Genomic DNA, 52,444 nt, shown 5'->3' on the forward strand with positions numbered 1-52,444 from the left:
AAAAAAATCTTTTCATAGTTGAACCATTTCTTTCTGAATAAATCTTTTCACTACTAGTCTTGACTTTGAAAGTTTGCACATTCAAATCTATCAATCTCATTTATTTGTAGACATATTTGAAAACAATAGGCTTAATGCCAATAGGCGTCTCTACAATTTCTAGACTTTAAATAGAATCTAATTCTATTCACATAACCTTGATCTAGTAATCCATATTCATATCATCTATTGCCTTCATGTAGGACCGTGAATTAAATTCATATCCTTGTGGAATGATTTCAAAAGTTTATTCCAAAAGTATGAATTTATTTGGTAATTGATAATCCTTCCACTATGATATTGTACCAGTATAATAGTTATCTACAGAATAATGTCTTGTGGTGTATCTAATATAACCATCTTATTTCTAAATGTATTTTATGGTTGTCCTACAACAAATTTTGATAATTTTTTTTAAGAACATTCTACCTTTAAAAGAGACCTATTCCTCCTTTATATATGCACTAACTTAAAGAAGTCATTGGAACTTCATTCCTTTACATAAAAGAATTCCTAGATCATATTATCCTCTAAATAGAATTCATAAACTAGGAATATAACAAAATAATGGTTCTAAAAGCCCATCTTTCACCAATCTTAAATATCATTTAAATTAATAAGATCTAGACATAAGTGCCAAAACATACAATACTAAAGAATGAAAACATTCTCTTTAAAAAGTAAAACATGTAAATTTCCATCTGGAAAACAATCATGGACAATGCTTAGCTTTATCAAAACAGAAACGCATTCCTTTTTTTCATACTTTTGAGTCTAATTTCCTTTTGGCATCTACTAGGGCAATTAGCTTGTCCAACTGTTTGGAATTATAATTCCTCTTCTTACCACCCTTACCTTTTGATTCAAGCTAAAAATTCAAATTCAATCATATTGATCCTAGCCTTAGCTTTTAGGATCACTTCCATTGCGTAAAACTCACTTATCAACTCAGATAATAGAAAAAAAAAATTATTTTCAAAACAATCTGAATTGATCAAATGATTCTAACAAGACTTGTGGATCATATTCTTATGAGATTAAAATTTAAACTCTACATCCAAGAATTCTAATTCATTTAAAAATAAAACATTTTCATAAAATGATATAGAATTGGAACTCCTTAAGCCTTTCTTAGCACTCAATATGATTCATACCAAACATCTCATTTAGACTTAATATAAAGTCTAAGCCTAGTACTAACTCTTGCATCTCATGCTGTAGCACAATTGAGATAGAAGCTAATGTAACATTTTAGCATTTCAATGGAGACTATGATCACATCATAAGTTATCTTCCATAAATGCACCATGTATAGAAAATTATGACAATGCTGAATCGAAACATATTTATGTACTTCAGCTCCTTTAAGTACCATGTCCAAAATTATTTCTAAGTTAATGTGATTCAATTAAAATAGTAGTTAGAGAACAAAAATTTATGACAACTTTATTTTGAGACTATGAACATAAATATAAGGACATTATAATTTTGCATCCATAACCATATAGTATAGAACCCGAAAACCATACTATACTAGGTGCAATGACAACCTAATCCCGCAATTAATATTCCTCAGTATAGAGTGAATACCAACCACTATAATCAGGCGAGAACTATTCTCATTATTAATGCTATTATGGTAACTCTTACCAAACAAAAATACTTTGCTTCTTTCCTTTAGCCTCTGAGTAATAATGACATAGCTCCTTTAAGAGGTTAACATTACATTTAGTCTAGTGTACACCGTTATTTAGAATCATGTGAAGTCACATTTCATCTCCCTTATAGTGTTTAAAATTTGTAGTACTATGAAACGAAACACCCCTCTTGGGGATCGCAAGGCATATATGAAAAGACGAGGTGCTTACCCACACTACTATGAACTGATAATGGAGGCTATGAGATCCAACCCTTGTATTTCTCTCATACTAAAAATTTTAAAACAAGTGGATTGTCTTGAAATCATTGTGATATTATCACAATTTTAACCCTACACATCAAATGTGTTTAATTGTTTAAATTTGATGTGATCTAACTAAGTCACATCACAGTAGCATAACGAACATTCACATAATCACAAAGAAGTTTAATAATGTAATCCGTGAAGTAAATACTCTCTGCATGGAATGCAAGGCTCAACGCCAAGACAAGGTATCTACTCACATTACAATAAACTTAATAAAAGGGTTATTTCAGCACTCCCACTCGTTATTTGGGTTTTTCTTTAAATAATTGTGATCTCATCACAACTAATAACCTTACACTTGTTGAAGACTCTAATCTCATTAGAATCACCAACTAAAATGGAAGTCCTAAACTATTTAGGATTCCTTAAACTCTAATGGATCAAAGATTAATTATAAAGAACTCTATACTTAATTTACTAGATAAAGTATACTAATCTCATTAGAAACTATATAACTTTAATTAGAATTTTAATCTCATTAAAATACTCTAATTAAAATAAATTAAGGACTTTCAATTATACAAAAATTCTAATCTCATTAGAATGTTTCTTAAAAGACAAGTCCTAAACTATTTAGGACTAAGAGTTCTATTTAACTAATATCTTTGATCTCATTAGGTATTTTAGTTAGATAATGATTAATAAATGTTCTTTAACTTTTAAGGACTATAAAAATTAATCACTTTATATAGAATCATGTGTAATCTCATCACACACAACCTTGCCTTTTATCAAAGCTTTAACACTTAATCAAAAAGCAAGTGAAAATTCAAAATTCAGGGTCTTCGATTGGTCGAACCTTTTCTCGATCCATCAAAAAATGAAGAAATTCATCACAAAGCCAATGCCTCATTCAATAGATTCTCAATTCTTGTTTGATTGATTGAAAATAACATTCAATCGATCGAAAGGAATTCTCGATTGATTGAGACAATGAAGAATTTTATCATAGAGTTTTTGCCTGAATCAATCAATTCTCGATTCCTCTTCGATCAATCAAAAAGAACATTCAATCGATCAAAAGAAATTCTCGATCAATCGAAACTTGCAAAACTGAATTTTTCTCAGAATTTTCTAGCAATTGTTTTTGACAGTTTTTTATATTTTCCATCAAAAATACATTTTGATTTTATGAATGAAGATTCCTAGATCAAACATTAAGGTTTTCAAGATCATTATCAAGAACCCTAATAATGCTAGAAACCTTGAAAACATAATCCTAATCTCATTAGGAATAAATTTCATTAAAAAATTTTAACCAGTAACCAAAAAACTTTAATTCTAGTATTAACATACTGTTTGATCAATATTAATAATCTGTATCATTACCGAAAAAAGAATCCTTGAATGTATACATAGTTAACCTTCTCAAAGTCACACCATGCATATATTAATATATACTATCATATCAAGGATACAATCTCATCCTAATGAAGTCAGACCATCAATCCTTTATGAACATTGACGGTATACCTCACTAATACAAAAACTAGCAAAGTCGGCACCGTAACTAAAAGATATACCATGGTCCACTTTGAAAAACTGAATCCAACATATGTATCTCATATACAAAATATAGCATATGGATTCAAAGACACAATTATGCAAAAACTTTATTGCAGAAAATAAAAACACCAAGAAAACGGGTTTTCTTTAATTCTAAAACTCAATCACATGTTCTATAAGCATGATATTGTAGACCGCTCTGATACCAATTGTCGGAAAAACTGGTTTTGCATCTCATACAAAACACACAACGGAAGTAACAAACATGAATTTATTTCATTCATGAGAGATAACATGTAACCTTGAATTCTAGAACAAAGAATAGAAAACGTACCTTGATGCCGTGAAATTCAAAACCAAGACTTGAGAATACTTCTAATCAACATCCCTATTTCACATGGTGCCCAAAATGAGTGGTCTCTCAATCAGTCTTTATGTACATTGATTCTCAAAGAAAGTTCTTCTTCTTCTTCTCATTGTAGAGAAAAACTGTTTTCTTTTCTTTTCATCGTATGTACATTACTAACTAGCTTGGTAGTTACTTTATTTAATAACTCTTATTAAATAAAAACTGATTATCTAATTGGGTTAGCCTTTTAGGTCTACCCAATTGGGCTTTAGTTTATGACTTGAGATAGGACTAAAGGGAACAAATAAGACTTTAGCTCCAATGGTCCTTGGGCTTATCTGTCAACTCTTAACAAGTCCAAAGTTACTATTAATTATATTTAATACCACTATATAAATATAATTACACTATATGCCTTATTAATAAATTATATCCCAAGACTCCAATTATATCATTTGACCCCTCCATGAAATATCTATAGTAAACAAAGTCATAATGAACTGTCACTTTGTAAATAATTATTTTATCCTTAAGTACCCAGTTTAATCTTTTAGTTATTCATATTTATTGAAACCCAATTTCAATAAATATAAACTTTAGTTACTCCTTACTAAAGTAGACGCCCTGAATAACCAATTCTCATTAAACTTATCTCAAGGGGATATGTCATGTCTCTATAAAAAGAGATTATGGATTTCATCTTAAGAATATGTATTCCCTCAACACTACGTGTGGTTACCAATATACTGAGGTTTTAACCTTGAATATTAGATCTCACTTCTGATATATCAAAGTAACATACATTTCATGATCGAATTCACTATCTTCTCAGGATTAAGAGTCTATGAAATTAGAAGTCGTGAGATTAATTATTCAGGTGACAGTTGATTGAATAATTAATCTCACATCAACACATTAACTAGAAGTCTCCACTTCCATGATCAAGACAAACAATCTTAGTTGATATATTATAATTTTCGCAGATAAAACATCCAATTTCATCACCAACTACGAACTACGTTTTAAGTTTACAAGAAACTTATGATTTATATCTTCTGTGACTAAATCACATACAATGTGTCTCAGGGACTATGATAAAGTTCCATTATTCATTTATAAATAATCTTATATAATTAAATAATCTAATTATTTATGATATGCCAATAAATTAGATTTTAGGACATAAACCCCAACGGTTCTCTCTTCTATTCTCCTTTGAAGCCATTGGTGCTGCAGTAATATAGCAGATTATACAATCACTAATGTATCAAACCCCCATTGCCAACTCAAAAACAATTTATAAGTTTCTCTATCATTTGGATATTGTGTAAAACATTTCACGTCAAATATCAAAGTGCGTAAAAACAATACTTTTCCAAAAAAGAAAAAGAAAAATGCATGGGAATATGCTGATTACACAAAGCAAAACAAGCCAATCACATGCTAAGAATCTATGGTGTTGGCACTGATTTTGGACAGGCTCCTATGTATTTTCTCCATTAGGAGAGTTAATGCAGCTTACATAGAGTTTATCCAAATTATTTAATTGTTATAAATTTAGACTTATTTTATTTATTTGATAATAAGAGTGATAGATAAAGACTCGTCTTATTAGGAGTCTTTTCGTGAACAAAAATTTTGTTTGGTAAAACTAAATATGTCTTTTGGTGAACAAACATACTCAATGAAGTGGTCCCTAGTCCAGAATAAATAAAAATAAAAAATAAAAAAAAATAAAAATAAACTAGTGTTCTCGGCGATAGACTAGAAGAATTCCTTCATAATTCCTCATTTGTAATAACTTCTTCTCTATAATTTTTCATTTTTTAGTAAGTTTTCTCAACAAATTACTTGAACAAAAATGGCATGAGTTATGTCAATTTCTTCCGCTGTTTTATATTTCTCACACTCAACTCTCGCAAGAGAATTCTAGCTAGCTTTCCCTATAATTAGCAATCTTAGTAATAAGCAAATTTACTTTACACACACACATATATAATGCAAGTATTGTGGTATCTATAACTGTACCAAGTTTATGCTTTTTTATCCCCACACACACACACACAAAATAAAATAAAATAAAATAAAATAAATAAAATTATGCTTTTTTCCCCCTCTATTCTACAATTTGCTCCAACCCATGGACACTGCAATAGACATTAAATAAGAGGGTATCTATGTAAAACAAATGATCCACTTGTCTAAAAGGACAAAAATTAACACACCAACATAAGTTTGATTTTTGAATTCATTATCAAAAACCACAATGGGACATGGGGAAAATCATCTAATTTTTTTTAGTCAGTGCTCTATCTTCTATTCTCCTCTAAAGCCATTGGTGCTGCAGTAATAGCAGATCAGATTATACAGTCACTAACGTATTAAACCCCCTTGCCAACTCAAAACATTTTATAAGTTACTCTACATTTGTACGAGGAATATAAATATATAGGGACATTTATTTTAAACAATTTACCTAATCACAGACTACGGTATATATATGCTTGACTGCTGAGTACGTAGACCACAACAGCCTAGATAGCCAAAAAAAAAAAAAAAAGACACAGGCCAAGAAAGCTTAGCTCTTCCATTGAATGACATTGAAGTCCCCCTAGTACTCTAGCAAAACATCACAGGGTTTAGAACCATAAATTTTTTTCCCAACCTCCTAGTTTCCATCATTCTCTTTTTCCAAGTCTCCTCCAAAATGGCAAATGCAAAGCAAGTGTCAGGGAAACTGGAATGGAGGATCAATGTACCTGATGGGACATCGAACGTGTTAGTCCCAGAATCTGATCAGCTAGTGAACAAAGCATGGTTGTGGTTAAAAGGTCTGCTTTGTGGACCAATTTTGATAATTTGGAGGTTCTTATACAAGGCTTGGAATTTAGGAGTTGCTGAACCTAAAAAGGCCATCCATGGTGTCAAAGTAGGGTTGTCCCTTTTGATTGTATCATTTTTTTACTATATGAGGCCTTTGTATGATGGTGTTGGAGGGAATGCTATGTGGGCAGTTATGACTGTTGTCGTTGTTTTTGAATCGACAGTAGGTTAGTATTTTTTATATATATAAATATGGTCTAGTAATCAAAGTACTTTCAATGTCTATGATTTTCTTAGTTGTCTTCTATAATCGCAAAGTCTAAGCCCTTTACATAAACAACATTATGGCGCAGGTGCTACACTCTGTAAATGCTTTAATAGAACAATAGGGACTTTTCTTGCTGGATCTCTTGCTTTAGGAGTTCAGTGGATTGCAGACAAGTCAGGAGAAACTTTTCAGCCCATAATTATTGGAATTTCAGTTTTCCTTCTAGGTGCGTGTTTTCTTTGAAAATTTCTCTACTTATTAGTTATTATATACTACTTCCCAAAATACTAACATATCACTACTTGTCTTATTTGATAAGTTCTTTACTCGCTACTGACCAAAATACTAACACATATATCACTTGTCTTATTTTCAGCTTCAGCAGCAACTTTCTCTCGATTTATTCCATCTGTGAAAACCCGATTCGACTATGGTGCCATGATCTTCATCCTCACCTTCAGCTTAGTTGCAGTTTCCGGCTACCGAGTGGAGAGATTGTTTGAGATGGCGCACCAAAGATTGTCAACAATTGCCATTGGGACCTCTTTATGCATTGTTATAACCATGGTCTTCTGTCCCATTTGGGCTGGTAGTGGGCTTCACGATATGATTGTTTGTAACCTGGAAAAACTTGCTGACTCCCTGGACGGTATGCATGACCAAAGATCATTGATTGAACGCTCAATATATAATTAATTATCCTTATTCAAGCATAACCAAATTATACATTAAACACTCTGTCAACTTGAAATTCAGGATGTGTCGGTGAATACTTCAAAGATGATAAAACTAAGCTTGGCAATGAGGAAGATCCTAGTAAGAGAATGCAAGGCTACAAATGTGTGCTTAATTCAAAGGCAACTGAAGAAGTCATGGTAGGCTGCTAACTATCCTAGTGGGTCAATTTGCTAGCAATAAGATAACTATTGAGTACTCAGTTTGATAAATTTTCTAATTCAATTGTACAGGCCAATCTTGCAAGATGGGAACCTGCACATGGCAGATTCAACTTTCGACATCCATGGAAACAATACCTCAAGATTGGCACATCAATGCGTAAGTGTGCTTATTGCATTGAGGCTCTCAACAGTTGCATAAACTCAGAAATTCAGGTAAAACACTTTACTTTGGTTTTATGTATCATACTTTGTTTACTTAAATTTCTTGTAATATTAATTCCAGTATTTTTGCTTGGCCACAGGCACCAGACTATCTAAAGAAACATCTCAGAGATGTATGCATGCTATTGAGCAACAATTCTTCAGAGGTCCTGAAAGAATTGGTCATTGCAATGAAAACTCTCACCAAATCATCCAAGATAGATTTATTAATTGGAGAGATGAACTTAGCTGTACAAAAAGTTCAAGATTCCTTGAACTCTCTTCCCAATTCTTTCATTGGACCCGCGGTGTCAACACTACAAGCTCCCAATGATGCCAACAAAGAAACTATAACAAAAACTGCCATACCATCTCTCATGGAGGTTTTTCCACTGGCCAGTTTAGTATATTTGCTGATCGAGATTGCTGCAAGAACTGAAGGAATTGCCGATGCAGTCGACCAGTTAGCAGGCCTGGCAGAATTCGAGCTTGCAATGGATGAAAATTCCAAACAAAAGAAACCCAATAGCAATTCCACCTCAGATATCCAAGATCATGAAACCATGAAGACCCTACCAAAGGTCTGAGTCATCGGGTTTTACCGTAATACTAAATATAACTAAGCATATAAATTTTTTTTTTCTTCCTGTTAAGAGTCCAGTAATTCAGTAGTATTACCCGTTAAATCTTCCTTCCTTCTTTTTTTCATTGCAAAGGAAAAAGATATCTTTGTTTTTCCCCCACTTATTGTAAGAAAAAGAAAAGATATCATTGTTTTTTCTTTTGGGTAAAAGCCAGACAATCTGACTCTGCAGTGTAAAGTAAGATTGTATACGTCTGGCCTTGGAACATCACTAGAGGCTAGAACTTTATTTATACAGAACTCTACACCTTTATCATTCTATCATGCATAAAGTTTGAAAATTAGACATACTCCTCAAGTAGTGGGCTGCCTTTTTATGGAGCTATAATGTCCATTGCTTGCTTTTGGTGATTGCACTACACTAGGGAGTGCACCAAGTTCGTTCATTTTTATGCTGGGAACCAACTCAGTCGTTTATGCGTTCCACATCATGCAACTTTTTCTGTTGTGTAAGGTACAGTAACCACCACAAATTTCCCATTTCCCTAAATAGATTAATACTACAAATCCCTGCCACTTTTTGTTGTTGTTGCAGTACATGTTGCACAAGTACATTGGCAGGTGAACCTAGATTTTCAGTACGGATTGTCAACAACAAAGTCAAAGAAGTCTACAAGCACAGATAAGATTGCAAGCGAATGGGAATTTTTATGACTGATTCGGTTATGTACACCAGCCAATAGTTGATATTGGATATTGTACTGCCGTGTAAGTTGTATTGATGATCTTTCGCAAGTTGAATTATTCTACTAGATTAATGGACCAGTCTTTTCAAAATCAATGTAAGAATTAAGACCAGCTTGATAATGTTGGGTTATACCAGTAGTGGTGTTTGGTTTCAACATCACTCATTAATCCATGCCCATAACTCAAATCTCATGACTCAAACTCAATTCTCATAACTTATATCTCATATATCGATCTCTACTTTTTTATTCACTCCAGAAAATCTTTGTTTGTTTTTATATCTTTGATGCATATCTCATGTCTTAAACTCAAATATGGTGGCTGGTAAGACCCACTTAAAGAAAAAAAAAAAAAAAAAGCCGATTTCAGCAAGTGCCACCAAGGCACCAACGACCCAAAATTCAGCAAGCCGTACCAAAAGTAGTATTTTAATTTATCTTCTTTTATTTTTTGGGGTAAATTTTTAATTTATCTTTGATATACTTCCATATTTTTTGTGTCTTTATGCTCATTTTAAATTGCATATATCATGAGGCATGCAATGGATTTCTGATAAGATTACCTTTGAAGATCTTTTGTAAAAGGTGTATCTCCCTAGGAATATGAAAAGCAATGGATTAAAGAAGTAACAGATTTAGAATAATAATCATCTGGATTGCATGAGTAAAGTGATTAATGATTATCACGGGCTAGATTATATTTCCGCCTGCATCATGACACCCAATGCAAGCTCGACGAAACAAAGACTACTCTTTGTACATCTATGGTTTGTCCAAATGAAACTGCACCAAATGGGAAACTAAGAAAAACCAGGGAAAATATGGACACAAAACTATATAAACCAATCTGACAAATATGAAAATTTTCTGAAGACGCAAAAAAAAAAAAAAAAAAAAAAAAAAAAGGGAGAGAAACGTAAAGAAAAACAAAGAAAGTAAGGATAAAAGATAAGAGATTGTAAACTGTTGAGAAAGTGGGTTTAGTAGGAGGTTTTAAGTTGTGAGGTTTTATTTTACGAATTATCCCACTAATTAAAAAGTTGTAAGTGATTAAGTTAGGAATATTTTGAGATAACCAAGACTTAGAGTTCATGATTTAGACAGCTTGGATTAGAGTCCAAACTTAGTGTGTGTTTGGTTCCACTTTAAGGAGCCAAAACGCACTTTTTAAAGCTGGAATTTTAAAATGAGCTTTGATAATATAATCAAAAAGTGCTTTGGAAGAAAATGGCATTTTGAAATACAAAGTACTTGTGCAATTACACGTGAACAATCAACCCCAACTTTAAAGTCCACGACTTACAGTTTGAAAGCTCCTTAAATAATAGTATAGATAACATAGGAGCTCAAATACATAAGGTGTTGATGATTCCGGAGTGAGTATTTTCTATAGGAAAGCATTTTACCCCGTTTGCCCCTCATACTTTTTAAGAGAAAGGAACTATGATATTGGACACCTTCCATGCTTGGAAATCAAGTAGTTCCTTTATGTAATTATGTCCCTGACAGATATTACATGTGCAAAATTAAAATTAAAAGAGTTCGTAACTACCTTTAGAAGACCACCCATCGCCAATACTTTTATTTAATCCGCAATGAGAGTATAGTTCTTATATCATTCCATGCACAGCACAAGACCAAACAGCATTCAATAACTAACAAATTTAGAGGGAAAGGGGGTGAACAGAGGGGGGCTAGCATTCAATACCCACATCAGAAGTTCACTTATGAATGTCAACAAATGCTTATCAACACTAACTATATATAATTTATAATTCAGCTTCACGCACATCATATGGCAATCAGTTGGTTAGAAGCCTCGTTTTCGGCCACTTCCTTGTCAGGGCCTGGCAAACCCAGGTTCACAGCCAAGTCCTCCACTGCCACCTTGATCACGTCAGTTCGAACGCCCATATCAGTTGCATACCTGCTCATACAGTACATCCCAGCTGTTACTGTAGCCACACCAACAGGATTTGGCATCAGCAAATTCAGAGGAGAAGAAAGAATAGCAGCTAATGGGGCACCAATGACAGATGAAGCTTGACCACTTCCTCCAACCCCCTGTTTGTCTGCTATCAGAAGACCAGTTTTGCAATACAATGTAAAGTCCTCACAGTTGTTTCGAAACACATCATAATTTCCAAATCCATTTTGAAGAAGATACATTGCTCGGTGGATAACTACTTCTGGTGGGTCAGATGTTGCTGTGGTGCACGTGCCACCCCGCACTCTAGAAAGGAAAACTGATGGGGTAACCCCGTATTCAAAACAGTACAGAGATCCTTTTCCAAGGAAACAATCCAGGCAAGAGAGAACTACACCACTATTGGGTTGTGTGAATCCACAGTCAGGAAAGGTAGAACAGGATGATGGGAGACTGAATCTTGAATCATATAAGTCAGAATTAGAAGATGTCCCAGTGCCTGAATTCAGGTTTCTCTCGGGTCTAAAGTGGACCACCTTGCTTCCCCCAACAAAGATACCTGCATGGCATGAAGCGATACAGAACATGATCAGGCTTGATCTACCACAAAAGGAGTGAAGTGAAAATCCATTGACATTCTTGTCAGCTGTTTGTAAGCTTCTTGAGGTACAATTGTATTCATTAAGGAATAAAACATGATCACGTTAAAGAATTGCTGTTACAATGTTGTCATGCAATAATGAGACATGGAGGAGGAGCACAGAACATTTGTGGTTAGGTTTGATGCTAAATTAGGGGAAATATACATTGAGACAAACATAAAGAAAATTTGAAGGATGATATATATCAAACACAATTTACACTTGTAAATCTACTAGAATGCTGTAGACAGGTAACCAAGATATTAAAGCCTTTAGCCATGCAAAGCTGATCAATATTTCAACCAACATATAGCCCAATGGTTCAACTCTAAATGCATACCATTGGGTCCAGTACAAGCCATAAAAGGCAGATGCATTTAAATGTGACTACCAAATAATGAAGCACAAACCATAAAGGGGTGGCTTGTCTGATCTGAACTAGCATTTCACTATTAATTATGTGGAGGTAATCTAAACTAGAAATACACTATGCATTATGCATTATGAGGCAAACAGAATTAAAAGATTCAAGTAGAAGGCATCAACAGTACCAAGAATCCAAGAGTCAATGACGATAAAGATAAAGATGATTTATGATTACCTCAATGTCCAGATAAACCACCCAATTAACTTCTTTAAGTTCTATAGACCAAGCATTCTAAAAGGGATATGATATGACATGGTTTCTTTCACAGAAATATCTTACATCATTCTGACATATCTCTGCACAATTTTTGTAAATGAATGGCATGTAGCAGAAATCACCTTCATGTGTTCAGATTAAATTCTCTGATATCTACTTTACCAGGAAAGCCCACTCTTTTGATCCAAATGCATACAAATTTCATCAGGATCAAGTTGTTAATTTTATAGACAAAAACTAAAGGAGAGGGAAACATAACAACCCTATGACTACATTTTTGGGACAGAATGTCCAAGTTAGACTGTTGTTTTCAGCTCCTTAGCATTTTGAGAAAACATGCCAAGAGCTTTGTTACTTAGTGGCATTACAAGCTAACCTTTATGAGGACAAATCAAGTTCAAATGCCCCCTTACCCATTGTTGTAAACTTGTAATTATCGAATTATCAACAGCAAAAAATAAATAAATAAATAAATAAAATCAAAGAAAAAAACAAAAATAAAATTTGAACTAAACTTTTTATGAAGTTATTTTGACAAAGACATGATGTCAGGAAATGGGATACTTCAAACTCCATGTGTGGCTATGAAATTATATAACAGTTAAAGTTTCAAAATAACATTTGAATGGTTGGTAGAGATTTCTGTTAAGGTCCACTGGCCCATCATTTTACAAATTTTCCTAATCTTGCCTTTCCCACATGACAAATTTCCTTAGACATGTTCATAAGTCTCACAGCCCTTGACATCTAGAAATTCTGTTTCCTTAGACGTGTTCATAAGTCTCAGCATTTTACAAGAAAACTTCATAAAGAATGCCTTGACCAACAACCCACCGGAGGGGAGAGAAGAGGCATATCAATATTTCTCATTAGCTATCCACTGTACATATGATGCGCTGTTACTTAGAGAGCACAAACAGAACTCTAACATAAATGGAATCCACAAATATAAACAGTAAGGCATGCTTTTGCATTGTAAAACACCCTTATTAAACCTATCCACTCTAGCGATTGCTCTGCAATGCACTCTATCCCTTTGAAACCACTACAAGCCTCCATCTGAATATCTTCACGGTAGATGTAAGCTACTGTTGTTGGACCTACAAATCTAAATCCCCTGCATGACCAACTTCTTGTTTTGATAGAAGTAGAACTTACAGTAGTGCTATCTTGGTAATATATCTTGCATAAATTCAAATTAGATAACTAGAAATCTGAACACAGTGGATAATCTAATCTTATTAAACTCCTTTTTTAAACACCCACCACCAAAAAAAAATACCTTAACTGAAATAAGCTCATTAGCCGTATGAGGCTAAGTTGATTACAGAGTTGTTTCCTCAAGTCCCATAAAATTTCTATATAATTTTAATATTAATTTCTTTACTTTTCCTACATTTTCACAAAGGAGCATTACCAATACATAGAAGAGAAAGTACCTATGAATTAACCTGGGACTCCTACACAGAATATGGCAGGACATGTCAATGCAAAAGTCAATTGAAGAATTCCACCCTACGATGTAATGTTGCAGCATCAAAAGAATCTGAGAAATTGTTATGCTAAACGAACTATTGGCCTTCCTTGAAAAGTCAATAGAAGCAATAATCAAGCAGTCCAGAAAAGCAAAAGCATATACTTGCAAGCAAAGTAAATACACATCCACATCCAAAATTGAAAAAACACACAAAAACTATGGTCAAAGTTTTGGAAATCATGATAATCGGCAGAAATACATTAACACACAGAGTATCACCAAATTTGATGGGACCCATCATACATTTCGGCGAAAGATAATCCTGAACAACACTGAACAAACAATTACTACTGTTTAAAAAAAAATTGAAACTAAAGAACGTTTTTTGACAGTTAAAACAAGCAAAAGGCAATTGAAAAAACAAAACAAAATTGCACGATGAACCCACATTTCACAATTGTGGGAGGAAAAATAAAAAGGAAAGAAAACCCAGAAAGTAAAATTAAGAGAAAAAAAACAGTGAGAACCCAAAAAGAAATTTAAACAGAAAAAAAATAAATAAACAAACCCAGAATGTAGAATTAGAAAAGGAAGCCACATCTCAAAATTTAGCAAGCATTTTGGCAATTGACATTAGTACTTAAAAAGAGAGATAGAGAGAAAGAGACCATGGTGTGAGTAGGTGAAGACAGCTCTGTAGGTGTAGATGTGGTCTCCTGGCTTGATCTCACTCCTCTCCACTCTGTTGCTAAGCAGACCCATCTCTCTATCTCACTCTCTCTGCCTCTGCTCTCCTCCCTAATCTATCTCTAAACACTAAAAACGATACTAAATAAACCCACCGTATACCTTAAACACATACATTTGCTAAAATAAATGGCACTGCAAATGTACTAAGAATTAAATAATAATTGTATAGGTGTGGGGCAAGAAATGATTGGGTGACCAAAGAATCAGCTCAACAACTTTTTCCAATGCTATACATATACATATGTAACATTTCGTCATATGTATCATATAATATTTAGTATTGGTACCTTTTTTCTTTTTTCTTTTTTTTGTGTTTTTGGAGTTTTTAACGACGGTTCTGCGTGGTTTCTTTCTTTACCGTTTCCTCTCCTATTGACTTTTGGAGTTGGGTCATTCAAACTTTTGTATTTACAGTACAATTTATTAAGGTCTTTAATCCTACACGGCAAGCGACGCCGTTTCCAAAGGGGAAATGGATTTTGTGCGCCTCGGATTCTTTGCTAAGTTTCCAAGTTATACCGTACCTTATCTCAAGCTTTTTTTTTTTTCTTTTTTGCCTTTTGGGTTCCTTTTAATCAATTTTGTGAGATTCCATGCAACAGAGTAATGAACACTGTTTATCAAAAAAAAAGTAAGTGATGAACACTGTGGACCACTATATAAACATGTCTCAATAAAACCTGTTGTTGGCTTGGATCTTGGACCCCATTGGCAATGAGTGGGAGACTATAATCATATTCATTTAAATGTTTGCCTTTAAGATAATATAAAATCAACCACTATTATCATTAATTTCTCTTACCGTCATGGTGCAATCTTTACCACCACCACCACACACCCTCAGCATATTGGTCATTTTACCAGTACAAAATTCTTGTGAGATAAAAGCAAAGGTTAAAGTTCAAGTCTCTAAAAAAGAACTTTACACAAAATTTTTGTCATAGTGCAATCTTATTATTACTTTATTGTTAAAAAAAGTGGCATGAGATACTAATGATTAGTTATCTAGCCTACCCTATGAACCTAACATGAATTTATGTTTTGAACTTCAAGGTCAATGATTTGTTTCGGTTTTTCCTTTTAAGTTCGAACCCATCATAAAAATATAAATAAATAAATAAATGAACTCAATTTATTGAAGACTCAAGGATTAAGGACCAGCTTTACACATTGATGGTTCAAGTTTGTCAAACACTTATTTGATATGAGGAAATTGAAGTCACTATCTTAATTTCACCAAAGCCTTATGACCCCAAAAATAAGAGTGATCCCTCAATTCCGACTTTTGTACATCATCAGACTACTTGTATTGGCCTTTTAACTCACAACTTTAATGTCTGCACCTTGAATTAATAGCCAAGATCCATATGGGTATGTATGAAGATGGATTCTAAGAAGAAGTTTGACCAAAATAAAATTGAGACAATTAACTATACTGCTGTAATTTATTGAGCATAAGTGGTAATGGTACATTGGTACTTCCATTTTGTAATATATTTCTGGTCTTTCATCTTACAGAATTTACATAATGACACCTCATCAATTTGAACAAGAATCTTAATCTCCAGTAAAGAATAAATAATCATCATATCTTTAAAAAAAAAAATCATGATAATAATATTATAAGCTACCTTTTAATAACCTCTTCACAATTACTATTCCAAAAAGACATTCCAATCGTAGATTTTCACATCGAAACTTGAATCCGCTTCTAATGATTGCCTCAGTTCCTTGGCACAGTCAGCATCCTTGGCAAGTATCAATGCAAAACCCCCGCCACCAGCACCCACAAGCTTGTAGCCACTGCAGTAAGGGTCGGCAAATGAAAAGAGCCTGTCAACAAACTCATTGCTGCAGAAAGGGTCAAGTTCCTGATGCAACCTCCAAGCCTCCAACATTATTTCCCCTAACTCGTCAATGTCACAGTTCATTAAAGCTTCCCTCCCAATCTTTGCCAATTCAGTGAGACGCTTGATGCTAGATATAAGAAGGTTATCTCGTTGAAGATATCTAGTTACCACTTTTAGCAGAACTTGGTTTGCAAGTCGAACCTGCACAGCGTTTGCAGTATATAATCCAGTTATTAAAAATCTTAATATGGACCCAATACAAAGAAGGATTTTTCTTTGTAGAGAGCTGCAATCTAGGAGTCAGGCTTTTGTTCCTAATTTTTAATTACCAATTCGGCAGTAAAATATTATAAAATAACAAAGTGGATGATATTTATATTACAAAAAACATAATATAAATAAATATATAAATAAAAAGAAGATGAGGAAATGCATCTATTAATTTCCCACACAAGTCTCTGTAGGAAGATAAATCACAGTTACGATTCATTCTTCAAGGGAAGGGTGAGATATTAATGCAATCCGAAATGCAGTAAGCAATAAGCTTCAATGCGACTCATTTAGGCTCCAATCATGCATATCAACTTAAGAAACACTGATCAAAATCCTGGTTGCACTTGTTAGCCTGATGACCATTCGAGGACCTATCCAATATCTAACAGAAATGCGAAAAAAGGGAGAACCAGAGTGAAAAGCTCAGCTGGTGGATTCATGACTCAAAATGTTGGATGTCAACAATTTTTAATCAAATGTGTGAAGAAAGCCAACCTTGATACACAGTACTTAACCAGCATATAAAAAGCACAGCAACAGTTCAAATATACAGTTATATAACCAAATATACTTGAAAGGCATATTCTCTAGGAATGAGATCTGAGTGGATAGACACGTACTTGACCAGTAAATACCACAAGCAAGCGTTGCTGCAACTCTAGAATCAATTGAGGAGAAGCAAGGAGGGGAATGACTTGAAGTTGCAACGGAATTCCAGGAAAACTTGCAGTATATTTTATTCCAGGATACAGACCTCCAATTTGATCCTGCCAGCCACCTCCTGCTCCCATTAACTGTTCTAATACTAAAACAAGTCTGGCAACATTTTCATTACTTTCATCTCCATCAGTTATCTGGAGAAGTCCTTTCACAACAGCAGCAGCCAAGATGCTAGAAGTCCCCAAGCCACTACCACGAGGGACATTGGCCCATGTCCTGATATGCAAACCCATGGACACAAGAATGTTATCATGAATTATGCCAGTCACAAGCAATGCAGATTTGACAAGCCGAAATGGATCATTGCTGTCAAATGGACTTGCAATAGAGGTAAGATCTTCGACATGTAGCTGGTTTCCAGCATCATCGTTAATCAATACTCCAGCTGTTTCTTTCGTCTGTATGATGGTGCCAATGGGAAGAGAACCATCCAGACTAATTGCCATATTCAGAACACAACCAGCACGCTCTAAGCTCCATGGAGGAGTATCACTCCAACCCCCCACAAAATCTACACGAACAGGCAATTCGACCTTGACCATTCTAGGGTGGAAAAATTGACCTACGCAGTTATCAAACTTGTTTTTCTGAAATGCTGGGGTGGACGTATTGGCAGGGGACTCCAAGAGATGTTCTACAGATCACATAACAAAAAGGTGTGTAAATCACTAGCCCTTATAAAAGTCAAAGAGCAAACATTAGAGCTTGAACAGAATGGTAAAATTATAAATTAACTAGTATATTGATAGATCCAAAACAATTAATTAGAAATGAAAGACAATAGAAGTAAAGAAAAGTTTCTTCAGAACTTTCAAGATATAATTTAGGAATGTATAAAAAGCTACCTTTTTTTTTTTTGATAAGTAAGAATGAGATATATATATATATATATATACACATACAAATACGAAAGGCTACTCTATGCAACTGCAGCCGTTCAAGAAAAGCTACCTTTAAAGCCATATCTTACAGCTGAAGCTGTTTCATCAGCAACTGCAGCCCAGACTTTGTGCTCCAACTCACTTGCTGTTGCTTCATCACTGCATGCTCGAAGCAGATCAACTTGCACCTGGTATGCCCGACTTCTTGGAAGAATCTTAGAATTCTGCTCCTGAAGTTTGGGGCACAGATCCAGGAAGTCCTTACATATTTCAACACCTGAAACTTCCATTTGAAGAATTTCTTCACACAATTGAGAGAGATTGCGTCCAAGCATGCCATAATGAATGCATGCTTTAGCAATTCCAGCTGCTAGATCTGCTTGATGGTTACTGGAGCCTATACACATTCTTGTGAAATCGATTGATCTATGCAATTCCTCCAAACTGAAACGGCTTGCATTTTTCCACAAGGGAAGCAAGTAGTTGGTTTTCTGGTCACTCAAGCCCATCAACCATGTTGCCATAGTAAGCATCTCAAAGTAAGGAAGAACAGGGAATATTTTTGCATTCCATAAGCATCTGTCCTGAAAAACTGTTGAGCTCCACAGATCAGATTCCTGAATGCCTAGATCAAGCAAAACCTTTTTCCAGGGCTTTCCACAAAAAGTCCCATTCCTAGAAAGTGAATTTTTTGGGTTATCATGGAGGCCACAATACACAATAACTCTGTCAGTGCATCCTACTAGAGGAACCTCCCAAAGACAATGGCGATCAGGAAGCATGAACCTAAATGAATCTTCTACTAAACCACCTTTGTCTCCTGGAACATTGATACCAACAACTATAGATTGGGAACCAATTTGTATTCCATTAGAAATGGATGAATCATATATAAGAGAATCTTCACCAACTGACACCCCAGGTGCAATTTTGCTCGACAGAACAACAGCAGATGCTGCAATGTCGGATACAGTTGTTGCTGGGATGGAACACAAGTGTCTTCGGCCAACAAGTCCCGAACCAACCCCACTTAAGTGATCCAAAACTTCACTTGAAGTTCCAAAATGTAGGAACGACAAATCATCTGTGGTGAAAAAATATTCGAAGGACAAAAACAATACAGCAATCATATCAACATTATTTAGTAACAATAGTGAAAACAATAATAAGATTCAAATACTTGCAGCAATGTTTAACATACAAGCACAGTAGCTGAACATCTTCTGTTTTCCCAATCTGCTGACCAGTTCTTCACCCAAGGGGCGCTTTTGCAACCACTCATGTTTTGCAGGTACCCAAGCTGCTACCAGATCTTCATATAAACTCATCTGTAGAAAATACAAGGAATTTCTATTAGAGTAAAATATGTCAATGCTGCGCTAAATTAGAAGCATATTCAACACGTATCCATTACAGACACAAGTAAAGGATAATACGATTCTCCAAAAAAAAAAAAGTAAAGGATAATACAAGAGGAAGTTAGAAGTTACTCCTACAATTAAGAATATAATTAAAAAATACAGTTTAAAAAAATATAATTAAGAATAAGGAAATGATGACAATTAAAGGCCAAGAGATGACTAAAAAATAAGATGTATATAATGCTAGAATGATTATCCAAAGCAAGGGAGATCGAAGAGGACCTTGCCTATAAAATGAAAACAAATTAGTTTATTATTATGAAAAATAATAAACCAAAATACTTATCAATAATAATAAACCATTTTCTTCGCTCCTGTGAAACTGGACAAATTGTGTTTAATAGTCAGTAATACAAGAATGAATCAAGGTATCTGGTTTACTCTCTATTCATAAATTTTTACTAGTCATTACTAGATTCCATACCAGACTGGGCACACATCCTGCAAGCACTCAAAAATTATTTTACACAAAGATATATCACAAACAAATTTAAATCAAGAGTTCCTTTTTTCTATTCTATTTTCCCTAAGAAGAAAAGAAGATACTCATAGTGAAACTTTTCTCTTTCTTTTTCCTGGTAAAACTATAAAAATTTTTAAAAAAAAAAAAAAAAAAAAAAATGGTTAAAACTGTAAAATTATAAAAATTATAAATCATTTTAATGACCGAATATCAGTGCTTGCCTCTTTTCTGCTCTTCAGAAGCTCCAAAATCATTGGTCGGCAGGAACATGAAAGCTTAACCAGCTCCACCCAGGCTTGACCTCTAACTGCTATAATTCCTGTGTCGAGTAGTGATCTGCCATCATCTAGAATAGCCTTATTCTCAACAAGCTCATCTACACTGGGTTTCTGTAATAGATTATCAACTAGACTGACTGAAAAATTCTTAGTTGTAATCCCGCTTTGAGATGCCACAATAACACCATGGTTAGAAGCAATATCTAGCGTGATTGGAACAGTGATGATGCAGGATGTGTCCTCTGGAAGTACCATGGTGGAGGCATCGAAACAAGGAAGAACGTCTCCAGTCATAATAAATAGACCGCCTGCAAAGGTGAAAATTGTCCCATTGGTAAACACCCGCAATACAGCAAGTGATGAAATTTGTGACAGCAAACAACACTCTGAGCATGTACACAATGTTCTTTTTCAATAAGTAACAAGTGTTCAATCAATTAGGCAAAGATAAAGATACTGTAAATAATAATCGACACTATAACTTCATCAATAATATGAGAGTGGTTCACAGAACTATTCACGTCAAGATACATATATCAATTGTATTGACAATAGACATACAAATACACAGGATACATTGTTAAGATTTTTACGCATAGGAGATCCAACTTTTTTTTTAAGGAAAAGGAAAGCCAACTTTAAGTAATAGATTTTGTGGTCACAAGGTAGTGAAACTTTTACTCAAATGTAAAAGACAGGACAAACAACCTTCATTTTTAAATGCTTGTCTTGCACAAGAAGCAATGGCAAGAATATGGTCAAAGAGCAGTGGAACTGGGCCATCAGGGTCATCTGCTGCCAAATATGGAAGTGGCAGGAAAACTTTTCCCATAGGATTTGCCCAAGGGACTCTTTTAGAATCACCTCCAGCATGAAGCAATAGTATATGCTTTTTGGCCATGAAGCTAACCATTGGCGTGAGAGGGACATCGTTGTTGGAATTCTGATGTTGCATTGAATATCCAGAACTGTTATTATTTTCTGTGGTTGCCACCTGTAGACATAAGCATCTTATCAAAGACAGTAATTGAAATGATTTACCAAATGACAACAGAGATACCTAACCAAAAGAAACTTTTGAACTCTTTAAGTAACGCGGCAGCATGAACAACAAAAACAACCAAGCCTTAGTCCCAAGATTGTGGAATAAAACAAATAAACCCCCATAATTCCCAAGACAAAGTGAATTGCAAAACATATAAATGCCCACAACATTTTTTAATCATAATCCTGTCATCATGGAGAATGAATAATTTAAGCGCTAGCCACGTTTACACTGTACGAACACAATTGGGTTCCTTGTAATTGATTATATAAACCTAATAGACGCCTAATGCGGTAGGTAACTAAAATTTTGCCAATCATAAAAATGAAATGGATCTCAAAAGGAAGTAATCACACACATGATCAAAAAGTGTAGAGACGGACCTCGTCGTTGTAATGGGCAGCGAGGGCGTGAATGGCGTTGAGAGTGGCGGCGCCGGAGCCGATCCGGTGGCCATGGGGGTCAGGGACGGAGAGGGTGAGAGTGGAAGGGGAGATACGGCCCATGCGCTTGGCGCGGTTGAGCTGCCAGTCGTAGAGGCGGGCTTGCTCGGGGCTAGCGGCGGTGAGCACGATGGCGTCCCAAGTGGGAACCCGACTGGGGTGTCTCACAGAAAGCCGGAGATGGTACCATGATTTCTTCAGTAACTCACCTACCTCGTCCCTCTCTTTCTGTTTGCTCCTCCTCCTACTCCTCCTACTAATCCTCATTTTTATCCCATTTTCTCCATTGCTGTCCGCTTCCATTTTTGCAAATCTGATTTGTTGTGAATTGTTGCACGCACCAATGAGTAGCAGTGAGAGAACTGAAAGTCAAGCAAAAGAAGAGAGCAAGCAATGAATGAGTGATGACTGATGAGGAGTGAGGAAAGTGGAGAAATGATATTTGATTTTAGTTTTTACAGGCAATCTCAAAAAGGCTCAACAGAAGAAGACAAGACAAAGTCAGTATAAAACTATCCAAAATGACAACAAAACGAACCTTACTCGGGTAATAACAAATTCCTCCCTGCCACCTCGTATACGACACGTTATCCTTCTTTACAGTTAGTCCACTTTGCAACAAAAAATTTTTAAAGAAAAAAAAAATATTTAATTATAAATAATAATTTATTGGCGTCGCCCGGGTTCGAACCGGAGACCTTCAGTGTGTTAGACTGACGTGATAACCAACTACACCACGACACCGTTGCTTGCATTAGTTCAGTTTTAATATTTTATCTGAAGATGATTCTTTTTCTCCCACTCAATTAGGTTATGGTGATTAATTTTTATAGTGTCATAATTTTTCATTCATTCTAATTTAAGGTTTGCATATTTTCTCATTATATTACACATTTAGAACTAATAATACAACCAGGAGTGTCATGAGGTTAGTTTAAAAAATTGAACAAATATTACATATTTATTTTGTAGGATAAAAAAAACTTGTGTTTTCGTTTTATATATATAATTTTTATTTTGAGAATCTAATTTATAAGTAAATAAAGTAATTTGAAAATCAAGAGGATAGTAGCCTATTTTTTTAGGCAATGTTTTAGTGGGAGTTAGAGTTGTATTTCTCCCACTCATAAGGGTGTAAGGACATTTTTAAACCAAAAAAATGAGGATCCCTAGTATAGATGATACATAATAATCATTCATGTTATTTTTTTATCTCCTTATTTAAACTATTAATATATATATATATATTATTTTATATGGTAATAACCTGTTTGGATGAACTTATTCTCCAACTTATTAGATTTATGTGCAATTTTATTTTTAAAGCATTTAGGTAGAAATTATTTTTGAAGTAAAATAAGTTCAACCAAACACATATTTATCGTGATGAAAATACTAACCTTCCTTTGTTTGATCAGGTCATTAAGAAGAATGCTCCGAAATACAAAATCATATGGTATATATGTAGGATTATATCTCCTTAAAGAGAATTTTACGTGGCCCACGTTTAAGTGAAGATGAAACTCATGTCTTAAGTTTCTTATTTCATATCTTAAGTTTCCTATTTGTGAAAGTTACATGTTAGGTGTAACATCCTTTAGTAACTCTCAATTGGTATAACCTTTTTGGTTAATAAAACACCATAAAATTACAATTTTTAAGCTCCTTGATGGAAGGAGAGTTATGAAAATTTTCATCTAAAAGGGTCCCTAGTCTAGCCTATATATATTAGGGGTGAGCAGACTAATACCAGAGCCAACCCAACTGACCGGCACCAACCTAACCGTACCACCTCTAACACCGACTGACTGAGCCGAGGCCAGCGATCGGATGAAGAATCTCGCTCCGACACCAATGCGGTGCTCCCATCAAAACTGCAACTCCAAACCGAGATTGTGGCCGAACCAAATCGATACAAGATCTGTCGTTCTTTTTTTTCTTTTCTTTTTTTATGAAGCTGATAAAACGACGTTGTATGTATGGATGTTAATAAAAAATAAATAAAAATAAATAAATAAAATAAAATAAAATAAAATAAAAAGCAAAAGGGTGCATTTTATGCTAGGTTTTCAAATTCTCAGGGGTATATAAGTTCATATTTTGCTATCAGTATCTTTTAACTCTCTCTCTCGCTCTCTCCTAACGCAGAACAACGGTAAGCTTCTTCGTGTTTTCAGTTTTGTTTGTCTTCATGTTTTACTATTTTCTCCTTTTCATTTGTTTGGGAAAGCTGAAAGCATGAATGACTAAGTGTTTAAGTTGGTTTAAAACTTTGAATGTTTGATTAAGTTTGGCCCAAGACTTACTAAGCAAGCTTGTGTGACTGTGTTTGTTTGAGTAAGCTTGTGTGACTGTGTTTGTGTCTTTCTATTTTGTTTGGGGGGGGTTCTTCATCAATCATCCATCATCATCTCTCATCTTCTCTCTTCCTTACAACTTTCGAACAGTCAAAAAAAAAAAAAAAAAGATGCAGAGACTTTGAGGGATGAGAGAGAGGCAGAGACTTTGTAGGTTAGGGGAAAGTGAGGGGTATAAAGTTTGAGGGTTAGGGAAAAGAGAGAGGCAGAGAGTTTGAGGGTTAGGGGAAAGTAGAATAAAAAAAAAATTATTTATATAAAATAGAGTGTATAATAAGTGTTTTGTAAAAATGAGTGTGTAAAATAAAAAAAGTTTGTTTTTTCTTGTAAAATAGACTGAAATTATGCACCATTTGATGCGGTTGCTCTTAGAGTGTTTTTAAATTTTAAGTTGGAGGCTCGGTTTTTAAATATAAAATTTAAAAAAAAAAAAATCAAAAAACGATGCAATATCAAATACCATAGTAATAAAAAAAGGGTAAAATATCATTTTCGTCCCTAAACTATCACAAAAGTTCGTTTTTCGTCCCTAAACTTTCAAAAATTCGTTTTTCGTCCCTGAACTATCACAAAAGTTCGTTTTTCGTCCCTAAACTTTCAAAAGTTCTATTTTCGTCCCTAAACTTTTCCAAATGTATTGATTTTCGTCCCTCTCACATCAGCACACTGTCAAAGCCACGTCAGCACTCCGTCAGACGGAGGGATGAAAATCAATACGTTTGGAAAAGTTTAGGGATGAAAATAGAACTTTTGAAAGTTTAGGGACGAAAAACGAACTTTTGTGATAGTTCAGGGACGAAAAACGAACTTTTGAAAGTTTAGGGACGAAAAACGAACTTTTGTGATAGTTTAGGGACGAAAATGATATTTTACCCTAAAAAAAATGTTTGTCACTAACGTCTAGATGACTGACATCACAATAAGGGGTAACTACTAACTAGATTCTCCATCCATCCATCCTTNGGGGGGGGGGGGGGGGGGGAGTCCAACTCCAAGTAGCTCATGTGAGACCTTGTAGCTGCTTAGTGCTTACAACCCAAAAATGCTGGACAAGTAAGGTTGGTGCTAGTGCTTACATATATTAAGGTTGGATGCTATTAAGGTTGTCCAGCCTTACTGTAGCTGCTTATGCTTACATATATAAATATAATATTATATTAAGGTTGAATACTTACATATATAATATTAAGTATTAAGTATTAACTATTAAGGTTGACTGTTTGTAGCTGCTTACATATATAATATTATATATACATGCTTACATATATAATAATATAATATTAACTATAAGGTGATAGTGTTGGATTAGTTTGTTGTGATTAAGGTTGTGATTTATAGATTTTTATATAAAACTTTAATAGTGGACTGTAAACTGCTGGAAAGACTATTATATTATATAGTCTAATAAGTATCCGGTTAGCCCCCAAAAAATAATATAATAAAAATAACATGTCATTAGTCTTGTTGTTACTTTAGTAAGTTTATTGTAACAGTATAAACTATAAACTATGTCTTAACTATGTCATTTGTCTTGGTTTTACTTTAGTAAGTTTATAGTAAGTAGTAACTTTAGTCTACTAATGCTAACCTTTTTTTTTTTTTTTTCTCTTTCAGCATTTTAATTTTTGAGGGAGACAGAGATTAAGAGAGTTCACACTTTCAATCATTCACGGAGAGGTAATCACTAATCACTCACTATATTCAGCATTTTGATTTGAAATTTTTAGTACTTAGTAACAACTGCTTAAGTTTATATATATATATATATATATAAATTAGCTTTTATTTTATATTTATATTGGGAACAATATAATAAATCCCTTGTTAATATTAATGACATGAATTGTTGAGTAATGACAATGATTGTTAATTTGTTAGTTTGTTATTGTTGTAACTAAATGATTAATTATATTTAGATATTGTTGTGAAACTTTGTTTTTTTGTTGGTTGGAAATTTTTTTATTACATGGATGTCGATGCTCCACCTGGATTTGATGCACTTGGGGACCCTAACCCACCTCCTCCTAGTCCTAGTAGTGCTAACCCTAGCCACCTAAACCTAAACACCAATTGGACTTGGTGCATCACTTCTCCCATTATCACCTAAATAAGGTGGTAAGGACCCATCTATAGTATGGCAGCACTTCATTAAGATGGCGGGTTTTGATCTCAATAATCCTAGTCTCAGTGCAAGTTTGTAAAAATCAATATAAATGTCACGGTAAGAAAAAAGTACTTGGGCATGTTGCAACACATGAAGGTGTGTAAGAAGTGGCGCTTTTCCTGTGATGATAAGCAAAAAATTTGTCTTTCCAAGCTAAAGAGAAAGGAAAAGTGGTTCAAATGTGTTAGTGGTTGCAAATTATAGTGAAGAGAGGATAAGGTTGGCATTGGCAAGGATGATTGTCATTGATGAATTCCTTTAAATTTGTGGAGCTCTAGGCTTTCAAGAATTTATGGAAATAGTTGAGTCTAGATTTCCTATTCCCCATCGCACTACCATTGCAAGGGCTTGTATGAAGATTTATTCTAGTGAGGTGGATGTTTTGAGAAGCTTTTGTTGGGCAACGGGTTTGTGTGACAACGGATACTTGGACATCCATACAAAACTTGAGCTACATGGTAGCACTGCACACTTCATTGATGGGATGGACTTACCAAAAGAAAATCTTGAACTTTTGCCTATATCTAATCACAAAGGGACACCATAGGTAAAGCGGTTGAGTCATGTTTGTTGAAGTAAGGTATAGACCATTGTTTACAATTACCGCGAACAATGCTAGTTCTAATGAGTGGCAATTGATTATGGAAGAAGAAAACAAAAGAAAGAGATAGTACATATTGGGTGGTGAGTTCATGCATATGTGTTGTTTGTGCATATCTTGAATTTGATAGTGCAAAGTGGGTTGAATCCATTCATGAATCAATTGCCAAAGTTTGGAATGCATTCGATATGTGAGAGCTCTCCCGCATGTTTGAAAGTTTCAAGAATGTGTTGAAAATGAAAAAAAGAAAGCAAATGTTTGTTGTCCCTTGATGTGCCAACAAAGTGGAATTCCACTTATCTTATTTAGATTGTGCTTTGAAATTTGTGAGAGCATTTGATAGGTTGGAAAGGAGGATGGGCATTATAAACTTTATTTTTGTGAAGCGGATGGAATGGGAAAAAGCCATTGTCCTCCTAACTATCTTGATTGGGAAAATGTCAAGACTTATGTGAAATTTCTTGCATATTTTATGAGGCACACTTAGATTTTTTGGGTCCTTGTTTGTCACTTCTAATACATACTTCCATGAGCTAATTAGCATTGAAGATTAATTGCAACAATTGTGTAGTGTTAATGGGGATCCACTTTTGAAGATATGGCGGTAGAGATGAAAAAAAAATATATGATAATATTGGGGAAGTATAAATAATATAATTGATACTTTTTGTTGCTGTTATTCTTGACCCAAGATATAGATTGAAGTATGTAAAGTTTTGGTTTAGGGAGTGGTATGGAAAGGACAAGGGGGATGTGATGAACTATAAGGTTCAGATGCATTGAAGAGGTTGTATGTGGTGAGAGTGGGTCAAAATGGAGCTTTAGTTCTAGTGGTAGTGGTGCTTCATTGTCTAGGGACTCAGTCAAGTGTTGGTAATCTTCAATGCTGATCCATTAAAAGTTATAATAATAATTTAAGCAACACTTGGCAGACAAGGAAGTGTGGAAAACAAATTTGAGTTAGATAGGTATTTGTTGGAATCTTCTGAGGACCTTGATGGGAAGATTTTGACACCTTGATGTAGTGGAAAATGAATTCTTTAGATATCGAGTCCTTTCCTAAATTGCCCTGATGTGTTGGCTATTCTGTCTCTAAGTTGCATCTGATCTGCTTTTATACAGGGGGGTGTTTTAGATTCGTTCTTAGTTCCTATCTCCTAATAAGTTGAAGCCCTTATTTGTACCTAAAATTGGTAGAAGGATGCAAAGAGAAAAAGACCACTAAAGTTTAGGATGCATGGATAATGTGGAGGATATGGATGGTTTTAGATTGACATTGGTAAAAAAAAAAAATACATATATATATATATATATTCATTTTGTTTGTTGTATATATCAATTGTTTATTTATTTGCTCAATGCTTAAAGTCTTTTATTTTGAATGGATTGTGGAAATTGTATGGTTTGTCCAATGCCTATAAAGGAGGATCCAAGCACCGTCATGATGGATGATGATGAGTGATGTGCTACTCTTTGCTTGGAGTTAGTTAGTAGTTAGTATTATGTAAGTATACTGCTATTATCATTCATTTGTGTTATTATAACTATTTTATTGTTCATAAACTTTTATTGTTATTAACACTGTTTATTTGTTTTGTTTAGTATTTTGTAGGAGTTCTAGAATGATGTATAGTGCAAACTTACTAGACAAAGGACTTACAAGAATTAGCATTTTTTTGCCTATATGCTAATTATATTTGTACATGTTATTGTAGTGGACTTTTCACTAATGTAGTTATTTAGGTATTCATGGGTGGGATTATCATTGGAGATACAACAATTACCATTCTTTTGCCTAAATCTAATTTAATTTGTATATTTTCTTTTGGCATTTGTGGACAGTGACAAATGGTTTTGTAATACATTATTAAGTGGATACATTAATCTTATTGTTATTGACACTACACACACATGACCTAATGATATTATTATATGCTATATGATAGTATTTTGGGAGTTGAACTCTTATTAAGGCAATTTCAAAATATTTTCGCATGGTGAATGAAATGAAAAAATTTGGATAGTTTGGATCATTACTATTTGGGTGAACATATTTTTTTTATATGTTGAATATTTTTTTTATGTGAAAAGATTTGTAGAACAAATTTTTTTTATGTGAACAGATTTGTTGAACAGGTTTTTTTTTTTTTTTTTTTTTTTTTTTTTTTTTTTTTTTTTATGTTGAACAAATTTTTTGCAAGGTTTTGCACAGATTTTTTGCAAAGATGGCTTGCTAAATAAATAAAAAAAACTGTTTGAATTTACTTGAAATCTTGAACTGGTTGATATACTGATATTGGGCTTGAAAGCCCAATTTTTTAATATTAAAAAAGCAATTTTTTTTTTAATATTTCAAACCGACCAAACCGACTAAACCGACTGCAAAAGGTCGGAAAACCAACCTTAGGCAGTTGCATCGTTCCAATTATGAAAAAACCAATCTTTATCGGTTCGGTAATAAATTTGGAAAAAAACCACCCTACCGAACCGCGCACACCCCTAATATATATAAATGTGTTTCCATCAAAATGATATATGTGAGGTAAAGTCATAAACTAGAAGACCTTTATATATACACTATCATCATATGGTGATTCTTCTTTTCTCCAATCATTTAAACAATTATGGCTGGAGTTATGTTTATTTTATTCCGAACTATAAATTAATCTTACATTTTGTATCAGAGCCTCCTTCATGCTATGTTGTTTGTAATTTTTCATAAATAGGTTTTTTCTATGATTTGGCTAAATTTCTAATGCATATATGGATTTAAGGATAAAGTATTTGATTGCATATTCTTTTGTACCTGGACCTTTCGCTAAATTAACTAATCCATCAAAATCTATCTTTTAACCAATGTCAACAAACCCAGTTTTAAGAGGCTTGGAATAATGTTAAGTTTTATGCCATGTATCTCATGTATGGATCATAGCATATAGTGTTGAAGCTTATCGTTGAAATAGTTTGGGCTGGATGGCTTTAATATGGGATAGTTTTTGAATATAGGCGACTATCTATGGAAAATTATTCCTTTTGCATTTGGCATTGGCCGAATGTTTCTATGGGATCATGTTTGGTTTTTCAAATTTAAGCTTATCATGAAAGTGGACATCTTCCATGATAAATTTGCATATAGATTATTATGTTTTTTTGATAGAAATAAAACATGATTTGGGCTAGCAAAACTTATATTGTCTGACTTACATAAGTGTGCAGTGATTTTATAAAGTTTTTGACTATATAAGAAAATTTGATCATTACATAGTTAAAATTTATGATATTTTTTAGTGTATTTACAGTTTCTTATACTTGTCTTTAAATATCATTTTATGATTTATTTTAATTGACATGATCAATATAACATTTAGTTTAACTTTATGATGTCATTTGAAGTGGTGAATATCAAAATGACTTGAGAATAGCCATAGCATCTCAAACTGTAATGATAATCACATCAAGTTAATTTTTATAATACTTCATTAAGAATAAAGACATCTAAATTGTAGTTAATTCGTGAAAAATAATAAGTTGGCCTCATAGGGAGGTTGTTATTTTTATGATTTAATTCGAATAAGATGGTGAATTAGGCATTAAGAATATAATTTTCCTAGGCCTATAGGTATGGAAAATTTTATTCTTATTGTTTATATTTACTAGTCTTATTAATAAAGTATTTTAGTAAATTCATGTGTGAACTAGATTCTCCATCCATCCATCCTTCTCAAAAAAAAAAAAAAAAAAAAAAATCGCTATTATAGCTAGAAAAATACAAAGTCAATGTGCTAATTATAATAGATAACGACCACTTTGAATGCAAAAATCCTGCAATTATTTTGGGATCAACTCAAATTTAGCTGCATGCAAATAGTTATTTTCCTCATAAATATGACAACGAGTTTCCCATTCAATCATTGCGTGCGGTTCTTCTACGTATCATGGCCATTAGAGCTCCAAGATCATTCCAGGGAGCTCTATGGCTTCCATGTTTGGTTCTTCTTTTGTTCTTCATTACGTTCACCTATGCTTCACCACCATGGAGACCGAGGCTCGGTGCACTACGAGGATACAAAAGGGCAAAAAATAGTGTATACAACCCATCTCTAGTTGCATCTGACTCAAACAAAAATTATCAAACGTTCTATTATGACCAAACGCTCGATCACTTCAACTATCAGCCTGTAAGCTACACCACGTATCGGGAAAGATATGTCGTGAATTTTAAGCATTGGCGTGGCGCCAAGGTGGCTGCACCCATATTTGCATATCTTGGAGAGGAGTCTTCCCTGGACGAAGATATTGGTTCTATAGGATTCATGATGGACAATGTTCGAAGGTTTGGTGCTTTGGAGCTATACATAGAGGTGAGTATAAACATATTGTTAATTAATTAAGTAAACTTGATTCATACGGCTGGCTTTGTATGTGTGTGTATAAATAGTTACACTTACACACAATAAAGAATCGCTAGCTATGAGACTAACAAGATTGCTAGAAGCCTAGAACCACTCCTAAAATATTACTTGTAAAAATATAACAGTTAGAATCATATGCAAATGAAAAAACCAAAAAAGAAAAAGAAAAAGAACGATGCTGAAATCATGTGGGACTTTCCATATATAGAGATGGAATTTCTATATTTTCTTGTATCAATCACTAGATTCACTACATTAACTATATGTTTTCATTATTGTTAATAATTAATTAATAAATAATGGGCTTTACTAACATATGGTCTTAAGACATTTATTAATAAACTATTTTAAGAAACATTTTATAGAAAAAATGAAAAATTAACTAACTTTTTTGACATATTTTTTAATATTTCATAAAAAAATTTCTTATAATGGATGATTAATTAACCGGACCTATTAATTATATAAAAATAACAACATTGTACCTTTATTGACTTTCATTTTTTTTTCTTACTTTATCGGAACAAATTCACTGATGGCAATCCCATCATGGAAATATATTTTAAAGTTGTGCTTAATGACCATTTTTCTTGCAGCATCGTTTCTACGGACAATCAATCCCACATGGATTTACAAGAGAGGAAGCATTGGAAAATGCTACCATTCGCGGGTACTTTAATTCAGCTCAAGCTATAGCAGATTATGCAGAAATAATTATAAACCTGAAGAAAAATTTATCAGCTGATTCCTCTCCAGTTATAGTGGTTGGAGGATCTTATAGTGGAAGTAAATCTCTTATGAAGATTAGAAATGTAAACCTCACTCAAACTAAACTTCATATATTAATCTCACATCCTAATGTTTTCACTTTTTTATTTTTCCAACAGTGCTTGCGGCATGGTTCCGCCTGAAGTACCCTCATATTGCAATGGGAGCAGTAGCCTCTTCAGCACCCATTCTTTACTTCGAGGACCTTGTACCACAAGATTCATATCCTGTTGTTGTTACAAAGGACTTCCAGGTTAAAATGAATGGTTTATACTCTATATATTTTGAACCATACCTTAAATTTTGAGAAAGAAATCCCGTTTTAACCTAATTTAAGTATATGTATGTAAAACTTCATTTTAGAGATTTAAACCTTGACTCTTACCTTCTCATTCCACAAAAACTTGTGCTTATAGGATGATCATCACGCAAAAAGTGTGCAGCAGCACGGTGATAACTATTCCTTACCTATAATGGCTTTATCTTTGATTCATGGACCTTATAGCTTAGTGACATGTATATTATATAGTCTGAACTTTTTTATAAAGAGAACTATGATTCAAATCACCTTTTCCTACTCGTAACAATCAAATTATCTTTATATATAAATAAATAAAAAATGTTGACTTTGCTTGTATTATGGATATTGCAGGAGGCTAGTTTGAGCTGCTATAATACCATAAAGCAGTCATGGTCTGAGATCGATAGAGTTGCTGCTAAACCCAATGGTCTTTCCGAACTCAGCAAGAAATTCAAACTTTGCAGGTAATAATACTGAGTTCTTCATTTGTCTTCATATCCCATTTGTTTGTTAACCTTGAACTACAATTTCTGCTGATTTATTGGATTATATTTTTGTTTCTCCTAGGAAAACGTTAGTACTTTTCATCTTATATACTTGTATTAATAAACTAACGCATAGTTTTTAATTATATTGCTCTTTATTTGTCATATTACATTTTTTTTTCCATTAGGCCATTGAAGGAGGCAGCCAACTTAAAGGGTTACCTAAACAGTCTGTATAGAGTCCAAATCCTCTGTCTCATCAATTTGTGCTCCACTTCATGCTCCACCAATAAAATTTGGATAGCTAGCATTTCTCATTAAATGAGATATCTCATTAAATGAGACAACTAGTCTCTCTCATTAAAGTTAGAGTTATCTCATTTAATAAGAGAGGCTAGTTGTCTAAGTTTTATTGGTGGAGCACGAAGTGGAGCACAATTAATGAGACAGAAGATTTGGACTCGTCTGTATACATCTGCGGCTCAATATGATAGTCCTCCAGACTATCCAGTGGCTACTATCTGCAGAGGTATTGACGGAGGAGCCAATGGAACCGACATTCTTGGCCGAATTTTCTCCGGAATTGTTGCTTATCACGGGGAAAATAGAAAGTGCTATGATTTTGGTGATTTTTTCTCATCAGAAACACTGGATGGTTGGGACTGGCAGGTAATGCACGCGCATTTATCAATGTCTTTTTTTTTTTCTTTTTTTTTTTTAAATTTAATTTAATCAATTTCACAGCTTCAACAATTACTAAAATTTATTGTAATTAAAAGTCCCCTTGGCCTTTTTAGACATGCAGCGATTTGGTTATACCAATTGGGAATGGCCCGAATGACACCATGTTTCCTGCATCACCATTTGTTTACAAAGAATATAGGGACTACTGCGTGAGTAAATTTGGAGTGGAACCTAGGCCCCATTGGATGACAACTAATTTTGGTGTTCACGTATGGCTTCTCTCTCTCTTTCTCTCTAAGTGATGTAAAAATAATGTACATGATTTTTTTTTTTTTTTGGTTTCTCAATGTAAAATTGCAGCATATAAAAAGGGTTCTCCACAAGTTTGGTAGCAACATCATCTTCTCCAATGGCCTCCGTGACCCTTATAGTAGTGCAGGGTAACTTTTCAAAAAATATATAATCTAATCTGTAGTATTTAGTTAGCTTGCACTTACAATGATCTCATTATTATATAACGGTAATTTCAGGATATTGGAGAACATATCAGACACCATACTCGCTGTGTATACAAAAGAAGGTAATTCATTCTAATTAATAACGCATGCAATAACATTATGTTCACAATTTCAAATGAAACGTCCACATTTAAAACGTGAAAAGAATAGCGTGTTCGGAATCATTACACTAATTTAGGATCATTACAACTCCACTGAACTTTTGGACCCAAAAAATTTTCTAAATAATTACCTTTTGCTTGCCTCTATTGAAGAACAACTTTACTAATATAAAGTTGATTTTTGCAGGGTCTCATTGCCTTGACATAGTGCCTGCAAGGTCGGACGACCCAGAGTGGTTGATCAACCAGCGAAAAAAACAAGTCAAGATAATGAAACAGTGGTTTCACAAGTACTACGTTGATTTGCGTAAGTTTACGTAGAAGTTCACACATAATGGTATTCATGGATTATGAAGTTGACACCAAAAGTCAGATTCTGCTTTTAGTGTGGACCAAAGATTAACCGCATGGAGTGCAGATTTAATTATGCGATAAAGACAACATTTCCCTTTAAATTTATATCAAAGCAATGTACACAAAGGCTGAAATCATATTTTGAAAACATGAACTTAATTGAAATTGTAAAATCGTGTTTTGAAAACATGATTTCACTATTTAATAATTATAATTAAAATCATGTTGTGGGAACACGATTTCACAAGTTATGTGTACTATAATGTATATAGCTTTGTGTAACAATAATTAGCATTTATTTCATGAGTCTTAATTTTTCTTTTAAAGTGTATTATGACTCTCTCTCTCTCTCTCTCCAACCCCAAAAAAAGAAAAAAGAAAAAAAAAAGGACTATAGTACATACTTGCATTTCATAACAAAATAATCACAATTCTTAATGAGGATCCAAAGAAATACTTTACGCAACAACAATCAAACTCTAAAATCTCTTGTTTGAGGTTGTCAATTTACTTGGTGACTCATCTTAGTTTTTAGTACGTCGCAAGCACTTGCATGTGAGACCTTAATTAGTGAGGGTGAGGTTAATCTATGGTAGAACCCATGAATTGTGGCCAGTATGAATGGAAGGAAAGGGAGGAAGAATATAGTAGAGTTGGTTGAAATTAACTAATTTCGGCCAACTCCCCTCCTCAAATTTTTTGTCATATTTTCTCTATCTCATCTCCATTCTATCCTCTTTCAAATAAATATTGGTTTCTTAGCGGCAAATGCTATTATAGTCACTTTACGATATAGTCACCCCTTTTTAGTTAACAAAATTAAAAATATATATAAATAAATAAAGTACAATTAGTATTGGTTACCAAAAAAGAAAAATAGTATTGAATTTTTCATTTGATGAACGCTTCTTAGAGTGTTTTGATTTTTAAGTCCGAGGTTCAGTTTGTAGATAAAAAAAAATATATATATCAAAATATATATACATTCTCTACATGAGATGTATAGATGACTGGCACCGCAACAAGGGGTAGCTACATTCTCTTCCGGTCCCAATTACTATTACAGTTAGTAAAATATAAAAAACAAAAACTTTTGTTTATAAATATATACCAAATATAATATATGTCATGCGTCTATATATTTTTATTAAAAAAAACTTTCGTTTATAGTACAAAAAAAAAATTCTAAAATATATATATACACATTTTCTATGATTAAAATTATAAAAACATGTATTAAATATATATACTCCTTATAATATTTATATATAAATACTTCAGCTTGAATTGATTTTAATACTCTTATTGGTACTATAATTGTATATTATGCCAATTTATGTTATTATATATTATAAAAATGAATATTTCCTAGTTTAATGTTATTATATATATATATATATAATTTTTGTATTTTTTAAAGATTTTTATTATAAGTTTGAATTTATTTATATTAATATTTTTTGTAATAATTTGGATGATTAGATTTAAATGCAATTCATAATGTATGCATGTTAGATTTTAAATTATAAAATAAAATAATTTTAAATTAAAAATATGATACAATAAATATTTTTATTTTCTTGAAAATATGAAAAAAAATTATATATATAAATTATTTAGTTGTTTTTGTTAAATTACCAATTCTCCAAAAAATTTAAACTATTATGAAATGATAAATTTAACCACTTAACTATAATTCTAGTACTCTCCCTCACGAATAGGCATAAACTTCCCCTTAATAAGTGAATGCCCAATTAACATGTGAGATTTTTAACATTTTAAATATAAGATAAAGTAATGACAAATATCAAACCCATGATCTCCTACTTTAATGCCATGTTAGATTATATAAAAATATGGAGAAAGTAAGTATAGATAGAAGAGAACAAATATAAGGTTATGTGGTTTGATTTAACTGTCTACATCCACAAAGAGAAAGTTTTTACGGCTATATCTTTACCATAATCTCAAGTAGGGTTTATGTTGGGAGTGAGAGCTAGGGTTAGGCATGTATGAGATTACAATAGAATTGGAGCTCTTGGGCTACACACACAAACCTAATACATCTAATTAACAATTTATTATTATTATAAATCTAAAATTATACTAAGAACTTATGTGTACTACTAAATAATCTAAATATCATAAAAAAAATATTACACATATATATATCCATTCTTTTAGCCTTGAATTTTTTTTTTTCATATTTTATTTATCTTACACATTTATTTTCATGATCCTTCTTCAGTTTTCAATTAATTGTGGGTTTCAAGTGTTGGAGGCAAAAACGGTTATTGTTTTTCCAAATTTTAGTTTTTAGTTCTTAATTCATAATTTCAAAACCTTATTTGAAAAGCACGTAATTAAGTCGTATGGGGAAAAACCTTTTTTTTTTTTTTTTTTTAAGTTTGAAAGAATAATACTCATCAACTTCAAACTTGAAGGGAAAAAACAATCAACCCCAATAACATTTGTTTGACCAAACACAATTAACTTATTGTTAATACATCTTATTCTTCTTCTTTTAAAAAAAAAAAAAGTTTTTTTTTTTTTTTTGAGTTCATGCAATTGTGATGAAGAGAACAAAATGAAAACCCCCCCCCCCCCCCAAAAAAAAANATGTCTTACCCCTCAGGTGATGAAGGTGTAACACCAGTTCACATCATGGTGAGTCAGTCTCAGCCCCATTTTCTCATTCAGGTATCTACGCACCCTAATATCCTAAACACATTCACGGCACACTGAGTAGGGCCAGGCGAAAATGCCTAAGGTAATTAAGGGTTACCGACCTCATAGGGATTCTCATCCCTCCTTCTACGAAAGCAACTATCGGAATCACAACTTCACCTTCCCTCCTCCTAAGGTACCATTCTCCCTCTTCACAATACTTCAAATTCACATTATTGGTATTCCATACTCAACCCTAAATTTGTTCATCATCTCATCGGATTCGACCAACTTCTTAAACTTACCCATTCCCCAAAGACAACTAAAAGTTCTAAACGAGAAAGAGAAGAGTGAAATCGAGAAATTTTGGGATCACTAGGAGAAGAAGACTTATAGAAATATGACGGAACTCTTCAGATAGTGGGCAAGTCGAGCCAGATTCAAATCAGACGCATCAATAATTGTAAGCGCGAAAATGATGAAACCCTTAGGTTCAAACAGGTATTTAAACTCCCCCTTGGGTTCCCCAAATGTAACCGCTTGCTCATAAAAGCAAAGGATCATGCCGTTGATAGTGGGAAACGTGGTGCCGCCAAAATTTAACGTGGGCGCCCATTAAGTCTTGAAACGCTAAAAACGCGCATCGGGCAGTCAGAAAGCCGCCAGCATCAGTACAAACCGAAGTAGGGCAATTCGTCCGTGGACCCGCGAGTATCAAAACCCTCCTCCCCGTCCCAGGGAACGTGCAGCAGGGTTTTGAGGGGCTATTGTGGGGCCTATGAGCCTCACAGCCTCGGCCCATCACGAAACAGGCCCAAGGCCCAGGCCGAGGAGCATATGCCATTTTTTGTTGGTGTTGCTAGGCTAACTTGGGGGAAGCCTCTGTTCCCAATCCACACCGAGGACCACCTCATCCTCGGCCTGACGAGGGGGATTTTAGAGAGAGAGACTAACCCCAAAGTAAGCTGTCATTCTCACATTTAATGCATTCAACTAACTCCCCCTGGCCGCATTAATGGGGAGGTAACCCCTTGGCAGGATAACGTTGATCAGAGTGAACCACTTGAGTACCGATAAGGCCTCTGATGGGACGGATGGCCAGATAAGAAGGCAAATAGATGAACAACAGATGGAGGGAGGGGATAGGAAGATGAAAACTATAAAAGAAAAGTTAGTAAGGTAAAAAGGAGGGAGGAGAACGATAAGGCCTCCTCGGCCACAGGCCGAGAAGCATCTCCCCTCTTGAAAGAAAAACTCTTAGCACTTTTCTTCGTTGCAAGAAACTCCTACTTGGTGATCGACGACCAGCACCTAAACCTTTCACCCCACTCTCTATAAATTTATTGTTTGGGCTCATTGGGCTGAAAACCCGTCCTCCAGGGTCAATCCAAATTGAGTCTCCACAATTATAAAATACACAACCAAACTGTATGCATATTTGAAAGACAAATCAAGTGCAGGTAAAGTGTAAAAAAAAAAAAAAAAAAAAAAAACTTGCCTGTGGTGGTAGTGATGTCTTCCATGTCAAACTACTTCTAGGGGAGGGAGAGAGAGAGATTTTTTATTTATTTTTTTAAACCGAGAGAGAGACTTAGTTTAAAAATTAAAGTAGTCAATATATTATAGTAAAATATTAATATTTGGAAGTGGTATTTGATGTGCATAAGATTTCAATTGTGATCGAATTCATCTTCTCATTAATGTTTTTTTTTTTTTTTTTTTTTTTTTTTTTTTTTTATGTTTTATGCATCTTACTCTTTATCTAATTAGTTTTTTTTTTTTTTTTTTTTTTTGTTCCTTGTAATTCATTTTAATTAGAAGTTTTTGTATTCCTGTTTTATCTAATTGGTTTTGGGAGTTATATCTGATTTAGATTGGGTTTATCTAATTAGTTTTTGATGATCTTTGTAATTAAAAGTTGATATCAACAAAAAGTATAATATTAATCTAATATTTATTAGTTGAATAGAATACTATAATAGATTTTTCTTATAATACACTATGTTGCTACTTTTTTTTTTTTTTTTTTATAATACACTAAGTTGCTAAAAGATGCATTAGATTTTTTTTATAAATGTTTTCTTAAATCCACCGAATACACTAAAAAAAGATTAGACGTTTCTGCAATTTAGGATGCATTAAACCTTTTTTTAGTGTAATAATTAAAAAATAAGAAGAATTTGATTACACTACTTCTACGTTGCTGCAATTTAAGAGCATTAGACTTTTTTTATATAAATGTTTTCTTTTTAAAATCTAAAATTTTTTAAAAATTTCTTCAATGCATTAGACTTCTATGTTGCTTTTTTTTTTTTTTTTTTTAATACACGTTGCTTATTTATTTATTTATTTATAATACACATTGCCACCTTTTTATTATTATATATAAATGTTTTCTGTGGGGGGAAAAGGCCCAAAACTACTTAATGGGCCCGGGACACCCTGTTAAGGACTATTGTATTTCCGAGGAGTAATAAGTGGTTGGAACGGCCCATCTGAAGCAGGAAGCCCAGAAGTAGAGGGGGAGTGTCGTTCAAAGAGGTCATCATTAGTCCGAAGACGTCTTGCTCCTCGGCTACGAATAGCCTTGATCAAACAAACGTGAGGAAGGTCCGAATAACCTTCCTAACGATCCCAACGGTAATGATAGGTCCTGAGTAAATCCGGAGATGATCAGAACTAAAAAATATCTAAAGGAAAAACTGCTACCATCGCATTTAATGCACTGCAACAGCTTTTCTGGCCGCATTTATGTGAAGAAGACCCCTGAACAGTGTAACCTCAGCTACCGCCACTCACAAAGAACTAAAGCAGACACATGACGTGACATGCACTTGAGTAGATACGCAGATGAAGAACAGGTGGACGATGGAGATGATAGGAGAGGATGCTATATAAAGAAGAAGGATCCCTGATAATAGGGGAGGGAGAGAAAGAGAGAGAGAGAAAAGCTTTACTGTAGCTCTGAACGTTGTAATCACTGTTCACTTAATAAAACATCTCTTCAGACATTCATGCATGGAGTTGTTCAAGCATTAGTTCATGTTATCATCCTTGCAAGTAACCTAGCGAGCCATTGTGTACTTCATAACCAGCCTAGCTCTCTCGCCCACTCTCTACAAATCTATTGTCATGGGTTCGCTAGGCCTTCAACCCATATCTTTTGGGCTTGGGCTACCAAAACTGACCCTACATTTTCTTTTTACAATAATTAAATAAGGATTAGATGGATCAGGTGAAGAATTTGAATTGTAATTAAATTAAGATATTTATTAACTTAGAAATTATAGGAGAAGAAAAATTATATATATTTAAAAAAAATCTAAAAAAATTTCTTCAATATGGTGCAGTCACTTGGCGCAACCACGTCTTCTAAGCCCAACTTTTATTATATACTAGTATTATACCCGTGCGATACACGGTTTAATAAAAAAAATCATATGTGAATTAAATGTCTTAGATAAAAAATCATATATAAATTAAAAAATGTATTTTGATGTTAAATATAGATTATAAAAAATGAAAAAATATTTTAATTAGAATTGAATGAAAAAAAAGGGGGGTTTATTTATGAAATACTCTACTAATTAAGTAGTGAGAAACTTGAAACTCTAAATTAATTATCCTAATACATAATATACGTAGTGTTTTTTTTTTTTTTTTGGTAAACCCCTTTCAAGGGAGATTATTAAGCATCAAGTATATCTAGAGGAACGGACTCCATCCAAACATCCAGAGAGCCAGAAATAGCTCTTCTAGCTAAACAATGAGCCATACAATTTCCTTGTCTTCTAACATGGCAAAATGAAACAAAACAGAAAGATGGAATAAGAGATTTAATGTCTTGCAAGATATGTCCAAACTCAGACTGGACCATATTCTCACCGTTGATGGCATTGATAATAGATTCCGAATCCCCTTCAACAATCAGCCTTTGGAAACCCAACTCCTTGGCCAACCAGAGAGCTCGACGCGCCGCTAACACTTCCACCATCACTACAGACGTAGGCAATGGAATATTCTGTGATAGAGTAGCCATAACCAATCTGCTATCATTGTAGATTATAGCACCATGACCAGCCTTACTTACCCCTGCAAATAGTGCCTCATCAAAGTTCACCTTCACTAGGCCTGCCGGTGGAGAATGCCATTTCACAGCCCTTGAAGTTCGAGGAAGTTTAGCATGAATAGGACAGAGCTGGTAAAATTCCGGAAGAGTGTCACTGGCAATGGAAGGTATTCGTGATAGCGGGGCCGCTTCTTCACCAAGTCGAACTTTATTCCTTCGAAGCTAGATAAGAGAGACCATCCATGTAAACAAATCAAATCTCATTTTGTTTTGCTGAGCCAACTGGATTACATTTAGGAAGCTCCCACTAGAGCTAGAGATCGATACCAGGTCGGGGAATAACACCTGCCATATTGTGGACAGCAAAAGGCACGCCCACAACGCATGCAACCTATCCTCAGGACCCTGATTGCACTGGGTACATGTATTTTCAATCAGCAACTTCCTCTTAGCCAAATTCACCTTAGTAGGTAGAGAATCAGACCTAGCTCGCCACAAAAGGAGCTTAATCCTATTCGGTACCTGTAGCCTCCATATTGCATTCCATGTGCTCTTTAAATCATCACCAAAGGACACCTTAACTACTGCTTCATTTACTTCTTCCAACTCCATGAGCATCTTATACCCCGACTTCATCGAATACACACCATCACGGTTTCTAGGCCAAAAAATCATGTCCCTCTTATTTGATAAACTAAGAGGGATGGCTTTGATTATTGAAGCTTCCTCCGGAATAAACAACTTGTCCACCTCGTCCTCTCTCCATTGGTAGAGTTCATGGTCAATAAGAATAAAGACTGTGGCATCCGAAGTAATGTCCACAATAGGAGAGGTGATGCTATCATGGTCCAAACTAGGTAACCACCTGTCTTGGTAAATCTGAACCAATGAACCATCACCTATCCTCCACCTCATACCCCTTCTAATAACATCACGACCCTTAAAAATATTTTTCCATGCATACGATCCCATATTATTCTTAGCATCAAAAATTGACCCATTAGGATAAAACTTGGCTTTGAAAATCTAGAAAATAGAGAATCATGATTGGAAGCTTACCGCTAAACTTATTTGGCCATAAAGCATCATTGAACTTTTCCAACTCGCGAAAACCCATGCTGCTTTATTTTTTGGTTTGCAAAGCTTTTTCCTTTTGACCCAATGAACCTTTCTTCTATCACCTCGTTGCCCCCACCAAAATTTACGAATCATGACCTCAATCTATTGCAAAGAGTCATAGGTAATTTGAAACAACTTATTGAATAAGCTAGAATGGCGTGAACCACAACTTTTAAGAGAACCTCCCTACTAGCTTAAGAAAATAATTTCTCTTTTCACCCCTTAATTTTGGACCACACCCGCTCTTTAATGTATAGGAGGTTGGCTTTTTTGCCCCTCCCCACAAAGGAAGGGAGACCTAAATACTTCTCATACTGCTTGACGCAAGCACACCTAGCATTGAGATTATATCCTCCTGCATCACTTGGGGGACATTTTTGCTAAAAAATAGAGTAGTTTTGGATCTGTTTAGCTGCTGCTTTTTCATAACCCCCAAGGATCCCCTAAATTGCTTGACATTCTTGGCTAGTAGCCATGCAAAATAAGAGACTATCATCTGCAAAAAACAAGTGGATAAGTCAGGGCCCATTTTTGTAGATAGATATGCCTTTAATATGTCCTGAACAAGCTGCCTAATTTATTAATCTATGGAGGCCTTCAGTGTAGAGGAGAAAAGGATAGGGGGAGAGTGGATCCTCTTGTCTAATACCTCTACTAGGATGAACGATACCTGAAGGCTTCCCATTGATCAATAAAGAATAAGAGATTGTGGTAATGCACTCCATTATCAAAGCTATCCATCTGTCATGAAACCCTATCTTCCAGAGTACACCCTCCATGAAACTCCATTCCACCCGGTCATACGTCTTACTCATGTCAAGTTTTAAGGCCATAAAACCTAACTTCCCCGATTGCTGATGCTTCATGTAGTGGAGATTTTCAAAAGCTATCAAGATATTATCAGTGATCACATTTCCTTCCTGAAAAGCACTTTGGTTCTTTGACACTAAAAAGGTAGCAGCTTCTTCAAACGGTTAGCTAGAACTTTAGACATTAATTTGTAAACAACATTACACAAACTAATGGGTCTAAATTTTGAAATGAGCTCAGGACATTTAACTTTGGGGATGAGCGTAACAAAAGTGTGATTTAAATTAGGTGGAATACGACAATTATTCAGGCAATCAAGAATAGCATAGGGAACCTCATCACCAATCACAGACCAAAAAGATTGAAAAAAAAAAATAGGAGGTATACCATCCAGGCCAGGGGCTTTTAGAGGTTCCATGTGTTTGAGAGAAACATCAATTTTCTCTCTTGTAAAGTCCCTGAGAAGCTCTTGGTTCATACTTTCTGTCACCTTGGTTCAATAGCTTCTAAAACAACATCCATGACAAAAGGTTGGGAGGAAGTAAACAACCTTTCATAAAAATGAACCGCAATCTCCGCAATTTGATGGTTAGAAGTACACCAAACACCATTGTTATTCTTTAGCCCAATGATCTAATTTCTCTTATACTTGTGGGAAGCTTTTTGGTGAAAATAACGTGTATTACAATCCCCAGACTTGAGAAATAACTCATGATTTAGAAAGTAAGCCAACATATGAATCTACCTTTCTTAAAAGAGTTTAAAAATTTGTCCTTTTAAATTCATAAAATGCAAATTCTAGGTTTCTAGCTCATAATGAGAGAAAGACAACACAAAGTATAGAAAGCAAAAGGTCCTATAAACAATATAAGACGCAATATATATGTATACATGTACCAAAGACATACACTCGTAGAAAATAACATTTATAGATTTACCTAAAGGCTCTATTTATTATTATCATTGAATTTATTGCTCTTTACTCATGAATTCGAATGCAACTTTGTGAAGAAAAAAATGGAAAAGAAAAGAAAAGAAAAGAAACACATACCTTTGTAGCTAGAGGAAATTACATATAGAACACTATTTATGTAATTACATATTTTTTCCTAATGAAATTATATTTCTAGTAGTAGTGTTATATATTTGTGGTAGTAGTTACATAATTATCTCTAAAAAAAATTTCATATCCACAATTAAGCTTTTGTATTTATCTAAGAAATTAATAAAACGATACGGAAAAAGTTGATAAGAATAACTCTATAATTTTTTTGAGAAAGTTGATAAAAATAATTAGGTTGTGTTGTTTCTATCTAAAAAATTACTGCAATTTTTAGTTGACAGAGTTTAACTTAATCTCAAACTTATGCCTTCCTCATATTGTAAGTTTAATATTTTTTAAATTTTTATGTAGTTTTTTTAGGGGTTTCTTTTAATGTAGTTTAGGTCCTTTAGGATAGTTATAAAGCTATCCCATAAAAATGAACTATATTTATACACGTGAAAAGAGGGGGAAAATTTTGATATCTATAATTTGGATTGTAATCAAATTAAGATTTTTATCAACTTAGAATTTATAGGAGAAGAAAAATTATATATCTATTTTTTAAATCTAAAAATCTAAAAAAAAAAATCTGCAATATAGTGAAACCATTTGGCGCAACCATGGTGTCTAAGCTCAACTTTTATGCACAGCTTAATAAAAAATATATGTATATATATATATATTTGATAATATAATCAAATCTAATAAAAAATAATAGTAAAATATTTTTAAAAATTATGATAAGTTTTAAATTTCTAAAAGCTCTTAGTAGTAAAATTGTAATTATATATATATATATATATATAGCACTTGAAAATATTTCCATTATACTTGCTAACATGCATGCATAGTAGCAGAAGTGCTAATCATATATAAATTTCTTGAATAAATGGCCAAAAAAAATTCCATAAATTACAAAAATGTAAGTATTTAGATTGCCATGTAAATGTTTACCTATAAATTACCAGTCATAGCCATTTTTCCATAAGTGAAGACATAATCTGTCTAGTCAATTAAGAACACCAAATCAAAAAATTATATCAATAATCAAGTTGAATTGCATTATCTAAATTAAAAAAAATCATATAATTTAAGAAATTATTAAATAGATACTAAAAAAAATGAAGATATATCTTCTCACATAAATCTCCTAATTTCATATGGTAGATGAGTTTCATCCCAAATAGATTCAGTGAAATTTTTTTACCAAAATAAAATTCCATAAATTAAAAGATATTCATCATTACTGATGCCAAGAGATAGCAAACTGGATGCTGCTTTTTGTGGAAGTACTACAAATATAAAAGAATCTAATATACATTACCATGAGATGATGACATACTCTAATGACAGCCAAAATTCAAGCATCAAATCATTTACAAAAACACCTCTAATTCTGTAGATGCACGCGTGTGACTAAAGATCCCAAAAGTAAATACATCATCCACTGGGGCTTCCGTTCTTCTATGCCAATGGTTAACAAATACAAATAATTAATTTTTAAATAGTAGAGTAGAGTAGGCTTAGTAGAATTTTAGTTTAACTCAATTTCTCTTTGATTCAAACTTAATTTGTGGAGGTGTAAAAAATAATTACATTAACTCAATTAAATATCACGTTGCTGTTTTAGTTATTCATTTATTTATATATACTTGTAGCAATAGGTGTAGTAATTTAAATGAAAAAAAAAAGGATTAGATGAAGAAATATCTCGTTAAATTAAGATAAAGAAAAGAATTTGGATTGTAATTAAATTAAGATTTTTATCAACTTAGAAATAATAGAAGAAGAAGATAAGGAAAAAAATTATATCCATTTAGTAGACTTAGAGTTTTAGTTTAACTCAATTTCTCTTGGATTCAACTTTTCAATTAAATTTCATGTTTTTATTTTTATTTTTTACATGTAGCAATAGGTGTAGTAATTTAAATGAAAAAAAAAATGGATTAGATGAAGATGAAGATTTTGGATTTTTTAAAATCTAAAAATCTAACAAAATTTCTTCGGTTTGGTGTTGCCACTTGGTACAATTACAGCGTCTAAGCCCAACTTTTATTATATATAATATGATATGATATGATATGATATATATATATATATATATATAAAAGAGGAGCCCCCCTATGTACAATCTTCCAAACTCCCTCATTACTCTCTCCGGTCACAACTCTCTCCTCTTGATGTCTCTTAGCATACCCAAACCATTCCTCACTTACACAAACCTATGGCTTTTCAGCTCTTCCTATTCTGCAAATCAGTCTCCACTCTTATGGTATTTGAAATACATTTCAATTCTCTGTTTATTAGCACCTCAGAAATTTTTACTGAAAAATTTCCTGCCAAATATCTTTGTATTTTCTATTTGTCTTTTAACGTTGTGAATGATTCCAAGAAGAAAGAGCTAACGCAGAAGATTGACGGTCAACCTGTTAAGGTAAAGAAAGAAGCTTTGTTTGGGTATTTTTAATGCTATATGGTTAAATTCCTACTTGGCAGCTCTAATGTGTCAATGGCTATATGGGAAAAATCATTTTCAATAGCTCTATTTTGTCCAGGACCTTTTTTATATGCCATACCAATTATGAAAAGACAAATGACCAAGAGCAATCTTTGAAATTCCTAGAGCCACAGATGTTTGTCACTTGCATGAGTTACCTTATGGTTAATAAACTTGCTATATTTGACATGAACCTTAATCATATTATGATGAATATTTGGGTAATTCACAAATACAAGTTGCTCTTGAAATTTCGTCCTTCTCAAAATTTTCGGGATTCATAGGCGTAACCTTGGTTGGATTGTGGTTTTCGAAGAGCTTTTCTACACAACAAATTTCCAGGTTTTGAGATGATTTATTTTTTAAGACGTCATGAGCAATTTTTAATTTATTATTAATAATTATGACAATTTGACAGTAAATTTTTAAAAAAAATATAACTTGTGTTATAAAAAAAGTAACACAAATATATACAAAACAAATAAAATTTCATGACAAATTGACAGTAAACTAAAAGTACTACAAACATATTATATATACAAAACAATATATATATATATATATATAACTTTTGAACTTTTGATTTTGTGAGAATATGAATGTGAGATGGAGAAGTGAATGATGTTTTGAACTTTTGATTTTGTATTTAACCAAAACGGAGTTATTTTAACATGAAATTCAAATGCACTAACACTAAGCTGACTACTTACTTCATATAATATTAAATTATTATATATATTTAACATAAAATAAATAATATATATGGGCGAGGTATGGAGCCTTTTTTTGCGGTTTTTTTATTTATCATAATACCACACTCTACACCACACAATGTAGTGTGGTTCATTATCACTTGCGGTGTGATGCGGTTACTTTATTTTGTGGGTGGTTTTGGTCGGTTTGGGTGTGGTTGTGCGGTTTAGTGAACAACCATGCTTCCTAAATTATTAGTGGGCAATGCATTCTTATAGTTTAGGGGTAAAATGTAATTTTCATTTTTTCAACAAATCATTAAAAGAAAATTTTAAAAAATAGGATGGAATTTTTCCGCAACAATATAAAAGTTCAAGACTCTTAGTATTATTATTTTTTTAATGATTTGGTGCCAAAAAAATAGAAAAAAAAAAAAAATAGACGGAGAATAAGCGGGAATATCCTTGCTACAATACCATAGTTGTACCCCAACTCCACGAGAGCACTAGAGGGCAGGGGTCGGAGGACATGGGTTTTTTTCTCAAGCGCCCCTATTTTTGGATTCGACCTTAGGACCTTCATCCCCAAACCACATGGAAATGGGTCCCTTGACCACTAGACCACTGTCCTTTGTCGTTCAACAGCAAAAGTCTAGCTAAAATATGTACAATTTTTACATTAATAACTAGCTTCTCCATATATATGCATGAGAATTCTATATGTTGTAATCTAAACAAATATCTTTAAACTTGTTTAATTTCACATCTGACAACGGAATGAAACCCCTTTGTTAATGTAAGTAGCAACTAGAAATTTAAAGAACAATGATATGTCAAGGAGTTGATATCCTATCATCAATAAATGCAGGTTTTTCAACTGAGCATGAATAATGGTCGAGGAGCTACCAATTTCATCTTGTGGACCACATTTGGTTGAAGTCCAGCAACATAGTTATTATCTTCCATAAAGTTATGATTAGATGGGTACAATTGTACAAAATGTCATAAAAGACCAATTCTTCCAAGGAGAGTCAAATTGGTCAATAACAATGGGTTAATAATCAGGTTGGAGTCGTACAGTAGTTTCAAAACTAGAAAGTGGCAATATATCCTACAGTCTCAAAATGAAAATGGCATAAAATTTGGGCAATGTGGATGATGGGTTGCAGTTGTGCTGACAGTTATGTCAAGCATGGCATGAAAAAGTGAGTGAGCTCACCTCTCTTAGCCCCAAAGTTTGTGAGTTCAACACAACTTCAAGTATGTCAGCAAAAATTAATTTTGGTTGAGTCAAGATTGCAGCTAAACCTTAGTGACCTCCAGTGCTATTTAAAAAGAAGTCAAAAATGGGAAAGAAAATGTTTTATTACTACAGCTATATTGATAAGAGGGTCATTCATAAATGACTCCAAAAAGTAGTAAGCTGTGACACTGATCAAGTGTAAATGGATTCTTTCAGCTTTGATGCAGTCCACATGACTAATTTTCAAATCACAATCTTTTTTTAGCTGACAGAAGCTTTTGCCCTTTTCAATTATTATATCTTAGCAGGAGATATAGCAGCATGGAGATTAGAGAAACAATATTCATACATATCAAAATAGTTTAGTTGATTGGAAGAGGAGCACCATTCCATTCCTTGAGGCAATCCAACATTGGATCAATGAGCTTTCCCTGAGACATAGCTGTGAACACCTTGTCAAAATCCTCACCAGAAGACCTGGTCTTTTCCCCAGTCAGCAATTCAGTCCCTAACTCTTCCCTCACAAACCTGTACAACGGATATGATCTGCATTACTTAATCCTGTTTGCAATTGCTGGATTTCCACTCTCAAACGCAACTCTTGCACGCAACTCAATCACCAGTTGCTAGAACTCTCCTAGCCACATGGCTTACAGTATTCTTGACAGCGGTCTTCAAATTTTCTCCAAATGCCTCAAATCAATAGCTTGGCATAGTGCTATCAAAAATGTGGAAGACATGAGCTTCAAAATATCAACAGCTTCTTCTGTTTTCCTTGAAGAGATCAATCCCAATGAGTTCACATCTTGATTGTGCTGCTCAGCACTTTGAACATGGCTAGTAACTGGATTTGCCAGATATTGAAGTTCAGAACAATAGGCCGCCATGGCAATTTCAGCCCCCTTGAAACTATAATCCAAACTTGGATCCCTACTAGCATAAAGATTTGATGGTAACCCATTGTTGTAATAATCATTGACAAGCTCAGAAAATTGTGCGAACATGAGTTTTCCTATGGCTGCAATAGCCAAACGTGTGTTGTCCATTGAGACACCAATTGGGGTCCCTTGGAAGTTACCACCATGCAAGGCCTTGTTCCTAGAAACATCAATCAAAGGGTTATCATTTACCGAGTTAATCTCCCTTTCAATCGATTTGGTTGAGTATCTGATAACTTCAATCTGTGGGCCAAGCCATTGAGGAGAAGTTCTGAGAGCATAGCGATCTTGTTTTGGCTTCTGCAGGGGATCTATTTCATGTAGCCTCTCAGCTTATTTCACATAAGCACTTCCATCTAAAATGTGCTCCATAATAGCTGCAGCTTCAATTTGGCCAGGATGGTGCTTCAATTTGTGTGTCAAATGGTCGGTAAATTCAGGCTTTCCCTGCATTACTTTTTGCAAAAATTGCTGATAAGATTTCTGACATAAGAGTTAGAAGGTTGGCCTCGAAAAGAACCATAGAAGCCAAGCCAGAACCAACAGCTGTGCCATTCACAAGAGCAAGGCCTTCTTTGGCTANTGGGTTTTCAATCATAACATAGATCGGCCAAGAAAGAAGAGAGAGAGCTTGGGTTTGAGATGAGAGAAGCGAGAGAGGGATCCAATCTTCGTGCTTGGAATTTCAGCCATGAGAGAAGATGGATTGGATCTTCGTGCTTGGATTTTCAGCCATGAGAGAAGAGAGAGTTTGGCTGCGTTTGCTGGGCAAGGTTTGCTGGGAAACAAAAATATTGATTTTTTAAATTTGTGGGCAAGCTTTGCTGGGAAGAACATGCTTAAGAGAAGAACACATGTTTTTATTCTGGGCAAGGTTTGAATTTTGATTTTTAATTCTGTTTTTATTTTTTTTATTTAGTTATAATTAATAAATTAATTTTTTAAATTTATATGCTGACGTGTAAGTGCTACAGTAAATTTTTATTATTATTTTATTGATTCCGTCAGTTTTCCCGTTAATTGGTGACGGAATGGGGCCTGAAGGACTAAAATAAAAGGCGTAAATTGGTTTTTGGGACTAAAAGTGGAAAAAATAAAATGTAGGGACTAAAATGGAAAAAAGTCAAAACGTAGGGACTAAAAGTGTATTTACGCCAACAATATAAGACGCAATATATATGTATACATGTACCAAAGACATACACTCGTAGAAAATAACATTTATAGATTTACCTAAAGGCTCTATTTATTATTATCATTGAATTTATTGCTCTTTACTCATGAATTCGAATGCAACTTTGTGAAGAAAAAAAATGGAAAAGAAAAGAAAAGAAAAGAAACACATACCTTTGTAGCTAGAGGAAATTACATATAGAACACTATTTATGTAATTACATATTTTTTCCTAATGAAATTATATTTCTAGTAGTAGTGTTATATATTTGTGGTAGTAGTTACATAATTATCTCTAAAAAAAATTTCATATCCACAATTAAGCTTTTGTATTTATCTAAGAAATTAATAAAACGATACGGAAAAAGTTGATAAGAATAACTATATAATTTTTTTGAGAAAGTTGATAAAAATAATTAGGTTGTGTTGTTTCTATCTAAAAAATTACTGCAATTTTTTAGTTGACAGAGTTTAACTTAATCTCAAACTTATGCCTTCCTCATATTGTAAGTTTAATATTTTTTAAATTTTTTATGTAGTTTTTTTAGGGGTTTCTTTTAATGTAGTTTAGGTCCTTTAGGATAGTTATAAAGCTATCCCATAAAAATGAACTATATTTATACACGTGAAAAGAGGGGGAAAATTTTGATATCTATAATTTGGATTGTAATCAAATTAAGATTTTTATCAACTTAGAATTTATAGGAGAAGAAAAATTATATATCTATTTTTTAAATCTAAAAATCTAAAAAAAAAAATCTGCAATATAGTGAAACCATTTGGCGCAACCATGGTGTCTAAGCTCAACTTTTATGCACAGCTTAATAAAAAAATATATGTATATATATATATATTTTGATAATATAATCAAATCTAATAAAAAATAATAGTAAAAATATTTTTAAAAATTATGATAAGTTTTAAATTTCTAAAAGCTCTTAGTAGTAAAATTGTAATTATATATATATATATATATAGCACTTGAAAATATTTCCATTATACTTGCTAACATGCATGCATAGTAGCAGAAGTGCTAATCATATATAAATTTCTTGAATAAATGGCCAAAACAAAATTCCATAAATTACAAAAATGTAAGTATTTAGATTGCCATGTAAATGTTTACCTATAAATTACCAGTCATAGCCATTTTTCCATAAGTGAAGACATAATCTGTCTAGTCAATTAAGAACACCAAATCAAAAAATTATATCAATAATCAAGTTGAATTGCATTATCTAAATTAAAAAAAAA

General features: G+C 33.5%; 4 protein-coding genes, 1 non-coding gene and 1 pseudogene across 5 annotated transcripts; 2 read left to right on the forward strand and 4 right to left on the reverse strand.

Annotated features, from left to right (window-relative positions):
* Nucleotides 1-6,503: 6,503 nt before the first annotated feature.
* On the forward strand, nt 6,504-9,449 carry LOC111983240 (aluminum-activated malate transporter 10). Its single transcript, XM_065760456.1, has 6 exons — nt 6,504-6,910; nt 7,037-7,177; nt 7,328-7,600; nt 7,708-7,826; nt 7,920-8,063; nt 8,153-9,449. The coding sequence occupies exons 1-6, from the start codon at nt 6,568-6,570 to the stop codon at nt 8,636-8,638; spliced, it is 1,506 nt and encodes a 501-aa protein (XP_065616528.1). The 5' UTR covers nt 6,504-6,567; the 3' UTR covers nt 8,639-9,449.
* A 1,480-nt stretch (nt 9,450-10,929) lies between these two features.
* LOC111983250 (protein LEAD-SENSITIVE 1) lies at nt 10,930-15,067 on the reverse strand. Its single transcript, XM_024014919.2, has 2 exons — nt 14,737-15,067; nt 10,930-11,866 (listed from the first exon to the last, which is right to left on the reverse strand). The coding sequence occupies exons 1-2, from the start codon at nt 14,828-14,830 to the stop codon at nt 11,172-11,174; spliced, it is 789 nt and encodes a 262-aa protein (XP_023870687.1). The 5' UTR covers nt 14,831-15,067; the 3' UTR covers nt 10,930-11,171.
* A 1,168-nt stretch (nt 15,068-16,235) lies between these two features.
* On the reverse strand, nt 16,236-22,714 carry LOC111983257 (bifunctional fucokinase/fucose pyrophosphorylase). The gene is made up of 7 exons (XM_024014927.2): nt 22,133-22,714; nt 21,413-21,698; nt 20,648-21,012; nt 19,744-19,870; nt 18,613-19,626; nt 17,562-18,295; nt 16,236-16,869 (listed from the first exon to the last, which is right to left on the reverse strand). Exons 1-7 carry the CDS (start codon nt 22,493-22,495, stop codon nt 16,474-16,476), a joined length of 3,285 nt encoding a protein of 1,094 aa, XP_023870695.1. The 5' UTR covers nt 22,496-22,714; the 3' UTR covers nt 16,236-16,473.
* A 148-nt stretch (nt 22,715-22,862) lies between these two features.
* Nucleotides 22,863-22,936, reverse strand: TRNAV-AAC (transfer RNA valine (anticodon AAC)). Its single transcript has one exon. It is a non-coding gene; the product is annotated as a tRNA-Val (tRNA).
* Nucleotides 22,937-31,204: 8,268 nt separating this feature from the next.
* Nucleotides 31,205-35,263, forward strand: LOC112025573 (uncharacterized). Its single transcript, XM_065760443.1, has 10 exons — nt 31,205-31,675; nt 32,323-32,512; nt 32,614-32,747; nt 33,147-33,259; nt 33,469-33,509; nt 33,744-33,949; nt 34,078-34,233; nt 34,325-34,404; nt 34,495-34,544; nt 34,771-35,263. Exons 1-10 carry the CDS (start codon nt 31,250-31,252, stop codon nt 34,902-34,904), a joined length of 1,530 nt encoding a protein of 509 aa, XP_065616515.1. The 5' UTR covers nt 31,205-31,249; the 3' UTR covers nt 34,905-35,263.
* A 13,920-nt stretch (nt 35,264-49,183) lies between these two features.
* LOC136061962 (phenylalanine ammonia-lyase class 1-like) lies at nt 49,184-50,615 on the reverse strand (annotated as a pseudogene).
* Between the last annotated feature and the right edge of the window lie 1,829 nt (nt 50,616-52,444).

The sequence above is a fragment of the Quercus suber genome, unplaced genomic scaffold (assembly GCF_002906115.3).
Source record: "Quercus suber isolate HL8 unplaced genomic scaffold, Cork oak 2.0 scaffold_368, whole genome shotgun sequence".
Classification (NCBI taxonomy): Eukaryota; Viridiplantae; Streptophyta; class Magnoliopsida; order Fagales; family Fagaceae; genus Quercus; species Quercus suber.

Bases quoted from the DNA above. Each gene is read 5' to 3' on its own strand.
- LOC111983240 (XM_065760456.1), top strand. From the start codon at position 6,568: ATGGCAAATGCAAAGCAAGTGTCAGGGAAACTGGAATGGAGGATCAAT. The intron at 6,911-7,036 runs GTTAGTATTTTT...ATTATGGCGCAG, and splicing joins TGTTTTTGAATCGACAGTAG to GTGCTACACTCTGTAAATGC. The intron at 7,827-7,919 runs GTAGGCTGCTAA...TCAATTGTACAG, and splicing joins AGGCAACTGAAGAAGTCATG to GCCAATCTTGCAAGATGGGA.
- LOC111983250 (XM_024014919.2), bottom strand. From the start codon at position 14,830: ATGGGTCTGCTTAGCAACAGAGTGGAGAGGAGTGAGATCAAGCCAGGA. The intron at 11,867-14,736 runs GTCTCTTTCTCT...CATGCCATGCAG, and splicing joins CTTCACCTACTCACACCATG to GTATCTTTGTTGGGGGAAGC.
- LOC111983257 (XM_024014927.2), bottom strand. From the start codon at position 22,495: ATGGAAGCGGACAGCAATGGAGAAAATGGGATAAAAATGAGGATTAGT. The intron at 19,871-20,647 runs GCAAGCACTGAT...TATTTTCTACAG, and splicing joins TTCTGAAGAGCAGAAAAGAG to ATGAGTTTATATGAAGATCT. The intron at 19,627-19,743 runs GTATGTTAAACA...TTTTCACCACAG, and splicing joins GATGTTCAGCTACTGTGCTT to ATGATTTGTCGTTCCTACAT.
- LOC112025573 (XM_065760443.1), top strand. From the start codon at position 31,250: ATGGCCATTAGAGCTCCAAGATCATTCCAGGGAGCTCTATGGCTTCCA. The intron at 34,234-34,324 runs GTATGGCTTCTC...GTAAAATTGCAG, and splicing joins CAACTAATTTTGGTGTTCAC to CATATAAAAAGGGTTCTCCA. The intron at 34,405-34,494 runs GTAACTTTTCAA...CGGTAATTTCAG, and splicing joins GACCCTTATAGTAGTGCAGG to GATATTGGAGAACATATCAG.